At 38.9% G+C, this 72,089-nt stretch overlaps 1 protein-coding gene across 1 annotated transcript; it reads right to left on the reverse strand.

Moving 5' to 3' along the window:
- Positions 1 to 5,119: 5,119 nt before the first annotated feature.
- LOC117438523 (solute carrier organic anion transporter family member 4C1-like) lies at positions 5,120 to 35,784 on the reverse strand. Its single transcript, XM_034074005.1, has 13 exons — positions 35,568 to 35,784; positions 31,169 to 31,432; positions 23,614 to 23,808; positions 21,482 to 21,578; positions 20,474 to 20,595; positions 19,471 to 19,586; positions 19,030 to 19,174; positions 17,034 to 17,229; positions 12,212 to 12,365; positions 10,925 to 11,112; positions 8,470 to 8,534; positions 6,412 to 6,549; positions 5,120 to 5,244 (listed from the first exon to the last, which is right to left on the reverse strand). Exons 1-13 carry the CDS (start codon positions 35,782 to 35,784, stop codon positions 5,120 to 5,122), a joined length of 2,022 nt encoding a protein of 673 aa, XP_033929896.1.
- Between the last annotated feature and the right edge of the window lie 36,305 nt (positions 35,785 to 72,089).

The raw sequence follows: 72,089 nt of genomic DNA on the forward strand, positions 1-72,089 counted from the left end.
CCTAAGAATCTGTTTCTGTCCATAACAGATAAGTAGACATACTTAGGTCTACTCTGTTTACGACTACAATGTTTACAATGACATTTTTGGTCATTTTGTTAAGATACCTCTAATCATGTTCAAAGGGACACTGCAAGCAAGTCATGTATAATTTACACTTCCAAGTATTGACATGTATGGTAGCCATAAATTCAGGGTTTTCCCCTTTCTCAGTATCCATGAAGCCAGGAAATAAATCCTTTTGCCACTGAGGTGAATGTTGCTATTTAGTTATTCATTTGTGCCCAAGTACATATTGGCTTATTTTAGCAGGGGCTTCATACTTGAAACAGAATTTGAGATTACCTTATCACCCATTCTCTGCATAATAGAGAGAAACAGTCTTGGTTTTGAGATAAAAGAACAATCAACAAAAAATAAGTTTATATCAGAAGTTTAGTCTCAACTATAACAGCTAATTACTGTCACTGCCTTGTAAGACTCCTACAGATTTACTGAGCAGAGGCTCCAACAAACTTTTTATATGTGTTAACTATGCAAAGCAATATACTTAGAAGCTTGCTTCTGGCTCACAGATGAAACTTTCACTCAACTACATATTTTAGTTGGACAGTCTCATTTGCACTAGGATGAGTCCTAAAAATAATCATGCTAGTTAGAAGATGCAACTTGAAGAAAGTTTTAAATAATCTTTATTTTGGACAATACTTGAAATTCTTCTTAAACCCCAAACCTGTGGCTGTTAGCACAACCTCAAAGATGTGAGTCCAAGAATTTAACAGTCCGTGCACTTTAAACATTGGCTCACAGAAAATGTACAAATCACAGAAGACTGTCAATGTTTTATCGCTGCTGGCACGAAAAGAACTAATACCACACAGTGAGACATACACAGTATTAGCCAACAAATAACCAAAAATGAAAAAAAACCAACCCACAAAAAAAACCCAAAAAAACAAACAACAAAACCTAAGAGAACAAAACAATACTATGCAAGAAAAGTAGGTCTTCCCATGTAAGATTCTCTAAAGAAGTTACACATCATATGATGAATGGGAGAAAGGCCACACTAAGGAGCATCTTCCAGAAACCACTTAGGTTGGGACTGCTTGAGATCACCTAGTCCAACCCCCCTGCTCAAGGAGGGTCAGCCAGAATAGATAACTCCAGAATCATGTCCACTCAGGTTTTGTACATCTCCAAAAACAGTGATGCCACAACTTCTCAGGCAACTTGCTCCAATATTTAACCACATTCACAGATAGAAAACTGTTTCTCATGTTCACAGGGAACTTCATGTGTTTCAGTTTGCACCCACTACTTCTTGTCCAGATGGCTGGGCATTAATAAGAACAGTCTGGCTTCCTTCTTTTTAAGGCTCAGCACCCCAAGCCTTCTTTTCTCCAGACATCTTCCCCAGCCTTCTCAGCATCAAATATATTCCAGTCCACCAATCACCTTTGCAGTCCTGCACCACAACCCCTCCAGTAAATCTGTAACATCTTCTATCTGGAGAGGCCAGCACTGGTGTCGTGGTTTAAACTAAATCTGCACAATTCCCCCTTTGTTTCCCCTCCCCCCCCCCCCCCTCACCTTCCCACTCCCGGAGGGATGGGAAGGAGAGCCAGAGGAATACAACTCCCACGGACTGAGGTAAAATCAGTCAGCAATCAAGGTATAACAGAAATAACTACCGGTACCAATAACAAATCAATGTTAGAGGAGACAAACAGGGAGAGAGAATACGATACCACCTGCTGCCACGACGCCAGCCCGGAAGAGAGAGAGCTCCCCCCTCCCCTCCTGGCCAGCTCCCAGTTGCCTCCCCGAGCCCAGCCCGGAGTGTTAACCCCTTCCCTCCCGGCCAGCTTCTAGTCCCCTCCCCGAGCAGGACGTGCTGTGGCACAGAATACCTCCCCGACTAGCCCAGACCAGGCGCCCTATCTCTCCCTCCTCCCTGGCAGAGCATGAGCTACTGCTGAACCCATGACAACTGGCTAGAGCACTCCAGCTGTGTGCTCACCAGTGCAGAGTAGAGGGGAAGAATCACCTCCATCTGCTGGCAGTACTTTACTTAATGTAGCCCAGGATGCTATTGGCCTGTTTTGGAGAAAGGGTGTACTGATGTTTTACCATCAACTTGTCCACCATGAACCCAAGAGTCTCCTCTTAAGAGCTGCTTTCAAGCTGGGTGGCCTCCTGCACGTTACTGGTACATGGGGGTACTTATCCCTGGGTGCAGGTTTTAGCATTTCCCCTTCGTGAACTTCATGGGGTTCCTATTTGCCCATTTCTCCATCTTGCCCAAATCCCTCTGGATGACACCACAACCCTCTGATGTATCAGCCACTCCTCCAGAGCAGAGTCTAACCCATCATTCAGTTCATGAATGAAGAAGTTGAGATAGATTGGGCCCAGCATTGACCTGATGGATATAGCACCCAGTGACATGACTCAAAGTAGACTTTGCACTTTGATCCTCTGGGCTCAAACATTTGGGCAATTTTTAATTCACCCTCCTTGTCAAAATACCTAACTCTTGTTCAGCTTGTCTAGGACAGTGACCTGCACTTAGTAAAACCTTTGACATATCTACTGCCCTCCACTATCTATTGCTGTATCTATTAGTTTAACATTGCTGTGACACAAGATGAATGGGTACATTTAACCAGTTCTAAATAGTTGGTCTCTCTTCTAACCATGGTGCTGCTCCTCCTAAACTCGCAATGCTAATCTTTAACAAGTCATAGGCTAGATTATAAATTGCAACAGCAACACTTCCTTTCTTCTCCACCTAAATAACCACTCTAGTGCAACTAAGACTGCTGGTAACTTCCTCAGAAGAGGAAGTTCCTGTTACTCCGCCCCACAATTGTTTTAATCTGCACAATCACATTAATCAGCAGAAATTGTGGTCTATGATTTTACAGCCTAAGACAGATCAAGAGAAGCAAACTTTAGCCAGCATATTGTACGTCTTTACTATGATTAAGTGATTTGCTATACCCCACTCAACCCGTATCAGAAACTGGAAACTGAATTGAGATTTTTAAACCCATATTCCCAAACCTAATGGAAGATCAGTTTGTAGGTCTTTCAAGGGAAGTTACCCATCTTGCTATGAGCCCACTTATCAGGAAACTGCATTACCAGGAGAAATTCAGGTTAATAGAGCAAGAATAAACTCTGTTGTTGCATTTTGCCCTCTTCCTCCTCTGCCTCAAAAGCCATTAATTCTTGAGCTTTCAGCAGGTGTAGATTATTTTTCTTTATTTCATGAACAGGAATATCCTCTAAATAGTTATAGAAGATCCCTTTCTTGAGTTGTATACTTAACCTCTACCAAGTTTAACAGCTGCATTTAAAGAATAGATGAAACATGACTCATAGTCCGTAATTCTTTGCATAGAACTTGTTTAAAAATCTTAGTGGAGTCAGTGAGTACAGTCTCTGTAACTAGATGAACAGGGCATGCATACATTATATGAGTGACATGCACAGCCATTGCAAAAGAAATAAATCATACATTAACACAGTAAAGCAAGTGCAGAGGGTATCTTGCTCATTAAAAAGTTACAGTCAATATTGACTATTTCAGTATGAGGCAATATAGTTTAGCACCTGGTTAAAAGTGATTGGTTTGCACATCTGTTGTGCTGTACAAATAAAAGCTTTAATAACATGCAGTGTGAAAGTCAAAATGAACAACTATAGCTATATTTTCCTACATCTGGATGGCTGCATACGGTCATGGTTTAAGCCCACCTGGTAATTCAGAACCACACAGCCACTCACACAGCCCTGCTTCTTCCCTCCCACTCCTGGAGGTATGGGGAGGAGAATCAAAAGAATGTAAACCCCACAGGCTGACATAAGAACAGTCCAGTAACTAAGGTATAACACAATACTGCTACTACCAAAAATAATAATAAGGGAAATAACAAGGGGAGAGAATATAAAAGGGGAAAAGGAAAACAAACCCGAAGTGCTGCACAACACAATTGCTCACCACTCACCAACTGATACCCAGTCGGACCAGAGCAGTGATCTGTGGCTTAGGGTAACTCCCCCCAAGTTTATACACTGGGCATGACGTGCTGTGGTATGGAATAACCCTTGGGCTAGTTTGGCTCGTATGTCCTGTCCCTGCTTCCCCCAGCTTTATCTGTCCCTCCTCACTGGCAGAGCACAAGACTGAAAAAGTCCTTCATTGAAGTAAACATTACTGAGCAACTATAAACATTGGTGTCATCAGCGTTGTTCCCAGACTGAAAGTCAAAAAACACAGCACTGCACCAGTTACTAAAAAGGAGAAAAATTACTGCTACTGCTGAACTCAGGACACATACGTATTCTTTGGTACCTTTCAGCATTGCGTTTCTCGGAGTTGAGAATCTTTGAAGTCAGTCACTTCAAAATGACAGAGCAGACACAGAAGCAGTAAAAGAACAGGTTTTGTTTTATAGAAAAATGTTAACAGTGCTTAAGAGACACCAGCTGGACAGCAATTTTCTGTATATATAACAGACAAAAACTCAGGCACTTAAATTAACAAATATGTTGTTGCTGCAAATCCAGCTATCCTGTAACAACTATTCACATTTTCCTACAATACTATAGAAACTGAACTTATGGCATGAGGATAACATGTAAAAATATCTTCAAAACATGGCCATACTTATACATTCCCAAGTGTACCTACAGTCAAAATCCCCAACTAAGGCACTAGCCCAGATTATGTGCCCATTAAAATAAGTCCATTTTAAACATTCATATTTCCCTTTAATCTATCAAGTTACTTGCTTTCTACCATTACTAGCTCATTTTTCCTTTTTTTTTTTTTTAATCGAGTATTCCAGCTTGTTTCAAATAAATTGTGGAACATCTAAAATCAGACTGCAAATTTAAGCGTCACTTTTTTGGATGTACACAATGGAATTCTAAAGAAGTATGCTTAGCAAGTCAGAGAACACTATGCACATTCTCAAATAGTTTTAGTTGATCAAGAATCAAAGAGGATCTTTTTATTTAGGCAAACTAAATTTTATTTAGGTACACAAACTTTGGTACAAGTGTTGTTCTTACTGTCTGCTTTTGAAAGGTCCCATTAGCTCCTGACTTATGTATGTATAGCTGATACAATTTCTGAATCCTTTCGGGAGAGGACTGCACTGGCTGCGGGAGGCTTATACAAACATACTGCCATGACTGTGAAGGTGATCGTGATGATTTTGCAAAAAGCACCTGAATGCAAAGAACAGAAGAATCCTTGTTGCAGTCACATTCAATAGCAGGTAACAGTATTTCAGCTGCTTCTGAAGTTTCACACTAATTGCACTAAAACTTTAAAACGGATTCTGTGAATTTCAGCATATTTTTCATGAACTGCAAAGGGCAGGTAAAGGCAGTCTTCCAGCTTCAGACCACTCACCTGCCTGACAGCTCCTGCTTGTAGCAGCTATTGCCATTACTTCAGTTCTGTATTTATTCACCCCATTCTAGCCTGAAGTGCAAGTCTGCCTTATTTCTTGGTCCCATATGGTACCTGATTGTACCAATATTCCTTTATTACAAACTGAAACTCCCTACATATATACCTGTTAAGTATTCCCCTCAGCTACCCTAAAAGGTTGTTCTGTTTCCTACTCACTGGTACAGTGGTGTTTGTGCAACTTGGTGTGGGACAAAGAGAGGAGGGGAGGAGGCAATGTATTTTATTACAAATATGTCGAGAGATACTGAAACCTCAAGCTGTGACTCCTGTAGTTTCACTTTCAAGATTAGGTGTCAGCAGTTCATGCAGTAATATTGCAGTACACATGCAGTACATGTAATGCAGTACAGTTTATGCACTGTATTACAGTTGCTAGAAGACTGCACAACAGCAGTTATCACAGATGAAAGCTTAGCCTGCCTTCCCTCCCCCAGACATATCTCACATACTTTAAGGGAACAGATTGTTATACAAGTTGCAAAAGTTTCTAACTAGTCTTCAGAGATATTTTCAAAACCTTGGTATTAATTTAGCAAACAAAACCTGAAATATGCCAAGAAAGAATGCTCCTCAGACCTTAACATGCCAACAAACTGAGGCAGGTAAAACTGAAATGTGTGCCAATCCCTTAAAGTTCAGTAGATAAAATGTGACAATGAAATAAAAAACAAAGAACAAAACTATCTGGTATTACGGTTATTAGAAATATTTTTCTAGGTAATTTCTAAACAGCCATTTAATGTGTTTTTTCCCATTATTATTTTGTGTTTAATTACTTATGAAGAATCAACATTTTTTAAGAAACACTGCTGCTAAAAATAAGTTTAAGGTTCCATTTTAAAGTAATACCTATGTAGCAGTCCAAGTCAGTATATCTATTACGCTGTACATGTACTTAATATGAAGAAGCCACTTACTTATGCCCATCAGCAGATAAGCCATTCTTTCATTGTCATAAACCCAACAGGCTCCTTTAGTATTACAGTCATTAATATCCCACAGAGTACAACTGCTGTCTATAGCAACACCAAACAAAATTGGTCCAGGAATAGTACCTAAAAAACACAGCAACATGTAAGAACTTTCAGATACTCAGAATAATCTTACCTGGTCTTAATGAGTATGGTGAAATGCCTAGACATGGTGGTAGGATAAAATGAGAGAGACACACAGTAAACATTTGAATCAAAAATCATAGAGCTCATATTACATAGCAAGTGTGCCTCTTCCATGATTCTTATCAGGTAGGGTGTAGGTTAATGAATTCTTTATACAGGTCTCACTTTATCAAGTAAGAGATTTGTTCAAAAGACTTGACCTTCTCAGCTTCCTTAGTTTTCATTGGGGGAAAAAAAAAAAAGTGTGATTGAAATCAGGGGAAAACAGCTAATGAAGAACGATTTTCACTGAAGGAAAAAAGTCCCTTCACTCAGATCATCACTAACCTCTTCCAAATGCAGAAAAGAAATACATTATTACATTGATATGTTCAATTATACTTTTTTTCCCCACCCCTTAGATGCAGCCAAGCTTCCAGGGAAAAACTAACATAAAATGAGTAGTGTTTAAAATTATTCCCATAGAATGTGTTAAGACTTGTGTGATTTTTGTTACACAGTGCTCTGTAAAGCACAAGTGTTTTGCATCCAGGTACAGCCAATTTTATCATAAACACTCCAGGCTGACCACTACATGTCTATCTAACCTATTCAAGGCCTAAAATGTTCTTGAGCTACGCAGCAGCTATGTCCTCAACACAGCTATTCTGTCTAGGACGCCTGTGTGATTCCTAAAATGTACAGCATAAATATCTTGCTGTTATCAGTGCTGTTGCCACCTTCTTCAGCAACAGTTAATACAGGCAGTGCAGACATTCTACTATCCTCTGCTCTACACTGAAGTCAAGAGTTGAGATTCTGCCACAGATAACTAATGAATCAGAAAAGCCTTCACAAAAATCTTGTCCCTGCTAATTACTACCTGTGATGATATTTACTCTTGTTGTGTTTTATTAGTAGAATGACTTAAGAGTAATTGGAATTCCAATAAGCACAGCAAAGCAGAGCTCATAAGCCAGGTTTGATGGGGCTTGGAGCAACCTGGTCTAGTGGCCGGTGTCCCTGTTCATGGCAGGCAGTTGGAACTAGATGAGCTTTAAGGTCTCTTCCAACCCAAACCGTTCTTGGATTCTATGATCTCAAATGATGGGGAATTGCTGCAGTACTAAATATTATATAAATATAAAAGCCTAACCAGTAACTGAGCCTTGAGAAAGTCCTGAATTACATATGCTATTTAAAACGCTAAAGACTAAAACAAGAGTTTAAAGAGAAAAAATTCAAATGAGTGGTTCAGAGAATCCCTACATTTAACTCCGTGTTCACCTGTCTTACTGAGATTTTGGAGACACTTAGATTTAGAATTTAAGTAGTAGATTTCCCACATACAAGCTTAGTAATTATTTATGTACAAGTGTCTACAAATTCAATAAAGGCTAAAATTAGTCAAAGGAATTTAAAGGGAAGGCAGAAGAGGGAAGACTACCTTTCCACTTCAAAATATGTTGCCACACCCAATAAGGATATGATTGTGTGAGATTGCAACACTTTTAACTTCTGGAACTATTAACTAACAGAAGCTGTTTTCTATTACATTGCTGATTTCTTATTTTTTAAATTTCAGAATAGGTTTTCTTCTCAGGGAAGTGACAGCGGGTGCCTTCTGCTTAAAGAATGATAATTATTTTTATTTTGTTTGTGCTGGTAAGAACAAGAAACGCTAAAATGAGCACGCATACCCTATTTAAAAGGAATTTTCTATAAGGCAGCTGCCTTATAACGACTGTATGCTATAAGCCAAAGACAGGCTGCTTTTGAAGCTCCTCTGAAAGCTTGTTACTGCATTATTTTTAAGTCTAGAAAAACATCAATCAAGTAGATTATTCAGAGGCAAGTGTTTTAACAAGGAAGTCATACCCAGTAGTCGTAGAAACACTAACTGCACTCCAAGAGCAAATGAGCGCTGTTTATCTGGCACACACCTGTAAATAAGATTTGCAGTTTAAGACTTAGTAAACAACTTTTAACTGTTTTTCTGCTTTGTTCCTTAGTGAATATGCTTTGTCTTAATACACCCTTTTAACATGTTAGTTGCAGAGTTTTAGAAAACCAGTATGCAGAACAAGTAAGTGAATAACTTCAAAAGCTATTTCGACAAAAGAGAAACTCTGATTTCTCCAAGAATTTTAGACTGAACTAGTTTAACAAACAGTATAAATAAAAAGCTAGCTTACCAGCAGCACCCTGATAATACTACTGAGCATCTTTTTTCCAAAGAAAAAGAAAATAAAGGACAGTGCTAGACTGCAATCCTGAGCTACTATTTCTAAAGAGCAATAGATTAACGAGACTTCAGCACAGCACAAGCTGTTGTATTTCCCATAACCTTTACATGTAGTTACCTGACGTCACTTCTGGCCTATGCTACTCAAATCAACATGTTGATTTAATAACTACCAAAATTTACCCCCTCATCTCCTACCTATTTCTTTCAGATATTTCACCAGCAACACTTTTCTCCTGCCAGTGTCTGAAACATACTACAATAAAGATTAAATATAGCCTAACTTCATTTGGCGAGTTAGTCTGTTAAAGAAAACAGTGCTGAAACTATCTTTGAAGCAGTGTCAGTGCTAAAAAGACTTTATTATTTAAATATTAGAATCACACAATTATAGAATAGCTAGGGTTGGAAAGGACCTCAAGATCATCTAGTTCCAACCCCCCTGCCATGGGCAAGGACATCTCTCCTTAGACCATGTCACCCAAGACTCCATCCAACCTGGCCTTGAACACTGCCACAGATGAAGCATTCACAACTCATTGTGCAACCTGTTCCAGTGCCTCAGCACCCTCACAGTAAAGAGCTTCTTCCTTATATCTAACTTGAAATTCCCCTGTTTAAATTTGAACCCATCACCCCTTGTCCTATCACTACTATTCCTAATGAAGAGTCCCTCTCCAGCACCCTTGTAGGTCCCCTTCACATACTGGAAGGCTGCTATGAGTTCTTATATTCAGGAATTATTCCATCATTCCGGATTATGCACAACCACAGAAAAACATCCAAGATGAGACATTATGAGCAGCCATTGTTAGGATCTCCATACCCATACAGGAAAGTAGAGGAAAGAATTAGTTTTGCATAGTGCAGGTTGTTATTTCTACCACTAGAACACTTTCACAAACACGTGGGTTTAAACTTGAAGCTACACAAAATAGACCTGCTGAAAAATTATCAGAACATAGTGTAGTAATTTATTCCACGATTTAGGTACTTAAATTAGTGTTTGCACATTTAAACTGCTCTACAGTCTTCCATAAAAACTGTTTCACTATTTCAGTTGAAGTATACAAAGATTAAAAATTCTAAGTGCTTAGAATTATCTAAATAAAACTGACTATAAAACTATGTCAGCTCAGATCTGAAGATGACGCCACTCTTCACATCATTCTGACTTAAAGCTAACACAACAAACTTAATTCCAAGCTGTTAATTCTAGATTTATACCAACCCTGAATCAGAGGCTTCTAAAAATCACTGTTGCAGTGTATCATTCCCCTTCTGAACTCCCTACCTAAGAAGCTGTGAAAAGAGCACCTAATCACACCCTCCAAAAGCATCATATGTATACTGTATGTATTCCTACGCATCATGACTCTCTAGAAGTATTAGAGGTGCAAGTCAGATTTAAACATAAAGTAAAAGAACTTTACTTTCAGAACGAGGTCCATGTATTTTTCTAAAAAAAAAAAAAAATAAATTTAGCTTTCTTGAATATGAATTCCACCAATCTGAAAGAGTCGAACCACTAGTTAACAGCCATATGCATGCTGTCATATTTTATATTATAGACTATCACACATAACATCAATATCATATGAAAGGTAGTCTGCAGGTCTCAACAAACTTCAATTTTGCAAGTCAGAACTCTGAACTGAAACAGGAATCAGAGGTTGAAAGTACAAGACTGCTATTTTGTTCTTTTCCTAGTACAATTTGAAATCCTGGCACACAGGATTTCACAGGCCACTCTTATACTTTCTTTAGCCAAGCATATAGTTAATTTATTGTTTCTTGCTTTGACTAAAACAGTCAGAGGACTGCTCCCATAAAAGTGTGATTTTACCACAAGTAGGAAAGATGTAGAAATGTTAAATCTACCAACAAAATGTAATTACAGAACTAGTGAACAATGGTATGATTGTCCTCTGCTTCAAGAGCTGCTTGCTTACTACACAAAAGTACTAAAACAAGAAGTCCCTTGCACATTGGTTTAAGTCCACATTCCAAAGCAAAAGAAATTAGAATATTTCACTGATCTGAGCTTTCACAAGAAATCTACCTATTTCTCAGCTCCAAAAAGTGTACCTGAGAATGGCCACAGTTGTTGGAGTAACAGCCATAAATGTAAAAACAACAGTGAAAAAGAAGAAGGTCAGGAATAAAGGTAAAAGTTTGCATTGTGTTGGACATTTCCCAGAGACAGCTTCATAGAAGAGGTCTTCTAAACCAGCTTGTCTTTCTGGTTTCCCAATACAGGAACAGTTGTGGTACATCTACAAATAATTTATAAGAGAAAGATTAGGTCAAGTAATACTAATATGGCAGATGTTAATTCGGTTAGCATCAAACTGGATACAAGGAGTAACTCCTGACTTTACCATAGGAGAAAGTGCATTTCCTGATGATTATGACACGGCAACCCTCACTTTTAAAACAGATTCAGCAGAGCTTGACTGATCCAGCTCACCTGAGCAAAATGTATTTTTGGTTTTGGGATCTAAAGGCTGCCAGTCTCCATTTTGTGTGGTGCAAGTTTTTAGGTACAAGCATTAAAATAAAAATCTATATAGTTCAAACAAAGCCAAACCTTAAAACTAAAGATTTTGGAGTTATCAGCATGATGATATGCAATACATAATGTTATACAAAAATATGAATGACCACATCTACTGCAAAAAAAAAAATATACAGAAAAGAAACAGCTATGTTGGTTGACCAAATCAACTAGTGGTGTGAAAGTTCCTCCTTGCGTTTGTTAATACATTGTAAAAACCTCCCCGAGTTAGTCGAACCAGCACAAGGGGAGGAAAGGAGCTCAGCCCAACATAAATTACAAAAATCAAGCAACCAGCAAAATAATTTTGAAGAGAGCTTTGAATGGACTTGACCTAGTTTCAACCCAGATCTGCACTCCCAGTTAGGGGGAAGGCTCAGCACAGGGACAGGAGTATGTAACAGAGACCAGTAACAGGAATCACATTGGTATTGTGACTGAACTTAGTATTGAAATTGCTGTTTTGCTAAATGTAACTTATACTTGTACTGCGTTTTCAGCATATTTTTATCACACTGCTAAATCATAAATCCTGTGTAACATCATCTGTCACAAGTAAATTTGATATTACACAATACACCCCCAGAAGTGGAATATCTAAAAGCACCTGGTCAGAGTACTGGACAATGACACATACCAACATTCATCTTATTTAGATATGTATTTCCAATCCACACCCATTTTTCTTGTAGTAACTATCACTGATTCACAAATACTATTATTTGCTGTCATACTAAGGGAAGAATATTTTCAATACAGAATGTATTTTGCAGGTAACCAGAACAGACCATGTTAGCTGTCATTATACTATGAAGTACCTTTTTCATCTTGTTAATAACAAGTGATGCGCATCCTGCGAAACAAGGAGAGAAGTACTGTACTTCATCTCTGCCACAAACTGGGTAGTATATAGACCGTGAACATCCACAGTTAGCATTGCATGGCGCTGTTAAGTTATGTAGCATGCCTGTTCTGAAAGGTAAAAGTTAACAGGCTTTTAATAAAGTAACTTAAAACCAAAAGACATGTAAATAAGTAATGCAGTATTTACAGGGTAATAAATCTCAATATTCAAGTGGTTTATGCACTTTTTTGTTTTAAAATAAGCCACGTTCTTAGTACTTACAACTCTTCCCATTTAATCTATACGAAGTTAATTTTGTGCTGTTATTCCTTTCAGAGATTATTCCTCCAATTTCCATTCCACCAAACAAATGACAAAACTGTGTCTCAACATTATGCTTGTATCATCTCCTCCCTCCCCCACTCATTAACTTGAATTTGTTCAATTTACATTTTTAAGAAAAATAATCAAGAAAACTAAAAGCTATATTTGGTGTTATTTATTCTGCTGATCACATTCCAAAGTTTTCTCCATACTTTGGATTAAAGTCCACTTGTAAACCCATTGCATTTTAGTATTTTTAACGCTGTTACACAGACATCTACATTGTTAAAGTATAAAGATGGCTGCACATGCTAAATACAGAGTGGTAGGACATACAAAGTCTTACTACATCCAGAGGGACCTCAAAGGTGTTCTCACTGTTTCGGGAACAACTAATGAACAGAGCTTAATTTAGCTCTTGCTTATTATAACTACTCTCAATTCAGGCATTTACTTCCAGTATAGGCCATAGTATGGTTGCATTTGAAGTAGCCCCCTTCACTATAAGCAGGACTAAATAAAATACTAGTTTATGGTTGCGGGACCTTCTTCAGTTTTCACTGAAGAAAACAGATTACACCCCTTGATTTTCTAACAGTGCATTACTAAGTAATGATGTTTCACAGTTAAGAGTTCAGTCAGCCAATATCAAGATACTAACGCTGTCAATAATTTAAATATTGTACTGTCAATTGAAAGTTCCAGATTCACTACCTAAAAGACAGATTTCTTCAAGAGAATTTGAAATGGGCACAAATACTAAATGGAGAAATAATTTATCTAATAATTAAGTCAATTACTTACATAGAATTCAAACTGCACATGAATTACAAGGGATATCATAACTACGAATATACTTAGCTTGGTTGTAGTACAGTTGAATCCTATTAAGTTACAGTAGTTCATTCTTCACAGAGAGAAGAATCAAAGTTAGTTTGCTTTGGCTTAAAGCACTACTACAGTGAACCATAAATTCACTAATCACAGATTTGTTTGCACACAGACTCATTAACCTATGAGGCATGTCAAGCCTAGAAGTACATAACCAATTCAGTAGCAACATTTGTTCCGTTTACATGGGCAGACAACATCTCTGTTCCCTGACCTACAAAGAGGGACTAAAAAATACTTAGTTACGCATAGTTAGAGGAAGGTATTAACATACACAAGAAACACAATTTAGTGTGGATTTTTCTGACATGGAACTTGTTCTAACATCTCTTTTCTAAAGAAGCCGAGCAGATGAAGTCATTAAGTGGTCTTCAAATGCTCTATAGGTTGGGTATTCTTTCACAGCAAAGCAAAACATGGAGCACCAGAGACCTGCTGGAATGCATGGAACTACAGAAGCAGTCAGTACATTTCTGTTTCTTCAAGTTCTCAAGGAAATACTGGGCAAAAGAACTTGACAAAAACAGAACTTGAAGATTTTAATACACAAAGTAAACCACATTAGTTCCATTTATAGCCTTATCTAGTAATAAGCAGAGTTACTACAAACAACATACTTTGTTCACTAAAATATGGACTCTAAAGTGACCCTGTAATCATGTGATTCTAGCACTGAACTTACAAAAGCCTTCCCCACTCGCCAGCTCCAAGCTATTCCTCAAAAGGATGAGAATGCTTGCCGTTAAGGATTTTAAAATCTCCACAAAAATTGATCTGCATCATTTCCAACTCAACTCTCAGAACACTCTCATAATTTATTACTTCAGAAGAATTTGTTCAATAACGTAAGCAGAAATCAGGCATTTACCTACTCTTCCACAAGCTTATAAATTTGTTAAAGCTTCGAGTACATGTTTTAGCCGCTTGTTGCTTCATGGAAAGCAGTTACTGAACTGGCACTACACTAGTGCTACTATTTTGATGCAGGTTGTATATCCAGCAAACTACAGTCCAACATGTAACACTGAATTACATAAAACTGAACCATTGCCTATAATTGATAATGAGCAGAGAGTTATTTCAGGACTAGTAAACTCCAAATGTCATGTACATATATATATAATGCATATGACAGTCTTCAGCAACAGCTAACCTACACAACTGCTGAAGTTACACAAAACAGTTAAAAACAAGTCAACTGTATTTAACTGAGGAAGAAAATCAATTCAGCTGTACCTTTTGTCAGCTGCTCATCATCACAGCACCTGGTATAGGAATCTAGATAGCTTCACATACTATTTTCTATAGAACTTCCTCAGCATTCAGTTGCTGAATATAAATTCTTTTGCTCAGTTTGTAACTATAAACTTTCCACAACTAGTGTCTGCATCCTAGTTATCACAGTTCTGAAGTGTCCACAGTAATCTTACAGCTAGCATTTCTTCATGCTAGAGCCATGTTTTAAGCATCAAATGTCAACCCTGACCTTTTAATTTCTTGTCAATTGATGCATCAGTTCTAAAGATGAAAGATGAAATGAGTGTTAACTTTGCTTTAAGAAGGAAGTACAAATGAACAGTTAAGATATCTGGCATTAAATTTCTACTCTCTTAGAGAATTGGAAGACTAACCTACCTGCCTTCAATCACAACTGACTCTAAGCCCTCTGAATTTCTGTCCTGTTAATCTAAGGTTATCTATTTTACTGGTTTTACATTTACTTAAGTGAGACACCTGTAAAGGATCTGTTTAGTCTTTCATATCACTATTTTGGGGAAATTTTTGTAATATGTCAGTTATGTTTATGTCAATGATACCCTTGAAGGATCTAGGAAAATTAACAGACTTCACACTGTATGATTTTTTGTGCACTTAATTGTCTCGGTGAGTAAGATGTGACTTTCCTGCCTTCTTCTATTTGTTATATGTTTATTTTCAGTCAAAAAGCATGACAATGCCAAGTAAAGAAACTATATATGTCTGATTATCAGATGCTTGCCATTTTTCCTAGAAGTATTACCTATATGCATTAGAGGTTACAAAACTAACTTGCCCCCTCAACCCATCCATTGTATTTTCATTGCATACTTCATGTTACTGTGTCAGTAAAGTGCAGAGACACTCTTCCCCATCCTAGGATTCAAATGCCTTTTTATGCATTGAAGCATAGCTTCCAGTTTCAGTTTTTGTACAAGACAGTGTTGCCTAATCCTTTGCTAAAATGGGGGATTTGGGGAAAACAAAATAATACTGGTAAGTTACTCAGTAAGTTACACAGCAGGCTGCTCATACTTATGCCTTTTTTTTTTTTCAAATGGCAGCTAGTCCCTAGCTACCAGTCTACTAGAGTTATTTTGCACAGCAGCATCTGGCTCTTTGGCAGACCTTCAAACAGCTGGAGTTGCCTCTGGCTCTGTCAATTCATGACAGAGTAACTGACCACTTGAGAGCACAGTTCTGGCACAGCTATCTACCTTCCTCTGCTTTTAAACACTGCTCACACTGTGGAAGTGTGTGCTATTTAGAACTATGCGAATTGAGAAACCATAATCTTATAATTAATTCCTTAATAAGGCAAGATTAGACATTTTATACAACATAGTGCTTACAATAATGATGTAATCACATACATACAGTGTTGAAGTTTTAAAACAAGCAGACCTAGAAATCCATTCTCTAAAGACTGCTTATCACAGCAGATATTTATTTTTTAATCTCGCTTCATTTTTGTTTTCTCTTTTTTGACTCTTTTCCCCCACTGCTGTACTAGTTTCCAGGATAAGCTTTGCCCACAGAAACAGGAAGAACATTCATCCTACAATTTCTATTACAATTCCTACAAATGCCTAAAGATGCACAATACACTACATTCTTATAAGGAATGAGAATTATGTTAAGGGAAGGCACATTTTTTTTGAGAAGTCTTCCTATACATGTTAGGCAAAAGTATTTTTAATTATGTTTCAGGTAGCTATATTACTACACAAATTTTATTCTTCAAGTTGGTCAACTGAGCTATGCTCTCTGGGGCATTAAATTTCTATCTCTATCAGCCATTTTACGAGGAAAAAATATACCTTTCACTGTGAATGGAGGCTAGATATGCTAGAATCTGATGCTACAATAATGTCTTCATTTTTCTGGGGAAAAAATTTGCAACCAGTGTAAGTTGCAGTTCACCTCAGGGTTCTCAAGAAAATGTTGACAAGCAGATTTGAAAACTGCCAAGATCGTCAAGAGGTGGTTAATAAAACCAGATACAAGAAGACATGCTACTTCTTCAGAGCTAGAAAATTAGCTTTAGTCAATACCATGGCTACATCTAAAATGGTTACAGAAGCTGGGATTTTTGTCAAGCAGGACCAGCCTGCTCAGCACATTTTACAGGCGATGTATTATTACATTTTCTTAATCATCTATTACATAAAGATTCCATGAACAAGGTTTTAGAGTTTCATAAAGCACTTCCATTTCATACATAAAGGCAATATATGACATTTTAAAGGTTTTGCATTCTCTGATGTAGCTTACTTATTTTAAACTTTATCACCAAACCCAAGAGTTCATTAAAATATATTTACCCATTATATGTTTCAGAGACACCTGCGAAAGGTTCATTCCCACATTTAGCAAACAAAAACACTGTGTTTAACAGTAGGGCCACTGAACAAGTGCCTATCATGAACTTGATTATGCTTTTGCAATCCATTTTGCACTTGGAAACCAAGATGCCACTTACGACTTGGCCTAGTGCTGCTGCTGGAATTAATACAAGCCCTAGAGGAAAACAAGACACCAGCAATTACATAAAAACGAAAGATATAATTAGTGAAGCAATTTAAAATGCAATTTTATCCTAGGGAAAAAAATAAAATCACAGAAGTTACCTGTATCTTAAGATGCAGTCCATGTGATGTCATTTTCAAGCCATCATACTAGAAACTGTTAGCATGAGCAATTTATTCTGCCTTCACATTATCTTTCCAGAAGTTCAACTTGATAGCATAATTGATTTAAAGTCATCCAAAACTCAAGTTCAAAACTCAATTACTTAAAGGGTACTACATATTGGGCAGGAATCTCTGAGCCACTTAATGAAGACAGGTAATACTCTTTCATTGCTTCAGTTCACTCTTCACATTCATGTTCTTTGTTATACATTCACATTTTGAACTTTTTAATAAAACGACATAATCACCGCTATACAAGAGACAGCACAAGACACAATAAGGCATCTAGATCAGTGGATCAGTTTTGCTGTCCATATAACCCGTGATTCATCCTCTTCGTACTATTATTAGTCCAGATACGTATCTGAGCAATTTTATGGTTAATCTACAATACCACACAGAACTCAGTTTAACATGCAGTGACCTGAGACAGCTATTTTTAAAGACACTTCAAGTACAGTGGCAGAACTGCACAGGCCACATACACAGAGTCAAAGGTGCTTTAAGTAGTTAACACAGTCATTGGTAACACTGAGACTAGCTAGCTCAACATTAGTTCAGGTACAGCCAGCTTTCAAAATTAATGTAAGCATTCAAAGTGTACATTTGGTTAATGCTATCAATATTTTCCACTCAGAAATTCTATAGGCAATAGTGTATAGATCTATAGACAAAGGAATATCCTGTTTTCCACTTTACTGCTGATTACTGTTTAACAATTGAGCATGTAATCCAATGAATTTCCATGCAAACCTTGCAAATACTCGATTTTGAAGCTAAGATGTCTGAATAGGGAAAGTACTATCTGGTATTATCCAGGGAAATAAGTAATTCAGAAAGTATCTCCCAAAGATAATTCTCTTAGAACACTTCAACTAGCATATACTTACATTGCGGCACTATACAGCTGAAGTAATTTAGCAAGACATATTCCAGAAATATTATGTCTGCCACACTGTCAGCATCTGTTGGCCTATCTGTCTTGATCTAGATGCTGTTCTTCAGAGGTAATTGTGTCAGAGTTAATCATAAGACCCTAGCTAGTACACCTCTTCCATCGGATTTTTTCATTTGTTTCTTCAATATTCATCTTTTCATAATCTTCCTCTGTTCTACCTCTTAGGTCTGCATACTGGATAATGGGAGTAAAGGACAATAAGGCAACCATAGAAGCAGCTGCACAGTAATTTTATAATAGAACCTGATTAGCCATTTTATGGTAAGCTATCTCACTGTAACATGGTAGAACTGAAGAATGGAAAAACCAGGTCAAGCCCTGGCTTACCTGTGGTAAGCACTGCTTTTTTTCCAGCTGCTTTTCATAGGCAGTAGGGACTAAGGAATAATGTTCCTTCAGCTGAGTTTTAATCAGGAAAAAATAAATGTTTTTTTAACAAGAAGAAGGAATAACTTATGGTTACTATCAGACAATGATTAGACCTGCACCCTTGGTGACTTAATCTCACAGGACAGGCAAGGAAATATAAAAATACAATTTCTGCTATGGAAACTGCATTTCATGTAAGTCTGTTCACAATATCTTGACAAGATGCCTATAAAAACTATAATGTTAATGAGGTGCTCAGCACAAATGAATTGAACATGTAAAAATGAAAAGCCACATTACCTGCAAGAGTTGCTGAAAAACTTGATGTTTTCCCAAATTGATTTTCTATCAACTTTGGTAGAAATGTGGCAAAGCCTGTGGCAACTAAAGCTTCTGAAGTACTGGCTACTATTAGACTCATAAGCACTGGATTCTTCACCAGTATCTATGGGGAGAAATTAGTATTACATTCAAAGTTATTTTATTGTAGTACCATGTAAACTAGAAGTCACTATATTTTAAAGCAGATACTCTCATTTGGAACCTCACTAATATGCTTTTCTTACTTTAACAGTCCTAAGCAGCAGTAAAATGAATATGCATTAAATTATCAGCAGCACTGTAGACTTACCTATCACAACACAAAAAAGCAGCTACCTTTCTCAACACTTATGCTTTACCTGGGAAAAAAAAATAATTCTCAGAATAGATCAGTTTTTGTAAAAATCACGATTCCCTTACCAGGAGAGCCATGGGAAAGTCTTTAAAGCTTTTTCCAATATTCTGAGTCTCAACAAGCAGCTCACTTCCATCATCATGTGTTTCAGAGATCTTTTCAGACTGTATTTTTGCTGTTCCTACAAATGGACACATTTATCAACAACAAAAACATTGAAAACCCGTGCTCCTGGGTTTGAAGTCAAAAAAAACAAAGTGTTTATTTTCCTTCACAAAATTAGCTCAGACATTTTAGGTATTCTTGAGTATTTTACTGGTATGGATACATAAAAATATCAGCAACGTACTGCTGCAGAAAGAAGAATTTGGCTGAAAGAATCATGCTTCCATTAGAAGGCCTTGGCTGTAAGAAGATATTATTAGAAATATCCTAAGAATTTAAAACTATCCAGAAAGTCATTCAATTTTATTTTTTTTTTAAATTGTCCTCACATTCTCTCCAGGCCCCTACTCCATTGTTTCTTTTCCTCCATCGTTTCTCTTTCCAGGCAAGCACAATACATTCCTTTAGATGCTCTTCCAAAGGACTCCTAGATAATAACTACCTGAACAGAAATTGTATTAAATTTATTTTTTAGAAGACTGCTCTGGGATACTTTGATTCATGTCTTATTATTCCACCCAAAATAACAAGGCAACAGAGTCAAAGACAATAATGCATGCATGCATGCACTAAATCAATGAAATTTCCCTAAGTTTCTTGATGGGTAACACAGTATCTTCAAATACAGTCCTGGGTGCTCAGCTGCAAGCACCTTCTAAATTGGGACCATCACTTTCCGTGCTCTACTGGTTTCCAGTGCTACCATACATCATTACATACACAAAGCCCTAATTTGCTTATTTTAAAGGCTGCATATTGGAAACAAGGTATTTATCACAGGTTTTAGCCAAAAAACAGTTAACTGATAAACAGAAACAAAGAGCAATCACTCAGTCCAGCAGCCTGTAACCCAGAAGTAAAACAAAACTCTTCTAATGTAGTCCATTATTGTTAAATGTTTACCTGGTAGGTATTTTGGAAAGCATGAAAAAGGTATTATAAGAGGCCAAGTTGCGACAAAGCATACAAGAAATCCTATCCACCATGCTCCAAGCCAACGTGGGTCATCTGGATCCATCTTTGTACTGGAAAAATAATTTGCAAAAGGTAGGTTTACAATTTGTGATTTTAAATCAGCAATTTCAGATGTCAGTGAGCTAGATCTTTTGTTTGTTTTAAACACTAATTTAACAGAAGGCATTTTAATTTTGTATTTTTTTTTGTTTTCTGCATATATTTAATTTATTGGTGGCTTCTTTAAAGCACAATCACCAACTCTATTATAATATTGCATTCTACCAAACACAGCTTTCAACTCAAATTCATTCTGATTTGAAAGCCACTATTTCACCCTGATTTCAAGATTCTGCAGCATGAAGATACTGAGAAAACTGTTTTTAGAAAAAATCAAAGTCAGTGAGTTAAGTGAAAGACAATACAGAAGTTCAAAGTATCCCTGGACTGATCTGAAGTCCCCAAAAGAGAGGAAATAAAAATACAAATGAAGTTGCTGGATAGTAATACAGTTTGTCATTTTTTGACTATTCAACTGGTAATTTTTTTAGCAAGTTCTTCCCCAGAAGGTAAATAGCAGTATCCTACTCCCCATATCCCATCTCAGGGAAACTTTCTGCACAATAAATCAGCAGTTGCAACCTAACCTTAAATTAGCAACTCAGCAGAAGATAAAGCATTTTTTGTTAATCAGCTTTAAAACAGTTAGCATCTCAAAAAGCTAGAACAAAGTATTTGCACTACAAAGAAACTTTCACAAACAATGGAATGACTACACACTGTGGGAAGTAGCTCATTTGCTAGAAGCCCTTGTTACCAAGTTAAAGAAGCTCTAGAAAATGCAGTATTTTCCAAACAAAACCACTTTTTCCTCCTTACATGGAGAAAAGATTAAGATTTTTAATAGGAATTAATAGGGAAAGAAAACAGAAAGCAAACGACTAAGTTGTATCCTGCCTTTCTGGGATCTCAATATCAATATAAATATTAAGTAGTTGTCCTCCTAAGACGTAGCCAACAGCAGGACCCAGCAGGGACATGGCATAACCAATTCCTAGAAGACAAAATACATCAAGTTCACCACACATTTTTAAAGGTTTGATTTAAAACACCCTGAATCAGCTTCAGACCAAATGGTTTCCATAACTCAACCTGGTTATTTACTGTCATACTTCAACTACAGCATGTAGAAGACAAAGTTTTTGCTTGTCTCTGAACAAGAAAATCTGAAGCTCTCATTAAAAGCTGTAACTCAAAGGTTCAGTTTGATGCAACTCTTCAGGTGGAAGAATCTGAATTTCTCAGTTGTTTCCAAAGTTGCTTCCTTGCTATTTAGTATTATTTCATGCTTTGTAGACAGAAAGAGGATTTGGGGTGGGGAAGGAGTGCAAGAGGAGGAAAGGACACAGAAGGGGACTTTTAAGCACCAGTAAGTAAAATAAACATTCAGTTGACATATCCCAGGTTTTCCTATATTTTGGAAATAATGACATGCTGAAAGGATCTTTCCAGTGAAAGTCCACATTCAATCTACAGAACATCACACCTAGCTAGGAAGGTGCCTATTACCTCCTACAGACCATTCAATTTAGATTACCATTTGGAATTGTTCAACGTTTTACTGGCTTTACATACAGATACATCAGTTCAGCAAGAGAACACTCACGAAGATGCAACCAGCTTCAGAAGAGAAACTACCAACCTACAAGTTGCAAGCTTACATTTTAAGATGCTAACAGCTATTTACAGACATTAAAAAAAAGTTTTAGTTTGCTTCTTTTTGCTGCCTTGCACAATTCTCACATTAGGCAAAGCAACACAATGTATTTTAAATGTTCAATACATTGCACAGAAGCAAGTAAAAGAATTAAGGACTACTGTAGCTGCCTGTCCACTCACTTGCATTTTAGTTCTGTTATACTGGACAGAATATATATAAATGGAGTTCTTTGGAACTCAGTAGTTGTTTGAAGATTGCGCAGGCATGAATTTATTGTATGGGTCTGTTATTTTTAAGTTTGAACAGTGACAGCATTCTCCTAGTAGTTTTCAGGCTACTTCATAATCCCCTCATCATGCAGACATCTGTAATTCTGCTCTATTTAATTCACTGGCCTCAGAGGAAACAAATGAAAGTGTAATCTTTTCTCTCGATATAAAGAAATAAGAAAAATAAAAGTTGTCTTTGTTATTTAAGATTTAACATGTGCAACTATTCTATTTCCTGGCATCAAATGAAGTGGCTTGTCTAGAACAATTAAGCAAGAGCTGTAAGCAAATAGATGATGATTTCAATTTTGCCTCCTAGAATTATTGATTTAGTCTGGAAAACAGTCCTGGAATCTAAGATGCTTTGAATTCCTCCTGCAATTACCAGTATAGCTAACATACTTTTACCAGCTTACACCTAAAATGGGGATAATAGTAAACATCTTCATACCAATAGAAAACACACTTATACTACAGTGAACTTGGCAGTAAAAATGCACATAACCAAAAGAATGCTGATTAGGAAAAATTAAAAACCACTGCTAAGGAACACTGTTCCTTTGTTTTCAAACAGCTCTGCAGTAAGACACATTCTCCATGTTTCTAAACTGTCAGTTAAGGAAAGATACTTCCACTATTTCCTTCTGAAGTGCGAAATTTGTATGTGGCTAGAGAACTGCACTGATCACATGATGCACAGGAGTGCACATCCACTGAGGGTACAGATTACTGTTAGAAGGTAAATAAATAAATCTGATACAGGATACAGTAAGGCCTGAGTACTAGCCTGATCCAGGAGTTTTCAAAGACTGATGCTAAGACCAAACTTTCTCTACAGCTCATTCTGTTCTGGACGGCAGGCCAGAATAGCTACTTAATCACCTTAAGTTACTGATATGAAAAAATAGCAAGAGAGGTACAAAGTAGCATTACCACACTCCACAGAACAAATATTCACAAGACTTGACACTGATATAGAAACACTTCATGCACCTAAGTAAACAATGACAAGACAGATTTAATTAGAGAAATTTATAAAAACATTTCAAAGGCATTGCAGGCTATGACCTATTCAGACAATGTGTAGTTTTAAAAGTTACCTATATAAAGGGAAGACTTGTGTTTTGCGACACTATCATCAATAAAAGTTGTACCCAAAGTATATAGTGGTGTTCCTCCAACTCCCAGCATCAGCTGTCCCAGGATAAAGACATACAGATAGTTGGAAAGTGAAGACACTCCACTGGCACTGCAAGTGAAGTTAACAGACCTTGTTCCTGGAATTTGACATGTGTCTGAAAGACAAAGAGCAAGACTTTAAAATTCTGTTATGAAGCTTGTTGCAGTCTAACTGAAGAAACCAAAAACAAAACCAAAACAAAATAAAGCAAAACAAAACAAAAACTGAAAAAAAGAATACACACAAAAGAAACAACCAACCAAAAAAAAAAAGCACACATAGAAAAAAAATTAACCCTATATTGAAAGTTAAAATACAGATTACGTACACTGCACACAATTAGCATTTTCAGGCCTAGTAATATACCCCATTTGACAGTGATATCTCATCCCCCAAAAGAAAAACTATTATGTCTCAGTTTTTTTTTCCTTACCAGAAAGGAAAGACGTATAAAATAGGCTTATTAAAACACTTTGGCTTTTTGAAAGCATTATTGACCAAACATGAAAAACAAACAAAGAAAGCCAAACCTGTCAAATTGTCATGCAACAGGGTAGTGAATACTCCTAGGAAACAGACAATTTTGTTCTTGTACTTTTTAATGATTCTGAAAGCACTAAAAACTTCTGCTCTTAAGTGACAGAACAGTCCAGAAAACCTAAGTGTAGCTGGACTGTTGGAGAGAAAAGTGTAGTTGTCAGTCACAACCAAAGATAATCCTCTCTTCTCATACACTCTTTTGAGAAGTGTTTCTCCAGGAAAAAAAAAAAAAAACCCACCACAAAAAAAAAACACAACAAAACAAATAAAATCCCATACCACTAACACTCATGAAGCACACACTGCTGTATGTACAGAATGAGAAGTTAATGTAAAGCTTTTTCAACTTGTCACACATACAAAGAGGGAAGCAGAGGTATAACAGCCTGAGGCTGAATCTGATCCTGTCATGCTTGGCACTGTAAGGATGGAAAAGAGTGAAGCCAGGAAGTAGGTTTTCTCTTATCCTTCCCCTTGCTATTAATGCACTCTTAGTAGCAGACACCCCAGGGACAAAATCAAAGGAGCATCATGGCTCTTTTCAGGTTTGTCAACAGAAAAGCACACAACACTAAAGAGGACAAGCCCGTCAGTGTGGTAGAAACAAGCCACATTGAGCAAATATATGAAAGTATGCTTCAGATAAATAAGTACACCAGTAAGTTCTCTATACTTTACTACAAAATTATGACATGATTTTTCTCAGGTTATTTTACATTTAAAAACACTTCTGACTTTAAGCAAACAAAGGGCTAAGTTGTCCACACTTTGGTCTCACAGGATATAAACCATAAGGAAGTGCTTGCCACACAGCAAATATTTAAAGAGAACTGTCGACATGGATGTTACAAATTCAACCATGGGCTTTATTATGGCTTCCTCCTGAAGGAACACCACCACAGTGGAAGTGAAATCATGTTGCACACAACAGGCAACTCAGTGCTGTTGTACAGAAACCAGCCAATATAGAGCAATGAAAAATTCTCACTTCAAGCAAAGGAATCATTAAAATTTTCCTTTCTTTCCAATTTTGAACAATACTCATTTTAATGCTATGCAGAAGCCACACAGGGAACAGCTTATTTTGAATCACTACTCTGAAGACTAAAGGTTCTGACAATAAACGGAAAATATACTCTATTTGCTTTCTTTTGCAGCAGGGTCCTACGCCTGGGTCAGGGCAATCCCAGGCACAGCTAGAGGCTGGGTGAGGAAGTGATTCAGACTAGCCCTGCAAAGAAAGACTTCGGGGTGTTGGCTGATGAGAAACTTAATATGAGCCAGCTTCAGTGTGCACTCGCAGCCCAGAAACCAACCATATCCTGGGCTGCATCAAAAGAAGCGTGACCCACAGACCAAAGAAGGTGATCCTGCCCCTCTACTCTGCTCTCATCTGACCTCACCTGCCGTACTGTTCTGGCATCCTCAACATAAGGATATGGAGCTGCTGGAACAAGTCCAGAGGAGGGCCAGAGGACCACCTCACATATGAAGACAGGCTGAGAAAGTTGGGGCTGTGCAGCCTGGAGAAGAGAAGCTAAGCTGAGACCTCAGAGAAGCTTCCAGTATCTGAAGGGGGCCTACAGGGATGCTGGGGAGGGACTCTTCATCAGGCACTGTAGTGACAGGACAAGGCATAATGGGTTTAAACTTAAAACAGGGGAAGTTCTTTACTGTGAAGATGGCGAGGCACTGGAACTGCTCCATCCCTGGCAGTGGTCAAGGCCACACTGGACATAGCCTTGGGTGATATGGTTTAGTGTGAGGTGTCCCTGCCCGTGGCAGGGGGTTGGAATTAAATGATCTTAAGGTCCTTTACAACCCCAACATGCAATTCTACGATTCATCTTTTCTGAAAGAAATTAAATCTTCAAATCAGGTTAGCTTTGTGCTATTTAAATGCACAGGATCTAAAATAGATTATAAAAAAAAACAAACATGTCCTGCAATATCTTATTAACATACATGTATTCATGTGCAGCACATATACGTGCAACATACCTGCAGTTGTAAGTTAGCCTCCAGTACTTACTGGGCTAGCCTAAAACAGCATCTAGCTAGGTATTTTATTGTAGTACAGAAACAATAGTAACTAGATAAAATGCACACATCAGAAAACAAGTAATGCAGAGCAAGAAAATACCACAAATGATGATAATGACTAAAGTGTAGCCTAATCTGATCTTCCCAAAATAAGTAGGTTGTGTAGGGTAATATAAATCAAACTCTTGATAGAATGTGGCTCTTCATGAATTCCCATCTCCACTCACACTGTCTCAGGCTTTTAGACTGACATGAACTAATTGATTATAGACACTTTCACTTTTCTAGCTCTTCAATTTATATGCCCTAGGAAATTTATCCTCACATTGAGGCGAAAAGTTTAATACATTACTTTGTTTTCAGAATCACATAATCAGGTATAACTACAAAATTAAGAAAAACATTAATATGCACTTTAATACAATCACCATACTCTTATTTGTTACCAGACTTGGGGTTTTTTAAGTGGACAAGTACACATGCACTTGCTGACTGGAGTCATAGACTATATTTCATGTTCCCAAGAAACACTTCAAAAGCAAAGATCATTTACCACAAAGCTAAGAATACCAGTCTTGTACCAAAGGTTTAAGCAGATTCTTAAGGTGGCACAGGTTAAACCTAACCTGGATTAGATCCACCAGCCTGTTTGCTGCTGTCAGAAGAACAATGGTGACAAGGTACTGCCTTTTATACAACCAAGATACTCTAACCTTAGCTAAGCGAAACCATGGGAGAAGTTTAAGATGGGCAGCTGATCATTTTTAACTAGATTTTCTTATTAAGCTTCTTTTCCTTCTAAAAATCAGTGGATTAGACTTCCATTTTAAAGAGCAGAAGTGCATTAAAGGCAACACTATCTAACAGAGCTAGTCATTGTAAGTCTTCTTGCAAGCTTTAAATTTTCTACCTGAAGTCATGTTATGCAAAGGCCAAAATATCCCCAAGTATCTAATACAACATACTAGGCAAGAGTGTAGAACCAACTGTGAAATGCTTTACCAATTACATTAGACCTAAAACTGGTCTCTTGACTTGGTTTTCTTTGTACCTTGAACTGCAGCCAGCAGGTGTGAGGGTTTTTTTGGTCCTTTGGCAGAGAGGGAACAGTTCAGAGTTACCAGGAGTGAGAAACAGAGAACAGCTTGTTTTCCATTCCTTTATAAACAGAAATATGTCTCACCTTTAAGTCTTGAATAGGAAACTCAAAGCTTCAATGGACATGCTGAATGAAGACTTAGTCTTTGTTTCTAAAGGCAGATGTTACAGTATTACAACACATCTAAGTGCTATAGAGAATTAGGCCAAGCAACACAGAGAAGAGCAGCACTACCCATTATCTGACTAATTATAGTCTCTTCCGAGAGCAAACCCAACAGAAAAACCACAGATATACTGACAATGTCAAATTAGAGCAGGACATCACACATATTCTCTCACCATTAGTACACAAACTCTTAAATTGCCCTTGGCATGTTCTGGGAAGGAAGATCAATTAATGCCCTTCTGAGAAGATTCACTCTCAGACCCTAAAAGACTTGGCTATCACCTGAGTCTCCAGTGGGATAGAGAACTGAAGAAAAGTGTTCAAATCATTCTCTCTCTTCTTAGATCACACAACACACATTTCAACTCAAATGGTTAGAGTTTGTTATTAACAAAGACAGCTCTTTTTTTTTTCCCAAATAAGTCATTCACATCCTGTTACTGAAGAGACTTATGGAATAATTCAGGTTGGTAGAGATATCAGGGAGTCCTACTGTCGAACTTAATCCAAACAGTGTCAATTCAAAATACAGATCAGTTGCTCAGGACTTCAGCCAGCAAGGTCTTAAAAGCCACCCCAAAACAGACTGCACAGTTTTCCTGAGTAAGCTGTTCCAGTGCTTGACCTACTTCACAACAAAGTTATCTTCCTTGTGTCAAGTGAAGATCTACACTTCACATTTACTGTAACAGACATCTTTCACAAGTTTAAATATGTTTCAATGAGATCCAAGATAGAAGTTTAAAAGCACACTGCTTATAGCATCGGCAGTTTTTAGTCCTTTGTAGTATGGGTAACCAATAACAAACGGTTTCATTACAGACAAACCAGTAGATGGAGCTCCTGACTGTCAATATCAGAGCCTGCTGCATCACTAAAGACCCTATGTAACCTGAAAAAACAGAACAAACAGCAGGTTACATCTGCATTACAATTTGGAGTCTAAAGCTTTTCTAGCGATAAGACGCATTTGATGTTGCTAAAAATTTCTGTAAATAAGTAGACCATTGGCTAGCTACTCTTTCAATAGAAAACAAACTATCTAAAGTATTACTGTGATAAATATTTGCAATTGAATAGTTTTGTAGAGTAGGATATGTATATACTCAAAATTAAATTAATATCTCAAGGTAAAATATTAAATTCCAGGAAGTCTGTCAGCCTTATATTGAACATTAGATGTATTTTGTATTCCAGACAAGATCTGTTAATTAACCTGGCAAACATATTAAATACCGGGCTAAACCATACTTTGAAGCTGTCCTGCAGGTGAAGCTCACTGTACTCGCATATGACACATGAAAAAAATACTCAAGTAATCAACTAGGAACTGTTCAAAATTTTCAATACAAAACATCAAAGAACTTTACAAGGAAAGCGTTCAGGGTGTGGTCCTATTTACTTCTGCAGTTAAATGTATGGTTTAGATGCTTCATCATCAGAACTATACATAAATCATACATCCTATAAAATCGTACACTGTGGTTTACTTAACTGTTAAAGGATGCTGTTATGCAGCACCTGGAGATTTCTCATGGTGCAGACATTCCCTGCACTCTATAGTCATTTATCTTTGACAACATTTTAAGTCAGCTTAAGTCCTTAAATCTGCTCACCACAGTCACAGCACTGGTAGCTGCATTACAATGGTCAAATCAGCATGAATTCATGCTTACAGTGCCATGGAGAAAAAAGTATATGCTCCATTTCAAATTCTTCCTACAGCTTTTAGATTTCAAAAGTCCAAATACAGCATGATCCCTAACAAGATACCACACCTCAGCATCTTTAATGGCAGATGAAGAGACAGATCTCTGATGCAACTGTAACTGATTCTGAGATTTCAACCAAAATTGATAGGCAAGAGAGAGATCATCTGCAATAGTTGGCCATCTCCCTTCAGATTCCCACCTTGCCAGTTGGTATTGTTTTAAGTTCAGTTCCCCTTCCATACTAGTGATGTAGGGAGAACAATACTGGAACTGCAGACAGTAATAGAGCCAGCAACAAGTAATCATCTGCTCAGTCTCCAAACACTGGAGAGTTTTTCCTTTTGGCCTTAAAAGTTAAATTGACTTCTGCCTCACATCCTCACTTATTAGATGGGGAACAATAGCTTGTCAAAGTTACTGAACTAATCCTTGATGCCTCGACAGCTCATGGAAGTGTGCAATGTGACTAACACCTGAAAAACACTAATTTGAGAATCAACCACTAGAATACTGAGACCCTTTCATCAGATTGCTTAACAGCTACTTTTTTTAGTGAGCACTACCCTGCTTAGTCACTTAAGGCATAAATCTGATTAAATACTGCAATAACAATTAAGACAATCCTGAAATAGTAAGTCATCCTGCTTTAAACATATCTGAATGTTTCTTTGTTAGTTACAGGTGTACCACTAAGCTGAGATGCATTAAAGCACACTACACTTAAAATCTGGCTTTATGAGAAAAAAATATGCAGGATCTCCTGAGAGCTGTCTACTCACACAATTTCAATACTGCTTTGTCCAGTATAGTTCAGTACTGCTTGTTCCCTCTGCTTCAAAGAGACCCACAAGTTTTTATCAGCATTAGAGGAACTTCATGAAACTTGTTACAAGATGTCTTTACTAGTTCAAAGCCTAAAAGAACTGCAACACATAGTCACCCTCCAACAAGACCAAATCTAAGTTTTCTTTTAATATTTACATCACTGTCAGGGTTTAAGCCCAGCTGGCAACTCAGAACCATGCAGCTACTCGCTCTAAGAACTCACTAATCCTAACCCTAACCCACTTCTTCCTCCCCCAACTCCTGGAGGAATGGGGAGGGGAATGGAAAGAATTTAAATCCCACAGGTTGAGATAAGAACAGTCCAGTAACTAAGGTAATAACACAAACCATTAGTGTTACCAATCCATAATAATAATGATAAGCAAAATAACAAGGGAAGAGAATACAACTGCTCACCACCTGCCAACCGATACCCAGCCCAACCCAAGCAGTGATCTAGCCATCCTGGGTAACTCCTCCAGCTTAGATACTGGGCATGACATGCTGCAGTATGGAATACCCCTTTGGCTAGATTGGGTCAGGTGTCCTGTCTCTGCTTTCTCCTGGCTTCCTCTCCTCCCTGGCAGAGTGTGAGACTCAGAAAACCCTTGGTCACAGTAAACATTACTTAGCAACAACTAAAAACATTCATGTTATCAGCACTGTTCCCAGGCTGAAAGTCAAAAACACAGCACTGCACCAGCTACTAAGAAGGAGAAAAATTACTCCTATAGCTGAACTCGGGACAATCACTGAACTAACTCACATTTCTATTCAAAGAAATGCCAGATAATTTTTACACAAAGTGAATTTTAATTGCATTCATCAGCACAAGTAAAAACAAAAAATTATTCAAGTATTGCTTACGAGCAAGAACTGATATTTACACCCAGATCTCTTCTGAAAATATAAGTCCACTGTGCAAAGAGACACCTCTTGAACTTCACGATTTCACAGAATCATTTTATTTTCAGATTAAAGATATTTTTAGGACTCTGACAAAAAATATATTGCACCAAAGTAAAAGTTGCACCAGGTAGCTACACAGACTTTTTAAAATCCTTTCCAAAACATAAGGATAATCTTACCTTCAAGTTTAGTTCCAAAGTGGTATTTCCCACTACTGAAGTGTGGTAAGGAAAATATAAGTGAGCCCAGTCCTAGCATAAACGCTGAGAAAGCAAGCCATCGTGGTTTGTGCCCTCTTTCTCCAAAGAAAGATACAAACAGTGCCAATATACAAAAAGAAATATCATAGCTTGCAGAGATTAAGCCAGTGAGTGAACTGTTCAACTCATAACGCTTCTCAATTGTTGAAATACTAATGTTGATCAGGCCATTTACCACCATACCTACAAAAAAAAAAAAAGAAAAAATTAGTCAAAGGTACTTTAATTTGATAAAGTTGCAAGGGTAAAGTTACCACTGTATGAGGGAATGGTTAAAACAAATATATTTACAAAGCTATACTTAAAGGTATTTAATTAGCTTTAAAATCCATGTAGGTAGTAGAATGATACAGGGCTAACTTAAGCCAGCCAAACTGAACAGAACTATTCCATTTTCTTCTCTGTTGTGGGCATTAAAGATTCAATACTCAAATATTAGTCTGGTAAAATATCATGCCTCAAACTCCATTCACGTATTAAGGTTCCAGATTTAGTCTGAGGCACAGGGATTTCAAACAAAATGCATTGCATTATAAGATTCTGTACAAATTAAAAGAAAATTTGTCAAGTTTGACTTGCATTAGAATAAAAGCTACAGTGGAAGAGTTTAGGACAGAGCTTTCAAATAAAGACTGTCAAACATTTCCTTTCTGCCACCGTGAAGGGAAGATACCAAGCAGCTTTTGAACAGACATCTTTCCTCTATAACATAAAACATACTTAAAAATACAATACAACTGTCAGAGTTAACAGAGGTGATTAACTGAGAAAAGTTTGCCCTCTGCACCTTCAAGTTTCAGAAGTATCAAAACAACCTGGAGAAAAGACCTTACACCAGCTGCCACCCTTCAGCACAGGTGAACTCCAAAAAACTGATCCAGAAGTAGAATCAAGGAAGCTGCAACTGTCAATGCATGCTTATAAACACTGTTCATCTTTTACATGTGTTGTTTTTAGATACTAACTTGAATCTCCCATCATGCCTCACATTTTCCTACACCAAGTAATTAAACTTTCAGGAGTTTACTTCTGACAGCTCCCAAATAGGATTCTGTTGCAAATGAAATGAATAACTGTACTTTCTAGCTGTCAGATAACTTTATGGTAGTCTAATTAAATTGTGCCCATAAAATATGCACCCTGGAGAAAAGTTGTAAGTCACAGCTGCAAATAAGGTTAAGGCTTCTGCAGTGTGACACAGACACTGCAGTTATCCTTCCTCTTCCTAAATTTCAAACACAATTCTCTATTGTCATTCTAAGAACAGAATGACATATGACTGAGGACAACCATGTATTTAAGTTAGCTTTCAACAAGCATTGCACCATCCAGAAGTGCAACTACACAAGCTGAAGTTAACAGTTCTGCCTAGAGTGTTCTACATATTAAAAAAGATACCACTCCAAATCTGTGATCAACCAGCTATTCTCTTATCAGTGAAAAGCACACCATAACTAACACTTCACTATTCTACAGCATAATCATAGTTTCCTAACATCCTACTGTGGCCTTTTTATTAACAATTACGATCTTATCTGTAAGTCTGACCATCACACTTAAATTCCTATAGGGTTAAACTGCAGTATTCAGGACAGTGTCTTTACCTGTAGTTTAAGTTGTCACTTTTAATTTACATCCCAAAAGCTGTAAAACATTGCAGTTAATCTTACTGGATAATTACATTTAATCTGTAAAAAAAGTAAATATAATGATTGCATTGGAGAGCTGTGCTGCCATTCACCTAATGATTAACCGCTGAAGTTTCTTCAGGAAAGATGGAACCTGGCTGACACTAACTTGATCTGAAAAACAAATTCTCCAAGGACATCCCAACACTTAAATAATAGTATAAATTATTTTTAACTATCATCCAAACCCTTATTGCCCTGCCACATCTGTTTAGAAGATGTGGTAAAAGTTTAGGTACAGCGTGCACTGAACCATGAAATCTAGATTAATCATAAACCAACTTCATTTGGTCAAACAAGAAACAGGAGTATTTTTAATTCATCCACTCAACAGAAAGCACTTTACGGGTTTTGAAAGTACAGTGGCTTTGAAGCAGTAGATTGCAGACACACAATTAAAAAAGAAAAAAAATAAATAATAGTATAAAAGTCTTTCTAGCAGCAAATCTAGTCCACATATTAAGTATTAGTACTATTCAAAGTTTTCAGACAGATTAGATCAGACCAGTCTCAAACAGTGGTTCTGTTATTTCATTTACCAACATTATTACTGACATTACAAAAAAAGTGTATTGCTTGTACCCAAGACAGTGAGATTACTTTTTTGCTACTGCAGCATATCTGGTTACTGCATGGACAAGATGCAATCACACATTTATGCACCCGTGAGTGCCATACAGAAAGCAGGTATTAGTCATGTATCCATGTTCTACACGAAGTAGCGTCTTCTATTCTTGAAATACAGGTTTCACATGTCCTTGAAACAGAAACATCTAAAAATGAAGATTTAAGTTTCACCTGCAATCTCATGAGAAGTTGAAATGCAGCATATCAGATGTTAATGATAAGAGCAACTTATTTCCTAGGGCAGCTAGAAGATAACGTAATAAATACATGCCTTCAGTTAGGAACACACATACAAAAACCTATACACTTGTACCAGGTCTCTGCAGTAAACTACTGTATTCACCCATTGTGTAAAAAAGTCTAGTGTAACAGCTTATATAAATCGACAGCGTGTTAAGGATTATTTCATAATTCTTCAGCACATTAGGAAATAAACTTTCCTGGAGGTATATTAAGTATTAGCAAGTTTTGTAGATGTATTTTATCTTCCTTAGTGATGCTTTCTGTAATTTGAAGGAGAAAGCTACAGTACAGTAGTAACTCACACAACTTCAAAACCCCAGTGCTTTTATCTAAATTCTGGAGCTGCAAGCCCTGAATTTGCAAAGTTTCACATGCAGCAGTGAATTTCTTGTGTGAAAATATTCTTGGTTTTTTCCACATCTCACAAAGGGTTTCAACTTGATTATTCAGTGCCCAATTTCCTTTCTATGATCTAGCCAAAGGAAGGGTACTTCTTGTGAAAATACAGATGACATATAATTAAGAAGGTCACAAAGGCTGTAATACCTATGCCTACATCAGCCTCCAAAACAAGCATTAGAATTTTGCTCACATTAGGCCCTAAATTTGAGTTACATTAGGTAGGTACCTCTCTGAGGTCTGCCATACATCTACATGTAGATAACAGGATAGAGAGCTGCGTAAATGGTATAACCAACATCCATGTCATCCTAACGGGGTAGAGTTTCTTATGATATTGCTGCTTGGTTCTCCTCAGACCATCCCAGTTACTGCTCCAGGCAGAAATACAGCCATAACCTCATGTCTTTGGCATAGGCTGCCTGCTCTCCTAGCACCAAATCTCTTTTTCTACATGACCCACCAACTCCACAGACCTCAACTGCAGTCTCTTGTGCAACAAGGATGAGCTTAAAAGCTTCCTATTTTTTTCAGGAAGTTTTCTTTTCTAGATAGTCCAAGGAAGCTGAAAGGTTCTGAACATTAATCCAATTATTACTGCTTTCTAGGCCCATAGCTTGCAAAGGCCCCAAACAGATCTTGTTACAAAAAAAGCAAAAATATGGGCAAGAATATCTGAAGCTGAACAACAGATATTAAAGGCAGATAAAATTTCAGGTTCCCTTCTAGGTTAATCCCCTAGCTATGTGCTAAAAATGGCTGCACTGGGATTCATGGAACAAAACAAATGTCTTTAAAGCCACATAAATTACTCAAAGTCCCACTCAGTCATGCTAAGGTACCTTTCTAACTGATAGGCAGCAAAGCACATGCTAGGGCACTACACTGCAGTCTATTAGTCTGCAGCATTTGTTTTCTTCCCTGGACCAGCCATCTCAACCTGCACAGCACGTAAGGTGCACTAGCCAAATGTGAGCAATGTGGAAACAGTATACAAGTGCAAAGCATGAAGCACAGAGCTGACAGGGCCGTGGGCTTGGCAGTGGTCAAAAAGGTGGGTGGGAAAATAAGAAAATGAGGAAGTGAGAGTAGAGAGCAGTACTATCCAGGACACTGAGGCCCTTCCTCCCCTAGACAGCCTCTAGTAACTAATGCCACTTTTTAGCAATAACACCAGACTCAGGCAGCTGGAGGAACCCTGTCTCCCCTCATCCACCACCACCACTCTTCACCTTCCTTCCCCAAACCCGGCTCCCCACAGCTCCAGAAGGGAGAGCAATATGTGCCCAGGGCAGCAGGAGGGCCCCACAAGGAAGGTGGGGAGGCATGCAGCACCTCACTGCATCTCCGGAGAAGGTTACCTTGGAAGATGGCCAGCAGGCTGTACATTGCCAAGAAGCCCTCAGCGTTGTTGCAGACCTGCAGCGCCCTAGGGGCAAAGCAGCCCCATCCGCAAGGCCCCTCCCCGGACTGCGTGGGGATGCCGCTGTCTACCTTGGGGGAGGTCGCCTCGCGCTGGCGGCCGGCGTCGGGGCTGGGCGGCTCAAACACCGGGTTCCCGATGCCACGACCCTCCATGGCAGCCTCGGAACCCCACGTTGCACCGGCTGCAACGATCCTCTAAATACCACGAGAGCGGTCAGGTGGCCGCACTTTCGCCCTCCTATCGGGGAGGACTGCCCGTCCCGCTCCACTCCTCTCCGCCCCGCCCCACCGCGCCCCACCTCACCCCACTCTACCCCGCTCTACCCCACTCTACCCCCACCCCACTCTATACTTTGCTCTGCTGGGGCTGTGTCCGTCAGATCGCGGCGAACCCGCTTACGTCTGGTGTCACCGCCGGCCCCGCCAGCGGTTGTCCCGCGGCTGCAGGTGCAGTGGGCGGGCCTCACGGGCACGAGCGCCTTGATGTGGGGAGCCCCTGCTCAGGGAGCCATGGAACGGTCACAGCGCGACCGACATTATCACGTCGGGAGGGCCAGGGGTTGAGAGCCGGGTTCTCTTCTATTTCGGGTTCTTGTATCCAATCAAGTTCTTCCTCCTACTGCCAGTTCAAAGCTGCGCGGCAGAAGGGCACGTTTGTATTCGGGAAAGGTTTGCTCTGAAAACAATTGAAAGTCAAGCACCTGAAAAATAGTGTTTCTTCCGAGAAAGAAAAAAAAAAAAACCAAACCAAAACAAACAAAACCCACAAAAAGCAACCCCACCTCAAGATGTTCTTTGTGAGTGTTGGAAAAACTGAAAGGGATTTTTTTTTTTTCAATAGAGTACTTTCCCACTTTATGCAAGAGAGCTGGCATATGACCTGCTTGGGTGTGGAAACCCATCTCCAACCAAAAACTCCCTGGATATCTGCAAATGTCATCCTTTGGAAATATTATTTCCCCTACTGTACCACAGAGTTTCCACCAGCAGGAGCTTCCATTGAGTAAGTTAATTCAGTTGCAGACCATGAGAATTTGTTGAGTGTTCAAGGAAGTATTGAGTCTGTTTGCATACAGTGGGAGTTAACTTCACCCATCTGCACAAGAGCAACTGGAAAGGAGTCCAGGAATCAATTACCTGTCACTAGTGCTACCCTCTGGTTAGTATGCATTTGTGGAAGAGCCCTTTGCCTTTCAAGAGTTCAAAACGTTTTAGGGACAAGTGAAATATGACTGAAACTGGAGACATGAGCTGTGGCTTTGGTTTCACAATGAAAACCAGGGCACCTTCATGAATTCTCAACTGTCCTCTCTTCCCTGATGTCACAGCTCTTTAGAAAGAACCACACATTTACAAATATTTATTAAAGTATTTCAAGACCGTGGAGATGGTCTTCTTCAAAAAGAAAGCTGGTAGGTTAGAAAAGATAATGTTGTGAATATTATGTATTCATTCAAGTGAGAAATCAGCTGTTGCTGCTGCAGTGGGCAGGGGCAGCTGGTGGTGGCTGGAGCTGAAGGCCTGGGGGCTTCGGTGAACATAGGGCCCTCCCCACGCTCCACCTCAGCCACCTCAGGGTCTTTCCCAAGTACTGCTCCAGCCCCGCAGCCATCCAAGCTTCCAGGAGCACAGACAGCTGCTCCTCAGTGAAGTGTGCCACTGCTGGTCACTGACAGCCCCCAGACCCTGAAATTATTTTACTGTAATTTCAGGCAATAATCTGGAGTGTGTTTTCCTCAAATGGCTATCAAGATACACCCCAGTTAACAGCCTCTTGAGAGGTCTAATATCCTGATCTTCACTACAATGCCTACATGCTAGAGTAGTGAGAATAATCCACTAAATTATTTAATTATTACGCTGCTAATGAGACATAAGAACCTCCTTTGATCTGCCAGGTCAGCTAGGTTTGTTGTTATCTTCATTTAATTGTCACAGTTCCAGCTGATGATTTTGGTTTTAACATCAGAGGAAGGTGACAGAAAGAAAAGGAAAAAGAGAAGTAAATGGAGCTCACTATGAAAAATAGCCTGTTCAGCTGAAGCAAACAGTATTTTTATGAATACTGGGTAGGGTATCATAGTGGTGTCCAGTCTAGATGAAATTATGGCTAGGATATGGATATGAAAACAGATTAACTAGGATGTCTTCCTGATCCAAAGTTCCTGTGAAGGAACTTTTTCCCTGTAATGGGAAACTACATTCTAGGGGGAAAAAATGATAGTTAACTCAGAATAATATAATAAAATTCATACTGGAATACCTTGCAGAGAGGCAAGCAAGTATTTTAAAGAAAAAACTGCCAAATTTGTGGAAGGGTTATAACATGTAGCCTTATTCTACCTTCACAGTGTTGTATTTGATCAGCTACAGCTTCTGCAGTCTCAGAAGTCATAGTAGTTCTCGAGTTGTATTGCATCGTGCAGTGTGTGATTGCATGGTGTCTCATTTTTGATCAGACATAAACCCACCACAAGAATGCTAGATAAGACCTATGGATTTGTTTAAGAAACAGAGTTGCTTTTCAAGAAGTCTGAGAACTGCCATTCTCTGAATAGCAAAAGTGATTGAGTTTTTCCGTCATATAAGACCAAAAACTGCATATTTAAGGTATTCGTTGTCAAATATCTCAAAGCCATCCTCTCTCATTTAAAGGCCAAGTGGTTCACAGACCAACTCTCACATTTTAAGAAGATTATCTTCCAGAAACATGACACATTTTGTCAGTACAATGCTCCCTTTGACTCTACCAGCTATAAAATAAGATGAAAAGTAGATTACCTGGGATCCTAACAAACTAATTTTCCAGGCAGCTTTTCAGTGTTTGCTGAATTTTTCAGATGTCAAATGCTTCCACAACTTTATTTCTGTTATTTTGGCACTCTGAATAAAATCTTTTTCCTCTGTGGATTATTTTATTTCTACTGTGGTAGCTTTCTCCACATAATTTTCAGTTTCTTGGCCTAGGTCAGAATTTACTCAAAGGAAGCTGTGAGAAAACAGTGCTGCCTTTTTAAATGAATAATCTTTCTTTGTGTCTGCCTTTTTCTTTTGTTTGTGTTTTTTTATTTTTTTGTTGTTGGTGGTGGTTGTTTGGTTTTTTTTTTTTTTTTTCCAGTGGAGAGAAGCCTTGGGTTTTCTTGAATTTTTATCTACATTGTGGGATTTAAAGATGTAGTTAACACCTCTGCCAAGTATATTTCCCTGCTTTCAAGATGCATGTGGAGTGGGATATGTTAGCACCCAGAGAGATCGTAATAGGGTAGAAATCAGCCTGCCTGTTTGACATGCAGAACCAGGAATTTGAAACTTTAGTTATCTTTTCCCTTGACTATCTTCGTTGTTTCATATTTCCAGTAAAATCTGAATTCCATTTAAATCCTGATGTTGTGCTTGTTTTGGAAACATTGTAAAAATCAGCAATTTGATTGTGTGTAGCTTTCTAGTTTTTATGCAAAAATGTTCGGGTTTTGTTTCTTTTCTGAGCACATTTATTCTTTTGAAAGTGAACAAAGCAGTCCTACAGCTGTGTACTCTTCTGCTGTTGGATGTGAACTAGCTCAAGGTATCTCTAAATTACATTGTGCTTCAGGGCAATCATGTACTTCTGCCAATGCTGCAATAACCTCTCTGCTTGTTTAAATCTTGTACCTATGTTATTTAAGGTAATGTAGCTCTTAATCTGCCCTGTGTCTAATTTTAGGCCCAAAGAAGCAATATCAACTTTCCTCTGTTTTTAATATATGTCAAAGGAGACATTTTCTTGAATGATTGCCTAGTAATGGATCTTCTGTACTTACTTTTGTGCCTTTTTCATCCTTGAGAAGTCCAACCAACCTACCCTGCAGTGAAATACATTGAAGTGTATATAGGTTTGTTCTCTTGGTTAGGGCTAAACCAATATCCTACAATGAATTCCTATAGTTCCTATAGTTGTTCCCATCGTTTGCTAAACTGTCTGATAAATATGCCTCAGTGTGAAAACTCAAGGCATCTCCTGTTTTTATCACGATGCCATAATCTTTTAATTCTAATCAGACCTTGCCTATTTTCTATAAACGTTCTGTTCTTTGACCAGTAAACATATTCAGAGCTAATGGGACAAATCCCTTATCACAGTCACTGACTTCTCACATAGTAAATTCTATGGATTACTTTCTACTCTTGGAATTTAATGAACAGATTAATGGAGAAGAACTAATTCTTTAATTTCTCTTCAGAAACACTAGCTTCAGTGTTTTTGACAACTGGGCAGTCTCTTTGGTTTCATATCTGCCTGGTACCCAGTTTTAACAAAAACAAATTTTCAATTTTATCTGCTTCACAGTTTGTTTCATTAGCAAATACATGACCTCTAGTGGTAGGCAGGTAGTAATCATTTATGATGTTAAGTAAAATCTACATGTACAGAGCAGGAACAGGTAAATCCACAAATTTTCTCTCTTAGATGCTCACCATGATGGCAACTCCTTTTTTTTTTTAAATAGCTCTGATTTTAATTTATTTATAACATTTATCTGGCAATTAAAATGCGCACCCCCTCTATGTTCATTCTGTTTCACTGGCTTCATCCAAAGATCACTTCTGCTCAGCACTGCTGAGGCCACATCTGGAGTAGTGTGCCCAGTTCTCCCCAGAACATCAGAAAAATTGAGCTAATAGTGCAGTGAAGGACCACCACGTTGGTGAAGGGATTGGACCATCTCTCCTGTAGGCAAAAGCTGTTCATCCTGGAGAATAGTAGGCTCAGGCTGATGAAGGTCGGGAATCTAATTAACATCTATAAATACCTGAAGGTAGGATACAGAGAAGGCAGAACCAGGCTTTTTTCCATAGTGCCCAGTGACAGGACCAGAGGCAGTCGGCACAGACTGAAATACAGGAGGTGTTGCTAGGATGTCAGGAAACACTTTTTCACTGTGAGGCTGATAAAGCACTGGGACAGATTTCACTGAGAGGTTGTGGAGTCTCTCCTCGAAAATATTCAAAAGGCACCTGGATATGGTCTTGGGTACCTAACTGGAGGTAGTGTTTGAGCAAGTGGTTAGATCAGATGACCTCCAGAGGTCCCTGCCGGCCTTGACCACTCTGATTCTGTCATCTGTCACAAACAAAAGATTTCAGCAGCAGAAAAAACCCTGACTTTTTGGGGGATGGGATGGTAGAATTATCTTGTGTTACAGTTCTAGTTACTATTGACTTTGCCTCTTTACTAACAGGGAGCATTCCTATGATTGTTCATCTAGAGAATATACCAAATCTCTCCATTTGTGCTTTAAAAAAATCTCTGAAAGAAATGTTTATACAAAGAAACTTGGTAGTATGTTAGATTCAACACTGCAAAATCGGTGACAAAGTCATATAATTGTTAGATCTGGGCAGTTTTATTGCTATACCTGATGAATATCCTGTCTAAAACACTGAAAGAAGAGATATGGGAGTTTTCTCAGAAATCTCAGATTTTTCTGAGACAGGGATATTTTCCATTTTTGAAAAGTCCAATATGTTTTTGAGGCATGGCTGTGATGTTTGTTACAACATTCTTCGCAATTCAAGGGATCAGAAGTTTGTAGCAGTTTTACAAGTTATAGTCAAACAGAACAAGGATTTTACCAGCTAGCTATTTATGTCTAGATTTCAGGTATATATTCAGATAAATATATGAATCTCGAACTTATTGCTTTTATTTTTAGAAATGTCTTTAGGGTCAAATATTTCAAACTGTTGCAGCCTTTTACAGGAAACTTTTGCTAGTAAGTGTAGTAAAGCTGAAATTACACAGTCCTGTTCCATGTTTTTATTGATGCAGCATAACTTGCCATGGGATTTTCAAGGGTTTTCCCTGTTTCTAAATACATAAAACTTCTGTTTGCTTAGGAGAATTAAGTCTGATTTCATTCACTAACTACTATCTTCCTGGCCAAAAATAATGTTTCCTTGAGTGATTTCTGGGCAGGGTCTTTTTTAACTTAGTCATGATAATTATATATGGGAAATATAAAAGCTGGAAAGTATTAAAATATATTACAAAAAATAGAATTTGTGCATGAAAAGTTATGAATTCCCTGGAATCTCTCTATCAAAAAATAATCTATTAACAAATAAAGTTTTTAAAAGTTGTCTTGCAGAGATAAAGCTCTAAAAATTAATCTTTCCAGCCGGTGATTGCCTTTTACTCTTCTATTAACCTAGAAAAACTACAAAATGGTGAAATTCAAAAGCAAATACAAAAATTAGAAGCTGTAATTGAAAAATAAAAGCAAAAGTAATTTTCCTGCTCAGTAGTCCACTGAATACCAGGTTGATCAAGTAGATTTAATTTACAGGATATATAAAAATAGATGTAAGGAAAAAATCCAAACAATCCCTTTGTGTGTTATTTTTTAACACATGCAGTAGCCAAATTATGAAGTTAATCCCTAACAGGATTTTTTTGCTGTTGCAAAGATTCTTTAGTAAGTGGCTTGTTTAACTAGGAAGGAATTAAATGATGTATTTTTAAGGAATTATGGATAAAATGATTGCTTTAGAGGTCCATAGCACAGTAATGTAGATTGCATTTCAGTTTCTACATAGACTCATAGGAGCTGTTTAGAAGAAAGCTTAATAATACATTAACATTTCTTAATTTCTAACTGAGGGAATGTATTTACCAGTTTTTAAAAGTTGCTTCATATGCAGTTTAGTTTTGTACTATGTTTTTGTTTGGACTTTTGCAAAGAGTAATGTAATAGAACGACACATGTTATGTTTCGGGACACATAACTAGGACTATCCTTGTCATCATTACCCATTTTACTGAAGATGACCTGGTAGAGAAGCTGAAGATCTGAGACAACAGAAGCCAAACTGATGGCCTTCCATCAACTAAATCACATTTATATATTTACATCATATGCTAAGTTACAAAATTAGGTAATTTTAAAAGATCCTTCCAGAAACAAAGGGCTACATTCAGCATAAAACTTTAAAAAACAAACCCTTATACTAAGTCTGTTTAACAGCCAAAACATAGTGGCAGAAGAACAGTGGGCAGAAAAGGATCAGAGTATTCCAGACATTAGTAAGTGACTGAATACAACAGAATAAGATATGGTATACCCGTTAGAAGTGTCAGGAGACTCAATCACCAACAGCAATGCATGGCAAGATTTTGACAGATCTGGGGCACTTCATGCTGTCACCAGTTTATGGGATCCAACTTAGAGTAACTTGCTTGAATTTCCAATATTTGTTAAGCTCAGTCTTGTGCTGGGCAAAATAAACACAGTGTGTTAGCAGACTAATCATGGAATTATTGTTTATCCAATCACCATTTTTCATAACTCAACTTGTGTACAGTTAAGACAATATGCACAAATTCTGGTGTCAGCCCTTTCTTTGGTGTTATATTCACATTTCCACAGACACCTTGGGTCTCAAGGTTGATGGCTTCAGTTTGGATTGTGGGGGGAAATGCAGCAAGCCATTAACATCCAGGCCAGTAAATCTGTACAAAGCCTAACAACTCCTAACGCTGTCTCTTCAGTTTGACACAAAGCCTACGCGATGGCAACTGTATTTACTGGGCTAGAAGGGCTGCCATTCTCTTTTCACCCATGAGCTGAGAAAAGGATTTTGTAAAGGGAGGCCCAGGAGAACAAACCAGCCCAAGAACGTATCTACTACTAGTCAATACCTCTCAACAGGTGAGGATCAGTTGAGAGGACCAGACATCCTAGTCTGTTTCCAGTGTATTCAGATTTCCCCATAGAAAGTCTGAATTCTCCCGGTGTCATCAGCACTGACACATTGAGGTTGTGAAACCTCAGGACACCTGAAGGAGCAAAATGTCCAAACTATCAGCAAGTCATGAGGGAAAAATGCACTAGATAAGACTGTTAAGAAATAACAGTTGTTTGAGGGATAAGGTAGCTGTAACTCTTAACCTAAGGTCAGGGAGCACCAAGGGCCAGTGGCTGCATAAAAGCCAGGAGCGAAGGGTGGCAACATGGCCAGCCACCTCTTTAGCCATGGCAGCCTCTCTCTGCATATTCCTGGAGCTCTGATCAGGGGTGCCATGAGCAGGGGTGTCAGTGGACACATGAGGCTGGTCAGAGCTTGTTGGCATCCTGCTGGCCCTCAAACCTGGGATGCCTTAGAATGAATCACCCAAAGAGAGTCAAACTCTCTAGAGTAACTGGATGCCTTAAAACTGGGAGGACATCCCCAGGTGCTTCCTGTGTGGCATCAGAAACACAGGATGGATATTTGTAACCTGGCTGAGGGACTCTCATAAGAAAAAGAATAGGAAAGATAATGGAAACTGTTACAGAAGGCAAGAAAAAAATTAGTGGCAGTACCTTGGAGACATCATAGATGCATCACTGTTAAGACTTGTGCACATGATGGAAGCACATTCATGATTGGTCTTGTCAGGAAGCAGCAGCACTTGCTGCTGTGTGAGGGCTGGGGAGCACTGAGGACAGCAGCAAAGCAGGCAGTGACACCTCCCAGGGGAAGCAGGGCAGGCCCCCTGTGAGGCTTCTCTCAGCTCTTCCTCAGGCAGCTCTGCTTCCAGAGGCTGCTGATCCAGGGAACTCCTCATCATTAGCACAGGTGGAAAAACTTGGAGAAGATGGGATGGGAGGTGCACTGGACAGCCTGACTGATCTGATTATTAAATAACTCATGTTATTTGTTCAGATTTTCTTGGACTACATCATATTAAATAGCACCAGATGAGCATCTCTCCCACCCGTTATTTCTTTAGTTGCTATTATGTGCTTTTCTTTTGTTTCACACCATTGCATAGATGGAAATGACAAACAATTGTGGGGGCACAATTATTTGACTGTTCTATTATCAGTGTCCTATTATTTTGCCTCCAACTGTAAACTATTATCAGTCTTAATTGTACCTTAGTTTTTTAGTTGTTCTAAGCATTCAGCTCATACCCATGCAGCTACAGACGATCTAATTGTTAAAATTCATTCTGACTTTAAAAGCTTTTCAGAATCCTAGATTAGTACCAAGGAGAAAGTGACAAACTGATTCCACTTAGAATATGTTCTCTTTGGAAGAGTGCTAGTCATCCAAGGGAAACTTCAAGGAGGAATTAAACAGAATTGAAAGCATTCTACAGAAATGAAGACTGGCAAGGAATCTGAGAGATAGATGGCACAACCTGGGTGGAAGAGAAAGAAAACAAACTGACTTTTTTTAAATATATAGTAACTCAAACTATGTAGAGGTAACACATCAGGAATTTTCTGGGAAACCTGGTCCCATCCTAACTTGTCCTTGCTGTGATTCTATTATTTTTGCTACTGGTATTAGCTGTCACAGTTACAACATGCTAACATGTTTATGTATTGTAATTACAACTTAGGCTAACACATGCCCCAGCTGTCATTTCAAAATGGTGTGACACCAAATATTTTTGAATAAACAATTATCTAACTTTTCACAAGCAAAGAATTTTAAATCAAATTCTGTTGAAAGATGCGTTCCCTTGGAGAGCTATGCATATAGTTTAATGCACCAGTTTCTGGGAAGAGCATTTAAAAGCCTATGGAAAACAAGAGTGTAACTGTGATATACATTCAAAATATGTGTTTAAATTTGTAAATCCCAAAAGAGAAGTTTAAATTCATAAGTCCAGGAGAAGGTAAAAGGAACTTTTCAAGAAGGTCTTTAGGATACAATTACAAATGCTCAAACTTGATCCTCAGTTCAAGTATGCCAGAAGTAGATATCCCACTGAGTGTAGTTAGTTTAAAAACCTGATGTAAGAATATCATCAGAATTAAAACCTGACACCATTGAAGCTGAAGGTAATCCTGACATTTACATCAATGAACAAGGATTTTTTTTTCCTTTTGCTATACTCATTTCATACACTTTAGCCATCCTAATAATTATCTTGACTTCAATGGGACACCTGTATGAGTAGGAACACTACAATGTGATTTACCATCAAGAATGTACATACTCTCACTGATTGCAATATTAATCCATGAATGCAGGTGAAACTGCTTAGGAAATACTTCTCAGAGTATGTAAAGGGACACCATTCATTTTAATAAAACACTTGCATGCCTCTAGTAGCAGGAAAAATTCATTATGTGGAGACAGAGAAGGAATATAATCCCAAAAATTCTGTAATTTAAAGGTTTTATTAGTTTAAGCCAGGGAAAATAAATAAAAATTAGTATAAAATATATAATTGTAAAGTATAAACTAATATGCAAATATTAAAATTAATATAAAGTTATTTACCTTAAAACATTTTCATGATCAAAATCTTTTTGTGAGATGAAACAATAAAGGTGCTGGATATTTTATGAAACTTCTTATGGCGTTTATTTTTCAGGTGCAGCATAACTGTAATCTTTTAAAATTCAGTTCATAAATTCAGTTTGCTCAGTTTATAAATTATATGATAATCCATAAATTGTTATCTTACAATTAAAACTTAATTTAATTTATTAATTGATTTGGCCATGAATATTAAGCTAAATCCAGCAATGCAGTAAATGGTCATCAGAAAGTAATAACTAAATAATACAATAGTAGTTATGAAAAAATAACTTCTACCCAATCAGTGACCCCTTGGGTTTACTACTAATATTTAGTCTGAGTAAAATTTGAAGGCAGCATTCACCTATGTATGACCCTGTACGCCAAAGTTACTCCACAGGGACCCAGACTCTCTTTCAGAACCAAGTTAAGCATTCCAAAATTTTGGCTTTGACCTTAAGCAATAAACTAATGAGTCAAATCTGTAGGACATGTCTGCTACAAATATGTGGAGAGAATGAGGAAGGAGAAGGGGAGAGAAAAAAAAGGTACTTTTAAAGGGAGAGGTAACTCATATCCCATTCCCTACTTGTACTATTGTTAACTTTCTCAGCTAATCCTTTTTGTTGAGATCATTGTGAAGACAGGTCCAGCCAGATATACCTGTTAAATACTTTAAGGTTTTATAAATGTATGCTTTTGACATAATTCACATAAGATTTTCCTGTGTAATGTTTCAAGCTCTTTTTAATCCACTTTTATTTAATTTCTTAAGCACAAATTTATAAAAGCAGCTTTAGTTCAAATCTACATATCTGAATAAGAACTTTTCCAAGAATTTCTGCAACACTAAGTTTAGATTCCATGTTGTAAGTATTAAATTCAAGACAAGTGTTGAAGCAATGAGCTTTTATTTACAATTAAGTAAATACATGTTTATCACTTCACAAGTCTTTAAAAATTATTTGGAAGTATGAGAAAACAGTCTGCTATCTTTCCATAATCCCATTATTGTTAAAAAAATACAATTAAAAATAGATTTATGTTAATATTAAGAGTATAACAGTTTGGGAAATATAAACTAGTAGCATGTCTTAAACTGGTAATTTTCTGTGGTTCTAAAATAGATAATAGCTGGAGAATTTTCTAAGTTCCTTTTTCAAATAATACAGGTGTTGTATGTCTTGCTACATGAGACAGAAGTGCTGATATAAAAATGTGGCTCACATAAAAAGCTAAAGAAACACACTTAGAGACAATAGTGTCCACATGAATTTTCAAGTGTACAAAGTTAAGTGAAATTTTACTTGGCCTTTCTGATGCTCTGAAGTTCAAGGAGAGAGCTATAAATGGACTGCTAAGATGGAAAAAAGCAACCAAACAAACAAAACCACCCAGAGCCTTTTGCAGGGACTTGCTATCTTTTACACATTCTGCGTGATAGGTTGAATCAGGATTTTGAAATAAGTACTTTATTTCACTACTGTTTTGTTTAGTTTTGTATTCACAGACATTGGTATGCTCTGGAAATACCTAACTTGCTACTATTGCTTTGGTCGTCGTCTGCTTGCAATCTACTACTTGACTAGCCAGTTTAGTTGATTTAGACCACAAATTCTTTCTTCATAAAGTATTTAAGAAAATGTTTGTTTATTACTTCAAACAAATACTTCAGAATCTATATTTCTCTTTTCCTATCTTGTTGATTTAACAAAATTGACAGTGCAAATTTGTCTTATAAAAAGGTTTTACGAAAAGGAGAAAGGCATTCAATGCATAAAATATCTTTAATTTATCTGTTATTTGAACTTAATTTTTAGCCTTTATAGGCCTAAGAACACTTTATGGCTACAGTTCAATAATGCACTCAGTTATAGCAGTGGTCAACATAAATTTGATTTCAACATAAATTCAAAGTACAGGCATCAGGTCTAATCAGTGCTATGAGTCAGCAGGGTTTAGATCAGTATCTGTGTTTCAGAGAGCTACAAAGCAATTCTTGTGTTAAACTTGCAGCAGTGTGTTAACAATTTATTTGCCTGTGCCCCAGAAATTTGAGTGATATGATCAACAGGAGACAATGGCCTTCTCAGGGCATGTCTCTAGAGAAAACAACCACCATTTCATAAAACGCCTGGCAACAAAAAGGGTTAGGTTATCAAGCAAGGGTAGGTTGTCTAGCACCTGCCAGTGACAGAGCAGTGTGTAAGATAATTTTCTAAGGCTAAAAGGAAGCTTGACTATGTTGCTGCACCAAGTCAGTGAGGAGGACAAAGATCTTGGTTATTTGATTATTGGACACTCAGGTTCCCATTTGGTATGGGGACTTCAGTTCAAAAACTCTTTAAAAACAGCTATTGATATTAGAACATATCTTTTAGTCCTCAAAAACGAAATAAGCAATAGGTGTGAGCAGTTTTATTTATCTGTGGTTGTATAAGTGAAGAACTGCATGTCCTGTTCTCATCTATGTATCTCATCCAGAACAAGTTAATCTTATTTGGACATAAAGGAATTAAATTTATTCTTTTTCAGCTTTCGCTTTATGTTTTTAGAATAAGTAAACATTGTTGGGAAATGGGTGAACTGCCAAATTACTGAAAATTTATAGCTGTCTGTGTAATGGCTAGAAGTTCTAATAATGTCTGTGGCTCCAGCTTCAGTAAGTATCTCAGCTCCTTTTTAGAACTTCAGGTTCTTCTGGACACTGTGATAATCTCTATTATGGTAATTCATAGAATCATAGAATAGTTAGGATTGGAAAGGGCCTCAAAATCATCTAGTTCCAACCCCCCTGCCATGGGCAGGGACACCTCACACTAAACCATATCACCCAAGGCTTCATCCAACCTGGTCTTGAACACCACCAGGGATGGAGCCTTCACAAGCTCCCTGGGCAACCCATTCCAGTACCTCACCACCCTAACAGGAAAGAATTTCTTCCTTAGATCCAGTCTAAACCTCTGCTGTTTAAGTTTCAACCCATTACACCTTGTCCTATCACTACAGTCCCTAATGAATAGTCCCTCCCCAGCATCCCTGTAGCTACCCTTCAGATACTGGAAGGCTGCTATGAGGTCTCCACGCAGCTTTCTCTTCTCCAGGCTGAACAGCTCCAACTTTCTCAGCCTGTCTTCATATGGGAGGTGCTCCAGTCCCCTGATCATCCTCATGGCCCTCCTCTGGACTTGTTCTAACAGTTCCATGTCCTTTTTATGTTGAGGACACCAGAACTGAACACAATACTCCAAGTGAGGTCTCACAAGAGCAGAGTAGAGGGGCAGGATCACCTCCTTCAACCTGCTGGTCACGCTCCTCTTGATGCAGCCCAGAATACAGTTGGCTTTCTGGGCTGTGAGTGCACACTGAAGCTGGCTCATGTTCATTTTCTCATTGACTAACACCTCCAAGTCCTTCTCCGCAGGACTATCATGAATTTCCTTTTTGCCCAACCTGTGGCTGTGCCTGGGATTGCTCCCACCCAGGTGTAGGACCTTGCACTTGTCATGGTTAAACTTCATGAGGTTGGCATCAGCCCACCTCACAGGTGTGTCAAGGTCCCTCTGAATGGCATTCCTTCCTCTAGCGTATCAACAGAACCACGCAGCTTGGTGTCATTGGCAAACTTGCTGAGGGCACACTCAATTCCATTGTCCATGTCAGCGACAAAGATATTAAACAAGACCGGTCCCAACACTGATCCCTGAGGGACACCACTTGTTACTGGTCTCCAACTGGACATTGACCATTGACCACAACTCTTTGAGTGCGACCATCCAGCCAGTTCTTTATCCGCCCAGTGGTCCACCTATCAAATTGACTCCAATTCATTTATTACTGTGCTTCTTATTTGATGCCTATAATGAATTCAGTCATATATTTTGCAGTCCTAATGGTATCTTACCTTAATACTAAAAATTTTGATGTTTGGTTTGTTTGGGGGACATATTTCAACTGACTGTAAGAAAGCCACTTTAAAAGATATTATTTCTGTAATTTGTTGCAATGAAAACTGAAACCTCCCACATAACAGAATACCTGTAAAATTCCTAATTTTGTACTCTTAGCAGAAACTAGCAGGTGCCTCGTCCTCAGCTACATATTGGGAGAACACAAATGTACTCATTAGCAGGAAACACAAAGGAATTCCTTGGCAAGAAGGAATGTTTTCCTACCTACTATGACCCTCTAGCATTGACTTTTTCTGACAACATTTCACTCTAAGGGCTAACTGTGCCTTTATGATGGAACTCATGTTGGAGCAAAAAGGATGTATCCAGTCTCGGTGGTGGTTCTAGAAGAAGGGGATTTCCTGATTTGCAACTGGAAACACACAGAAGAAGCTATGCAGTTCTGAGTCACCCCTGCTGCAGTTAATTTTGCAATCATTTATACACACTGAACTAGCCCATTTGTTTTCCTACGCATGGACTATTACCAAAAATAATCTATTGCACTGTTATGAGCATTGCATAAATATTTCAAAAGATGTGTTTGTGCTAGCAGATACAGAAAAGCAGTGACGAGTTCTTCAGCTGTCATTGCATACCTCTCTAAGGGAAACTTAGACCAGTGATAAATCAGACAGGGACACCTGTGCAAGTGGGCTGTTGGTAAGTTCCTTATACTTCTTCCATTTCTCTCTATCCTCTCCTATCTCCCATTTCTTCCTCCAGAGTTTAACAGAATCTTTATCTCTGAAAATACAATAAACATACAAAGCTTTCTATATAAACCAACACAACTGTAGATGAAGGAAAATAAACTGCCCATGACTATTCTATCAACACAAAGCCCTCAAAAGGCAGGCTGCAGTTTTTCCCGCCAAGATTGAAGCTGAGATGTCAGGGACAGCAACTATTGCAGGAAGACTAAGTCCTCCTATTAGCAGCAGACATGGTATGATGTGTCCCACCTTCTTCGTAGCCTCATTCTTCAAGGCGTTCCATCTCTGCTCTGACAGTTTCTTGTTTCTATACTTTTTGGATTTTTGCTGCAGAGAAGTTCTGAGCTGGATCTCATGAATTCCTGCTAATAGTGACAGAAATATTGTATTGCCCTTGGATTTTCCTTTCAAGTGTGTACAAGCAATAAAGTCAGTAAAACACTGTAGAAAATATACACGCTTGTGGAGACAGTGTTCTCACAGGAAAATGAATATTTGGTACATGAGCTCTGAATAACTCCGAGGGATACAGCAAGGGAGGCCCAAGGAAGCCTAAGCAAGCAAGATAAGAAGAAGCTGTAATTCACTGAGTTATGAGAACTGTGGACTGTTGGCAAGCGTTCGAGGTCAAGTTCTCACACCTGTGCTTAAATAATTATATGTTAGTCACTAAGGGTCTTCAAGACAAGTAACCAATCATGATATGCCAAATTGCTGTAGGTGTGTGTAAGCAATAGTATATAAGGAGTTAATGCTTTGCAATAAATGGCTTTTTGTCTGATCACATTGATCTCTGACTGAGTCCTTTCCGCGGCAAATGGCGCCCGAACAGGGACCCTCTATAAGTTCACATTGAAATGGAAGAGGGTGTGAATCGCTGGGCCATGAAGAAATCGGCTGGAATCGATCTGGCTGGACCAAGATCGGGAGGCAGAAGCCTCGGAGGAGGGAATCCTCGGATCGGAGCCTTGTGAGCCCAGAAGACACTGCGCAGTGCAAATAAGGTAAGCAGCCAGACGGTTGGAAGGGAGCTTAAGGATGGGAAACCAGTTAAGTGAAGAAGATGAAGTAATGCTTAAGCCCTTCCAACATATCCTCTCTGAGAGAGGGATAAAGTATGATGATGAAACTCTGAAGAGGCTTTTACTCTGGTGTAAAGAGAAAAAGCTAATTGTGGAGGTTGGTGAAGCTTTTAAGATTGAGACTTGGGAGAAAGTTGTTTTTGTGTTTGTTTGTGTTTGTTGTGTTTGGGGTTTTTTTTGTTTGTTTTTTGTTTGTTTTTTGTTTGTTTGTGTTTGTTGTGTTTGGGTTTTTGTTTGTTTTTTGTTTGTTTGTGTGTGTTGTGTTTGTTGTGTTTGTGGGACGATATTTCCCAAGGGTCAAAGGAGGCAAGGCCCCTTGCCACACTGTGGCGACTATTAAAAGACACATTAACTGCTATGAAAGCTGAGAAGGAAGTAGCCATGTCTGCCTTTCTGATGTTTTCGAACTCGCCTGAGCAACAGCTGGCTGCTGCTGGTGCGCCAGTAGCAGCTGGAGTGTTGGTTTCGGATGAGGCGGCTCCAGCTCGAAAGCCCGTGCGTCAGAAAGTACGGATGTTTGAGGACCCAGTGCCCCCCTCCTACCCCGCAATATGCGATGAGGGGGCTTGGGAGAGGGAGGGTGCACGACCACGACCACCTATGGTTAATCCTTTTCGTGATGCTACTGCCCCAGAGGCAGACAATATCTCTCCCCCAGCCCCCCACCCCTTACGGATGGGGAGAGAGAACCTTTTGAGGAGGATAATAAAACTCCCACTTTACAACACCCCCCTTCGCCTTTGACACCAGCACTTGCAGCGCTCCCGTCGGAGCCGCAAAATACCCAGGAATGGCATCGCTGGTCAAAGCTGTTAGATCAAAAGCTACAAAATTTACGAGACCATCTGGAGGAGCTGGGGCCTAAAGATAAGGAGCAAGCTCTCGAGCAATCCACAGAAGTTAACCCTTGTGAGGTGCCGCTACTGCCAACTCCGGCACTCTCTCAGCAAGCTACTCCCAGTGCCCTGAGATGGCGTGGTCTTATTCAAGATGCGATTATAGATGGCACTATTTTACCGATTGATGTCCCCTCTGCATTTCCAGTTATTGTGAATGCCCAAGGGCAACCTCTCTGGACTCCTATGGATTGGAAGGCTATGAAAGAACTAAAAGGAGCAATTGCTCAATATGGGTTGTCTTCCTCATATACTCAACAGATGCTAACTGCCTTATTTTCTAGTATGCTGTTAACTCCTAGTGATTGTTATCGAATAGCTGCAATTTTATTAACCCCCTCCCAGGTCTTACACTTTAAGAGTGGGTTTGAAGAGTTAGCTGCAAGAGCTGCTGATGACAACTTCGCTCGCAATCCCACTGACCCTTTACATGGTATCACATCTGACATGTTACTAGGGAGGGGCCAATTTCATCCTGATGCAGTACAGACTCATATGAGGGTTGAGGTTTTACGGCAAGCACAGCAATTGACATTAGCTGCTTTAAAAGCTGTGCCAGAGGCAGGAAAACCTAATCCCTCTTATACATCGGTAGAACAGGGAGCTACTGAGCCTTACATGCAATTTATGGATAGATTAACAGGTGCAATTGGAAAAAATATTGATTTGGCATCTAATGCTAAAGAGTTTGTGCTTATGTCCTTAGCTATGGAAAATGCTAACCCGATTTGTAAGCGTATTTTACAGGCTTTGCCAAAATCTGCTGGATTACAAGAAATGATGGATGCATGCTCTAAGGTGGGCACAACAGAGGAAAAGGCGGAATATATGGCACATGCCTTTGCCGCTGCTGTCAGACCTCTTCTACAATAAGGTCAGGATGATCAAGGGGGCATGAAGAGTGTAAAATGTCATAATTGTGGACGGCTGGGACATGTTAAAAAACAAAGCACTGCAAAGAAATGTTGCCCCCCCAAAGGCAGCAGCTCAAGCGTTTGTGCTAGATGTGACAGATGTGGTCACACAGCAGCAGCATGTCATTCTGGGTTTAAGAAAGATGGAACCCTGTTGGGAAACTTGGTGGTGAGCGCGACACCACCCCGCGCGATGACACAAAATCAGGGTGTCTGGACTGCATCCCCTTCACCACAGCAGGGAGTGCCAAAGTGGACGTGGCAACAGCAATAGATTTTACCATTACTGATACTTCTGTCCATTGCATTCCATCTACATTAAGCGGGCCCCTTGGTCATGGGTTATGTGCTTTGCTATTAGGACGCTCATCAACATCCAGGACAGGAGTCTTTGTATTACCAGGCGTAGTTGATGCTGATTATACTGGAAACATTGGAATCATGGTGCAGACACATGCACCCCCAGTACACATCCCCAAGGATTCTAAAATAGCTCAATTAGTCCCATTTGAAGCAAAAGTTCCCCAGATGGGGCAAACAATCAGAGGAAATCAGGCATGGGGTTCCACAGGAATCCCACACATTTTGGTTGCATTGGATATTGCAAAGCACAAACCCGAGGACCAGGTCTCTATATGGGGCCATAATAATCAAATAATTAAACTGCCTATGCTAATCGACACGGGGGCTGATGTTACTATCATACCATATTGTCAGTGGCCAAAAGCTTGGCCCCTACAAGCCGTTGCCACAGGAGTTGTTGGAATTGGAGGAATGCAATCGACAAAAATTAGTACAGAATTGGTGGATGTCTTTCTATCTGATGGCAGTCATGCACGCATCAGACCATATGTCATGCACTCTCCAATTGCATTGCTCGGACGGGATGCTCTTAGTCAAATGGGAATGAGATTGACTACAAAAAATTTTTAATGGCGGCCATTGATGGACAGCCAACCTACAAATTACGATGGCTTACTGAAACACCTGTATGGGTTGATCAATGGCCGCTGACAAAAGAAAAGCTGTCCCATATTCATGAATTGGTCGCTGAACAATTAGAAGCAGGCCATATTGTGCCTTCCACCAGCCCATGGAATACTCCTATATTTACCATCCCCAAGAAAAGCGGAAAATGGCGATTGTTACATGACTTGCGGGCTATAAATGCCATCATGCAAGACATGGGTGCCTTGCAAGCTGGTTTACCTAGTCCCACTATGATACCTGAAGGATGGGATTTAATGATAATTGATTTAAAAGACCGCTTTTTCACAATTCCCCTGCATCCGAGTGATCGGGAAAAATTTGCTTTCTCTGTCCCAGCAATTAACAAAGGAGAACCAGTAAAAAGATATGTATGGGTTGTGCTGCCTCAAGGTATGAAAAATTCTCCTACTATTTGTCAGCTTTATGTTTCTTGGGCATTACAGCCGATTCGTCAATACTTACAGCACTGTTTAATTTACCACTATATGGATTATATTCTGATTGCAGGGCAGGATTTAAATAAGGACCACCTACTTGGACTATTACAGTCAGAGTTGGCAAAGGCAGGTTTGGTCATTGCATCTGAGAAAATCCAGCGCGAAGCCCCATGGAGATATTTGGGGTGGATTATTTCCGGAACTGAAGTCAGGCCCCAAAAGATTGAAATTACCTCAGATATAAGAACCATATCTGATGTTCAGAAATTGATGGGTGATATTCAGTGGATCCGTCCCTTACGTGGCATTACTAATGATGATTTGGCTGAACTGATGCCCCTATTGAAGGGCAAGCCGCATGTGGAGGATAAAAGAGCTCTATCAAAAATCCAGCAGGAGGCATTGGCCCATATAATGGCCAAGGTATATAACTCTTATGCCTCCCGATGGAATCCAGATTTGCCTATAACCTTGTTCGTTATAAACAATGAATATCATCCATTTAGCCTGTTAGCACAATGGAACTTGCAGAAGACTGATCCCTTGTGTATATTAGAGTGGAACTTTTTACCTTATCATTTGCGCACTACTGTCACTACACGATTGGAAGCATTTGCCCTTTTAATCACGCGAGGCCGTGCACGTTGCCAGGAAATCCTAGGCAGTGATCCATCACAACTTTGTTTACCTCTTACCAAAATATGGTTGGATTGGGCACGGCAATCTTGCACTGCCTTTCAAATTGCCTTAATTGATTTCTTTGGCCAAATTAGTGTACATTTTCCACCTCATAAATTGTTCACAGTACTAAAGAACAACCGATATGCGGATGCTACCTTTTATACCAGCAAGCCTGTTTCAGGTATAACTGTGTTTACAGATGCTAGCAAAAACAATCACATGGCTGGATATGTTTGGCAAGCAGAGGATGGTTGGAAGGAACAGAAAATACCGGGCCAATCCACCGATTCACTACAAACGTTGGAACTTAGTGCCGTCGTTGTGGTGTTCCAACGATGGCCTGATACACCACTTAATATCGTCTGTGACTCCTTATATGTTGTAGGAATTGTTCAGCGTCTAGAAAGGGCGATTTTACAAGAGGTTACTAACCACAGATTGTGGACCCTGTTGAAAACTCTGTTACATCTTGTAAATAGTCGTAAATGTGAATATTTTATTACGCATATTCGCAGCCACTCAGGCCTTTCCAGAAGCCTTTGCGACGGGAATGATAAGGCAGATAAATTAGTTGCTCCGGCATGGGCAGGGCCACCAGTAGATATTTTTCAACAAGCCTAGACAACTCATGCCTTCTTCCACCAATCGGCAAACATGTTGGTTCGACAGTTCGGCCTGTCCTTGACAGATGCCCGAGGTATTGTACAGTCTTGTCCTGACTGTCAGGGCCAAGCAGTGGACATAGGCCTTGGGGTTAATCCTCGAGGCCTTCAACCTCTTCAGCTTTGGCAAATGGATGTGAACCATGTGACTTCTTTTGGAAAATTGAAGTGTGTCCATGTTACTATTGACACCTTTTCTCACTTCATGTGGGCCACTCCCCTGGCTGGCGAAACAGCACGCCATGTAATTATGCATCTACGTGGCTGCTTTGCAGCTATGGGAGTACCTTTACAGTTCAAAACAGCAGAGACAATGCACCTAGCTATTCTTCTTCAACACTTTCTAAATTTTTGAGCAATTGGGGCGTTTCTCATGTTACTGGTATTCCTCATTCTCCTACAGGACAAGCTATCATTGAACGTACACATCAAACACTGAAACAGTTATTGGAAAAACAAAAAAAAGGGGGAAGAAGGGCTTATGCCAGTAGCAAGAATACAGGAAGCTGTATATGTTATGAATTTCTTGCGACTAACAGGAGACTTTAATGACCCTCCTGCTGTAATACATGGCCAGGCGTTAGGCTCAGGTTATATGAATAAGACTCAGGGTATCCTGGTCCAATACAAGGACACGGAAACTGGTGTTTGGAAGGGTCCTGTGGAAGTAAAATTAAGTGGTTGAGGATATATGTGTGTAATTACAGACTCCGGCCTGCGGTGGGTGCCAGCTCGGTGGGTGAAGCCCTGGAAAGAGCCAGCAGCACCAAAGGAGAACCAGGATATCCCCCTTCTCAACAGCTGAATGAGTTAACTGGATGAACTCTGAACTTCTTTACTGTAAGAGTGACAGAGCACTGAACAGGTTGCCCAGGGGGGTTGTGGAGTCTCCTACGTTGGAAGTATTCAAGGTCCGCCTGGACAAGTTCCTGTGTGATATACTCTGGGTTACCCTGCTCTTGCAGGGGGTTGGACTGAATCTTTCAAGGTCCCTTCCAACCCTTGGGATTCTGTGATTCTGTAATTTATCCAATACATGGGTCTTGTGAACTGTGGGTCTCTCATGAGGGTTTAAACTATAAATGATGATTATGGGTTAGGTTACCCTTTTGCACGAAGTCGGTCTGTGATGCTTATGAGCTAGAAGTTAGTGAATATAAATATATCCATGTTTCCAGTGACCTTTGGAGACCTTTATAGATATGGCTGACCACTTCTTCCAACATAGGCTGGCCACCTGTGTCGGAATGAGTGTGCTTTTTGGTCAATATAAAAGCCCAAGCCTCATGCGATGTGAGGGAGGCAGAGCCTCTGCGGGGACGCCTGCTAAGGTTGAGCCTGCCACCTCGCACTGCAATGATGCTTCCCAGAGCTGATTTCTTGATACTCTTCACAAGGTCCTTGTGCCATGCTCTCTATGTGGGACTGTGTAGAGGGAGTAATGATTGTATGGATTTTGTGTTTCAAATATTGTAGTTGGGTGAAGTGTGCTTGTGGGATCCCAAGCGTGTGTGTGTGTGATGAGGGCAGACAGTATTTTGTTTTGTTGTTGGGTTCACGTAATAGTTTTTACACCTATTGGGTAAGAATTTTATGCATGCTAAATAATTAACTCACTCTAGCTGTTATTAATGACTGCAGTTTTGATGTATATTGCTTCAAGCTTGTTTTCCAGACAATATGCATGTGTGATCAAAAAAACAAAAAACAAAAAAAAAACCTAAAAAGGGTAATGCTACAGCACACTTGACTGTTAACACTGTACAGTTTACTTCTGCCGCTGCTTCACATCCCCTTTGCATTAGAATGCTTCTGCTTTAAGGAGTCACTTTAACCTGTCTACTTCTCAAGAACTGATAACCCGGAGGAAGGGGTATATTTCTGTCCTAATACCTACAGGTCCACGGCGGCTGCCTGCAAAGTTTGTCAAGCCTTGCCGTGAGCTGGACAGATGAGTGGAAGAACTCGATGCATCATCTACAGAAGCTGACTGTAAAAACCCCAAGCAGAATGAGATAGAGAGAAACGAATGATTGTAAAACATCACTTGAGGGCAACTGAAAATTAACAGCTTGAATATGCATGCTTGTAAAGTAGGTATTATTAGAGGTTGTGATTTTGCATATAAAACCACCTGTATTTACGAGCCAGTTGCTAACAAGAAACTATACCTTGTATTGTATGGAATTGTCACTTGTAAAAGAGATGTTAGAATATGCAAATTTGCAGCAGCTGCTAGAAAATGCTAAGGCAAAAGCTAGAAAAATTCTAATATGATGGTACTGTTACAAAGCAGGTAATGGAACAAATTAAGAGGGTGGGAGAACTCCACTGGTAAGAAGTTTCTTTGGTTAGTCCCTCACTGCCATTGGCATCTCAGCATGCTGCTGCACTCTGCAATAGTTACTCTGCTAATGTAAATCTATGTGTGCTTTGCTGTAGTAGTGACTTGTTACTGGGTGAAGCAGGTGAAACTCTGCATTGACAACAAGGTGCAAGGACTGAGATTGACCAAATGCCTGCTACCACAGTCAAGGGCAAGACTGGGTTGGCCTCTGTGTCTGCCACCAAGAAGAACCTTTAGCTCCGCTGCTGGCTGCAACCCAGCAGGCGTAGAGCGGTGGAGACACATGCCATGCCAGACCTTGATGTGAGGCATGGCCTCCACTGTTATCAGAGAGCTATCCAGGAGAAAAGGGCAGGCCCAGCTGTGTACAGCTATCAACAGGACCATACTGACTGCCAGCGAAATATACAAAGCCCCAAAACTCAACAACATAAAGAAACAGCAATGACAGAAATCTTTGTAATATCTGTTCTATTATTTGTGACCGTGTGTAATGGACAAGTATACTGAGCACATCTGTTAAATCCCCATTAGTCCATCCTGTTACATGGTGTGTAGGATTCACTGGTATGCCACATGTTATAAAGGTGACTTCAAGTGACTTCAAATCAGACCAATCTTACTGAAATAATGCTACCTAGAGTAGTGGGTTATGTTACACAAGTCAAGCAGTGATAGAGCAGACACAATAAATTGTCAAAAACTTTTAGTAAAACTAAAAAGGGGGAGATGTGGAGACAGTGTTCTCACAGGAAAATGAATATTTGGTACATGAGCTCTGAATAACTCCAAGGGATACAGCAAGGCCATGGGAGGCTCGAGGAGGCCTAAGCAAGCAAGATAAGAAGAAGCTGTAATTCACTGAGTTATGAGAACTGTGGACTGTTGGCAAGCGTTCGAGGTCAAGTTCTCACACCTGTGCTTAAATAATTATATGTTAGTCACTAAGGGTCTTCAAGACAAGTATCCAATCATGATATGCCAAATTGCTGTAGGTGTGTGTAAGCAATAGTATATAAGGAGTTAATGCTTTGCAATAAATGGCTTTTTGTCTGATCACATTGATCTCTGACTGAGTCCTTTCCACGGCACACGCTGCTGTTACTTGAATAAAAATTACCTTTTTACAGAAATACTAAAACCCAATCATTGCAAATTCTATGAAATCTTTAGTAGTAGTTTTTAAATGCTATTCACCCTATTCGTGCTAGTGTCTTTGAATTTCTCAGATTATGAACAATGCTGGATTTAACTTATTTTTTTCCTTTATAGCAGACTTGGCTTAGCCAAATTTTTAGTGAAAAGGAAGTAATTTTCTTATGTTTCAACACTCCATTCCTGTTCTCAGAAATCAGTTTGGGTTTCAGTTGGCTTAAGCTGTAGGTAAGGATGAGTAGTTTTGTTCCATCTTAGCCAGTGCAATTTCATAAGAGCTACTTGGGTAGCAGCCAGGAGTGGAGAATGTAAATACGAAAAAAATCAATGCCACTGCTTGGAACATTGTTTCGGAAATAAGTTATTTTCCTGGTATCCAGTTAAAACAGTTAATTGAAGATTTAAAAGCAGTAACAGCAGTATAGCTAGGGTAAATAGCGTATCTTAATGGCAGTATCTTCATTTATATCCTCTGACACTCTGGGAAATGGCAGTCAAGACAGACAATAATCTGACTCGAATTCCAGACAGAGGAAACTTAGTACAGGTGTATAATTTACATACCTAATGTATTACTTTAGAATGAAATGGTGTTGCTGGACTGGATGTTAGTCATTTGATAGTGAGCTTAAGTCATAGATACTCTGAGTTTAAAAAACACAGACAGACTTTGTATTACCAAGAATTCATCATTAGCAAAGATGATGTTTTAAAGAAACACATGTGGAAGTCTGAGTTTGGCTCAGTTTCTGAAATCATTTCAACTCGGATCCTAATGCACAGCAATTAGAGCTCATGTGCTGGTTTCTAAGTATGCTTCAGACGTTATGTTTACTTAACAGAATCTAAGAAACAGGAATAACATCTTTGGAGAAATTTCTTGTTCAATTTGGAAGTTTCCAAGACAGGTGTATAGTGAGACCAGCAATAATTTTCTCTTCAGTCCCTAGGCAATCTTTTATTAATATACATGCCTTTCTGCCACTACAGGCAAACAAAGCTTTTAGAAGGTTTGTTTAGGATTTTATTATTTATTGTTTCAAATAAATTTTCAATAGTATAATAGCACTTGGGCTCTTCTGCAGCCTCTTCCTTCTCCATGCCAGTGAGGTCCAGCAGCTCCCACGGGACAGACCTGGAAGCCCATGTCTGCTCCATCTTTGTTGTGCCTATCTTGGATCTTTACTTGATTTCTGGAGGCACAAGCTCCTTCACTGAATGGAACTGAAGCTAAAATCAGGTTTGTCTGTGGGCCAGTGTATTTTATGTTTTCAGGAATTAGTAATTGCAGAAGAACTAGACTGTTAAAATAGCAATGAGGCCAGACAGCTGATTTCAGATGACCTAGTTGCAAGGGAAACCTAATTTTGTTATGTTGCATTTGCATGGATGGAAACACATTTTGCGAGTATAATGGAGTTTCCATTCACAAACAGAATTTCTGTCCTCAGTGATTTCAACAACAACTGAGGAAAAAGATGAAAATGGAGAAACTACATACTAGATATTATAAAAAAATCCCAAATTTCACAATCGGAAGTCTTCCACCCAGCTGTTATTTTTTCTTACAAATCTTATAGCAAAATAAGATATTAATGTTTTGTTAAGCAATGATTCATTGAGGAAGTTTCTCGACATAACCTGCTCCTCATTGCTAGCAGGATTAGAACTGAAGCCATTTCATGTGCTGTAGGAGATGTTACATTTTGTATAAAAAGAAACTGTAAAAGATGTATTTCTAAATTGGTTGCACTTAAAACAGGATTTCAGTCCAAAACTATATTCCCACACTTCATTTTGTCTCTACCCTTTCCCCCTGTTATGTCCACATACCATGGAGAAAAACAAATTCCCCATCATTTCTTTAAAATCCCCTCTGCTCCCCTTCCAAGTTACCCTGTCATTCTCACTTTCATACAAAACTGCAAGGATAGTTTTGTTAATTCATCTCCTACCTTTTCTTACTTTCATGGGTCCTGTCCTGGGTTCACCTGTAAGAGTTACTTGTGTTATCAGCATTGTTCTCAGCCTAAAGACAAAACACAGCACTATACCAGCTGCTAAGATGAAAACACCGTTGTTTTTAGTTGTTGCTAAGTAATGCTTACCCTAATCAAGGACTCTCTGTCTCTCATGCTCTGCCAGTGAGAAGGGAGCAGAGACAGGACCCCCAATCCAAAATAGCCAAAGAAGTATTCGATACCACAGCACGTCATATCCAGTATAGAAACTGGGAGAAGTTACCCGGAAGGCCCAGATCGCTGCTCGGGTTCAGCTGGGTATCAGTTGGCAGGTGCTGAGCAATTGTACTGTGATCACTTGTGTTTATTGTTTTTTCTTCCTTTCCCTTTTTAGTTTTATATTTTCTGTCCTTATTTCCCTCATCATTATTATTAGTAAGAGCATTAGTATTAGTATACTGTACTCTAGTTGTCAAATTGTTCTTATCTCAACCCATGGGGTTTACTTTCTTTTGATTCTCCTCCTATCCCAGAAGAGGGAGTGGGGAATAGGGAGGGTGAGTGAGCAGCTGCATGGTGCTGAATTACCTGCTGGGGTTAAACTACAACAGTTCACTGACTGTAGTCCTCAGGAAATGTTGACAAGACCATTTTCTGGCCTGTCAGTCAGACTGTCACCTTTATCTGAATAGCTCTATTTGATTCCTCTCCTTCCCAAACTGGAGGTTTGTTTCAATTTTTTAATTTTCTGTGTATTTGTTCTGATCTGTATTATACCCCAGCCCTTCTCCTTTTCCTCCTTATAGTTCAAGAAACATGAATTTGATTAGGGATATACTGCACTATTCTATAAAAAAGGAGTTGCTACTGCATTCTCAAATTTTTTACATGTTGATTTAAACAAATTGCTACATTAGTGATGAAGTCACATACTTGGCCTTGGCTGTTCCTCTGGGAAATCAGCTGCTGTAAAATAAAAAGAACATAATTCTATTTAATTCTTTTAGAATTTATATTCTTTAAGTAGATAAATTGGATATATTGTTTCTAACTTAAGAAAAGTAGGACATGAGTAAAGTTTGTTAAGACAATCCCTGTGCAATTTTCTCAGTCCTCACATGACTTAAGTGTATATAGAATTTGTTAACATACTAAAAACCAAATGCTGGAGTAGTCTGGTTAAAGACATGTGGAATTCTGCCTGTGTTCTACACGTCTCTATCTGGGACCTCAGAAGTTAGAAAATATCACAATTTAAATATTGATAAACCAATATAACAATGTACCAAGGAAAACACAATGTAAATGCTAGGTATCTATTTTAGAGATTATTTCTGATTGTTAGAAAACAATGAAAATTTAATTTCCAGGAGTATTAATTTTTGTATGAATAAAGGAATGTCTGTTGTTACTATGGCTTTCATATGGAGTGAGAAATACAGAATCCAATATTCTTACATCTACACTTACAGTAATTCTGCTCTTCTTTTTATATGAATTAATCCCTACAGATAAAAACAGAAAGAGAGGGATGTCCCACAGATACCACTGATTTGCTATCTGGTAAACAGATTCTGGTTTACATTTTCTAGTAAACAGATATCTGTTTTAAATTTAAGTATTTTTTCTAACTTTAAGATACTGTTAGAGAGAGCAGTGAATCATAGAATCATAGAATAGCTAGGGTTGGAAAGGACCTTAAGATGATAGGGTTTCAACTCCCCTGCCATGGTCAGGGAAACCTCACACTAAACCATGTCACGCAAGACTCCGTTCAACCTGGCCTTGAACACCACCAGGGATGAAGCATTCACAACTTCCCTGGGCAACTCATTCCAGTGCCTCACCACCCTCACAGTAGGGAACTTGCTCCTTATATACAATTTAATCATCCAGTACAAAATAGCGGTTGTGCTACTGAACATGCTGCCAAGGTTGCTGTGTTGAAGAAAGTCAATTACGAGAGAGAGAGTAAGTCAATAACTGTGAGCGCTACGAATCACTCATTCCTTTAGAACTTGAAGGAATTAGAAAGAGATGTCCACCTATGCTTGGAGTAAATTCTAGGCTGTGTGTTTTGGCAATGCAAATATTCTAATATTGGCAAAATCTGTGTACTTTGCAGTTTGACCTTCCACAAAGTTAGGGAACTGACCTTCTGCCTTGCAAAGGCAACAGTGGCATCACAAGCAGAGAAACTATCTCTTTTTCTAGACACCTTTACCTGCTGCCTCTCTGCTTCAATTCTTCTACTTTATTTACATGAGAAAAATGTGATACAATCAGGCTATAAATCTCCAGTCTCACATTTACTCCACTTGACTGTTTTCCTGCCTGCCTGCCTTGATCTCTGTAAGGAATTAAAGTCTCGTATCACACTCAAGTATATCTATCTATTGTCTATTTAGTAGTGATCATTAAGTTTTAGTCATTTAGATAATTTCGAGGAAATATGCTCCTTTTCTGAGAGCACGGGCACAGAGTATTAGTAGGCAGTTGCACTTTCAGGATTTTACAAGGCTCCTTCTTGTTGTTCTTATTAAATGGCACATATTAATTTGTTAAAGCCCTTATAAAGACACTTGGGCAGAAGTTTTTTACGCTTGGGTGATAATGTTGTTCAGCACTACATCTCTACGTATCAGCTATTTCTCCTTAGCATTGCCTAGCAAAAAGACCTCAATCCAGACAAGTAGCGCTAAGCTAGCTGAATCATCAGTAGAAACAATACCATCTTTATTGAGGAAGAATAACCACAAGCTGGTTTGTATGTTTGCATATGGGTCTTATTACATACAAAAATTATTTTCAGGTAGCTTCTGCAGACATGAATACATAGTAAGAAAAAAATGCCTTTCCCTTTATTTTATAAAAAATAATAATTAAAAAAAAAAAGAAAAATCTGGAGGAGACACAGACAGGAGAGGTGATGCCAGGTGGCTAAAGGGATATTCTGTACTCTGTCATGTCAGATTCAGTAATGAAAGCTTCAGGCAGAAGGTGTGGAGTGCTTTTGGCTTCCAAAGTGTCTGTCAGTCAGAGTGGCTGAGGATCAGTTTGCTTGTGAGAGGTGGTGAGTAGTTGTCTTTCTTTACATCACTTCTTTTATTTTTCTCTTTCATTCACCTGTTAAGTTGTCTCTATCTTGATCCATGGGTTTTCTTGCTTTTGTTCTTCCTATTCCCTCACCTGTCCTACTGGCCAAGAAGAGGAGTGAGCGCCTATCTGTGGCTTTGGGATTAGGTTAATGCACCACATCAGGAAAATATGTAAAAGTTTCCCATAGACACTGTGACTCTGGCTGGGTGTTGGATGAAATCTGTTGGTGAGCATATTGTTCCAGACAGCACCTAATTGTTTTGAATCTTACTACTTTAGGCAGAAGCTCACTGCATGGCTCTTGCAAAGCTGTAACTAATGCAAGTGACCAAGATAACCTGTGGCCTCCACTTTCAAAAAGAGAACTGGTTGTCAGTCATCTCCTGGAAGAAGTTCCATGAGATCTTTGCAGAGATTTTTACAGCCACTCTAAAGCTCTCTCTGTGAAGATACTTTCTTATTATCCAGATTTGAAATTTATTTTCGTTACAGTGAATCTATAGAAAAATCAGCAGTGCGAAGAGAAAAAAAAGACTGTTTTTTTAACAAGAGATACAGTCTTTTGAGCAAAATGAGATAATTCATAAATTTTTGTGTTTTTCCCACACAAAAGATTTGCAATAGGCTGGAGTAATTACTTGATGCTGTTTAAAGAACAGAGGTAAATCTGTCAGCAGGGAAAAAATATCTTGAAGACTTTTTTGTGTGTGTGTGAAGGGAATAGGTCACATTACATTTCTGCAGCTGATTTGAGCAGTTAATCATTCCTCTTTGCTTTAGCTGGGGTTGAAAATAACTTTTAAACCTGGACCTCTGTGTATGTAAAATATGTAGGCAAGTCCTTTTTTCAGGTTTTACTAAACAAAAAAAGAAAATGAAGATTTCTTTTTAAGCCACAACTTATTTAAAGGTATTTTAGGAAAAAAAAAACCCAACTATTTATTAAAATAAAAAGATATTTAATCACAGCTTGAAATGTGAAGAAAAACTTAACCAGTCCTCAATTCATTATTGAATTCAGTGGGAAATATGTGTAACTTACTGCTTCATTTTTCAGTACACAATACTTGGGAGGAGATTTCAGTTATTATCTGAAAATCTCTAAGATATTCTCAAGGTGTCTTCACATTTGTGTTTTGAAAGAAGATATTTGCTCTTTTAAATATTATTTTCCCTCTACCTCACTTCCACTAGACATCAGCTTCACTAAAACGAGACTGACGCATCAGTTTCCTTTGGTAAAATTTAAAGGTGCATCTCACACTTAAGGATAGAAGAATTTTATCAGAGGTTGTTTTTAAGTTTCTCCTCTGTGAGAATTCCTTCCAGATGATGAACAAAAACAATGCAGAGAAGTTTACTTGCCTCTTCATATTTAAGCATAAATGAATGCTACCCATAAAATCAACAGTAATGTAGTACATAAACTGTCAACCATAATGTTGCCATGTTTGAATACTGTAAGAACTTTTTTGTTTCTGGTATATGGTGTTGAATCTCTTGTCATGGGGGGAAGGGGAGAGAGACTGTAGAATAAAATATTCTTATGTGATAGAGTGAGCTTTGAAACCACTAATCATTTTTATGGTTTTGAACTCTTTCTGCAGTACTTCAGTAAAGTATGCCATTTCTTGAATTGTTTCAACCTGTATCTAAGAGAATACACATATCACTTTTCATTTAAAAATATGAATGGGAGCCACAAAAGAAAACAGCCTTTCAAGTAGATAATTCCATTTCCCAATTACTTTTCTTGACAGATGTCTGTTTTATCCTGTGTTACAAGATAAAAAAGAGATTCCAGATTTAGCTGGTTCTATATACAATGAAACATTTTATATTGTGTATATTGTGTAAATCTTTCATCAGTAGTTAAATATAACATGAAACGTTTCTTAATAAGGACATCATTTTCATTGGTCTTTCTTTGAAAGGTTATCATCAATCATAGAATCATAGAATAGTTTAGGGTTGGAAAGGACCTCAAGATCATCTAGTTCCAACTCCCCTGCCATGGGCAGGAACACCTCACACTAAACATATCACCCAAGGCTTCATCCAACCTGGTCTTGAACACTGCCAGGGATGGAGCCTTCACAAGCTCCCTGGGCAACCCATTCCAGTACCTCACCACCCTAACAGTAAAGAATTTCTTCCTTAGATCCAGTCTAAACCTCTGCTGTTTAAGTTTAAACCCCTTACCCTTGTCCTATCACTACAGTCCCTAATGAATAGTCCCTCCCCAGCATCCATGTAGGCCCCTTCAGATACTGGAAGGCTGCTATGAGGTCTCCACGCAGCCTTCTCTTCTCCAGGCTGAACAGCCCCAACTTTCTCAGCCTGTCTTTATACAGGAGGTGCTCCAGTCCCCTGATCATCCTCGTGGCCCTCCTCTGGACTTGATCTAACAGTACCATGTCCTTTCTATGTTGAGGACACCAGAACTGCACACAATACTCCAAGTGAGGTCTCATAAGAGCAGAGTAGAGGGGCAGGATCACCTCCTTCAACCTGCTGGTCACGCTCCTCTTGATGCAGCCCAGGGTACGGTTGGCTTTCTGGGCTGCAAGCACACACTGAAGCCAGCTCATGTTCATTTTTTCATTGACAAACACCCCCAAGTCCTTCTCCGCAGGACAACCATGAATTTCCTTTTTGCCCAACCTGTAGCTGTGCAGAAAACCTTGGTGTGATGATTCATGCCACAAGGATAAGTAGATGCTTCCACAGGCCATATGATTTTCTGTACCTAGAAAAAATGTTTATATATGGAACTGGAATCCTACTCATTCAGCTTCTGATTATTGCAGAATTGGATGAAAATTAACTACAAATTGCATAAACTTTCAGCTCTCCTGAAAAACATCTTGGCAACACAACAGCAAATGAAGAAAAGTTCTGACATATATTTTTACATAATTTTCATTATTTCCTAAAATAGATATCAAAGGAACAATGTTTCCATTTCCATTGTTTTAACACCAAAATGGCCTATATGCTATTGAAAGTATTTCTTGAAGCACATGCATACAATAAAAGCATAGAACACCTGTACGCTTACACTCACACATATATGTACATACTGGGAAACAAGAATGTTTTGTTAGGTTTATAGACAGCCAATTTCAGATGGACTGGAAGTTCTGTGCATATGAAAGATATTTTTTATTATTATTTACATGCTGCTTTATAGTATTTCCTCCTTAGAAATATTTGAAAATATCGAGCAACCTTTGTAGTTTATGATACAGTCCACAAAAAGGAAATAAGGAGGCTAACTGGGTAAGCAAACTGCACAATAAACATCCTGGGACCTCTAAACCCAGCTTCTTTCCACCTGGAATGCAATAATGTAGCATTCTTGTCTATAGCACATAGTCAAGAATGACACTAGGACAGATACCAAGGGCAAAAAAGAAAACAAAGCTGTTCAAATGCAACTTACCCTACTAAAAAGACAGCAAGGAGTCTAAGTTAGTCCATGCTTTTTTAAATGAAAAGCCAAATTCAAGAGCAGTCTCTGTAGCTAAGGCTGGATATGTCCATATATTTTTATTGAAAAAAGTAAATACAGCCTTACAAAATACAGCTGAAATTGATTATGGGCTAATGAGTCATGATGTGTGGGATGAGTGTTCAGTTTTGTAACCCTGAACCCTTTCACAGCAAATGTGAGGAAATAATGAAACAGGTCCCTTGCAAAAGTTCTTGTAGTACAGCAGACAATTCCTGCACAATCTACACTTTTAACAGTGCATTATCCCTTTTTTCAGTTCATTGGAACAAAGATTCTCAGGGTGAAACCTTATAGAGCAAAGAAATTAAATCGGGGGAAGCTAAATAGATCTTAGAGTTCCTACTTGCTCTTGCTAACAAGAAGGTTTAGCTCTGAGTAGAAATAACCGTCAGGAAGGAAGTTTTGTAAATTTGTACATGGAGACTCTTTGAAATGGAGGGCTCCTTTCTCAGCACCTGAAAAACTGGGGAAAAATTTGTCATTTTCAAAGACTGTTTAGTATTTCAGGTTTCATAAACTTTCTGAAAATACTATTGTGCTCTATTTGCAGAGAATATGATCGTTATAGTTACATGTGACAGCTAAGATCTATAGCCTCTAGTATACAAGAAAAGTGTGTGAGAATGCAAAAATCGTATCATATAATCAACTGAGTTGGAAAAGACCTTTAAGATCAACAAGTGCAACCATTCCCTAGCACTGCCAAGACCACCACTGACACTTGTCACTAAAGTCCTCATCTACACCGTTTGTGAAGACTTCCAGGGACTGTGATTCCCACCACTGCCTTTGGGCAGCCTGTGCCAATGCCTGACCACTCTTCTGGGAAGAAATTGTTCCTAATATTGAGTCTGAACCTCCTCTAGGGCAGCTTGAGGCCATTTCCCCTTGCCCTATTTTTTGTTCCCTGGGAGCAGAGACCCAGCCGCTTCCTGGCTCCATCCTCCTTTCAGGCAGTTGTAGAGAGCAATAAGGTCCCCACAAGCCTTCTATTCTCCAGAAAAATACCCCAGTTCCCTCAGCCGTTCCTCATCAGACTTGTGCTCCAGACCCTTCACCTGCTCCCTGGCCCTGCTCCAGCACCTCAATGTCTCTCTTGTAGTGAGGGGCCCAAACCGAATCATGGCACTCCCTGATTTTGGCCCTGGCTGGGAGAATTGCCAGCCCTTGTCCATTTGGGTCCTCACTCGCTGGGGAGGCCAGGAAGGCACAGCTCCACATGACACATCTGCAACCAGCTCCATATGCTGTGCTGAGCCTTGTGCCTTGGTTTCCCCATGTGACCAGTCTGCACTGCCATGGTGGGATGCCCAGTTGTGCTGAGCTCCTTGTGGGATGCACGAGTCACCTGTGGAGCTGCTGGCCGAGGCAGGCACCTCACCCACACCAGATATATTGGAGAACTCTTCTAGGGGAAAAAAAAAAAAAAAAAGGGTGAAATTCCAAAGCCAGCTACAAATCTTGTAACTTCAAATTTGCAAGCCTGTGTGTAGGCTGAAATTGGCAACTGCACAAATGCAGAATGTGAGCCAACCACTTGGGCAACAGTTTCCTAGAGCACCATCTGTTTTCATAGTGGTTTTGCAAAGCTGACCATGTGCTTGTGGTCATATGCTTGAATACAAGAAAGAATACAGGTTCTATAGAAAGAACCAGGAACTTTGGGAGCATGAAATAGTCTTTTCCTTCTACACTGCAGTAGTAAGGTATTTGGGCATTGATAGGGCATTTGGCACCATGCTTCAGGGGATATGTGAATCAATTAAGGATGAGAGCTACAGAGATTGTTCGAAGTCCTAGACAGTGTGATCTAGAATGAAAGCTTGAACAGCTGCAGGAAAAGCAAAATGTTGAGGAATATAAATCCCCAATTTGTAAAGTCTTTTGCTAAAAGGAAAGTGGAAAACTGTCCTACGTGTCCCAAGCTGAATAGCACATATACGGAGGAAATATCTGGGTTAAGCAGAGGGATAAATGGGTAACAATAAGGACTGTAAGGAACTGGAACAGATTTCCTGGTGTTGCTGTAATTTTTTTCATCACTGCAAGTCCATAGGAGCAAGTTAAACAAATCAGAGTTAGATATGCTGAAGGTATAGTTTCATATGACTGAAGGCACAGAGTTAGATTAAATGATAATCTCCAGGCATCGTGAGTCCAGGGCTTTATATGATCCTGTGAAATGTTAATTAGTCTTAATGAAAGCTGCTGTTGAAATGAAAAATTGAAAGATTTTACCAAGAAACTTTCAGAACAAATAACCCTTACATTTTCATAATCAATCCCTATTTTTTTCATCCAACTACTTTGTCACACTGAATTTCATTTCATGATTATTTTCAGCCATTTCAGATTTGGGACTTTTCCTTTCAGCATAGACAAAGAAGGTAAAACTATTCAGTATGGCTGCATCTTTGACCTTGAGTTTGAAAAACCAGCTGACAGATATTCCATCTTTCCTTTTCCATAATAACTGTACTAAGCCGATAACTCCAGCCATGAAGTTCTATTTACTTGGTTTCCATTTGCATGATTAAGTTATTGAGACTAAGGGAGTATAATTTCACATGGACAAAAGAAGCAGGTCAGTGTTCAGACCTGTTTCAGTAACCTAAGGTTCTGTCAGAATCTGCTTTAAGATTCTTGAAAGCAAGGTGGGATAGTACAGTATGTTTTCAGATGGAGAGATCTGATTAGAAAATTGTTTATTGACATTCTTAAGCCTATAATAAGCTATTTAGGAGGCATTCACAATATGCAGTTCAGCGTACACAAAGGACTGAAATATTCTTCCAATTAGCTGTTATGTTTGCATGCAATTTCAGGTGTAATTTCATGCTGAGCCTCCTTGTCTGTCTTTGCAGAGAATTTAAACCAAGAGGAGCTGTGTGATTCGAGAGACAGCCTGATCCACAGAAAGGAGAGGTCTTATGCTTTATGGAGCTTCATTAAAGAGACAGAGTGTGCTGAGCTTGGCACTGGTGAGGACTGACTGGAGGGAATATGAAAGTTTTGCCTGCTTGTCCCCTGCTGTGTATCCTTGACTGAAGAAAGGGCACATACTGATTTCTACTGATATTCTTTGGGGAGGTGCTGGTGTTACAAAAATGGATGGAAGCCAGGGGACGCATATATTACCCCCCACAGCACCCTGCAAAAGCTTTGAAATGAAAGAGCATAATGCAGAGCTTGTCTTTTCTACTACTACTCCAGAACAGCAGGGTGCATTTTTAAAGGGAGTTCCTGGAAACAGCTAGGGGATATTTGATCTTGAAACTGGATTAAAGGGGAACGGTCAAGATTAAAAGATGGAAAGTATAAAACCAAGGAGTTTCACAAGCCTGCCCCAGAAGGGCCATGCTTTCTCTATACTGTACGGATATTTGGGCGTGAGAATTTCTTCCAACTATTCATTGCTAATTCTCAATATTCTATCTCCCATACATTTTCTATGGAAAAATAGTCTAGCCTAGGATGAAGGTCTCATGGGCATTTCTGAGTCTTGTAGGCTCCCAGACACTTCTTAAAGGAAATAAATGTTTTTTTAAATCTATTTATTATTTTGCTAGTTACCTTATTAAAAGAACATGCTAAAATGATGGAAAATTAAATCATCAGGGTGGAATTTTCAACTCAGCTCCACTTAGGGATGCATGTAAATACAGATGAATGGGAGATTCACTGCATACAGAAATTTCCTAATCAGTTCATGGTGGCAGTTACGGAGTGCTGTAAATGCAGTGCTGAAACAGTGTCATAGCTGGGATGGC

This window comes from Melopsittacus undulatus, unplaced genomic scaffold (genome assembly GCF_012275295.1).
Source record: "Melopsittacus undulatus isolate bMelUnd1 unplaced genomic scaffold, bMelUnd1.mat.Z mat_scaffold_42_arrow_ctg1, whole genome shotgun sequence".
In the NCBI taxonomy this organism is placed as follows: domain Eukaryota; kingdom Metazoa; phylum Chordata; class Aves; order Psittaciformes; family Psittaculidae; genus Melopsittacus; species Melopsittacus undulatus.

Bases quoted from the DNA above. Each gene is read 5' to 3' on its own strand.
- LOC117438523 (XM_034074005.1), bottom strand. From the start codon at position 35,784: ATGGAGGGTCGTGGCATCGGGAACCCGGTGTTTGAGCCGCCCAGCCCC. The intron at 23,809-31,168 runs GTAAGATTATCC...TTTGTCTTTCAG, and splicing joins CTTTGGAACTAAACTTGAAG to ACACATGTCAAATTCCAGGA. The intron at 19,587-20,473 runs GTAAACATTTAA...GTCCATTTGTAG, and splicing joins CTTTCCAAAATACCTACCAG to GAACAGCAAAAATACAGTCT.